The sequence below is a fragment of the Rhipicephalus microplus genome, chromosome X (genome assembly GCF_043290135.1).
Source record: "Rhipicephalus microplus isolate Deutch F79 chromosome X, USDA_Rmic, whole genome shotgun sequence".
Lineage (NCBI taxonomy): Eukaryota > Metazoa > Arthropoda > Arachnida > Ixodida > Ixodidae > Rhipicephalus > Rhipicephalus microplus.
The window spans coordinates 193107404-193178291 of NC_134710.1; the positions used below are offsets into that span (position 1 = coordinate 193107404).

Below are 70888 nucleotides of genomic sequence, written 5' to 3' on the forward strand. Positions count from 1 at the left end.
CTGAATAAAATTCTGCGCTGCTCAAGTTGTGGTAGGCTTACCCTAATACGTAGATTTGTTACACTAGACTGTCGGAAGTAAGCGGAATAAATAAAACTTAAAACTAAATTTTGCACTTTTTCAATTTTGTTAACCACACATGGTTGTCAAGTGCTCCAATAATGTCGGCATGCTCTAATATTCGTAGCACTAGTGATTCATATGCTCTCAGTTTCAGCGTAGGAGGACTATTACGTAGTTTTACCTTCAAAAAGGACAATTTATTCAGTGCACCCCGACACGCGTTTTCAACATACGTTTCACAGTCAAGGTTACTTGTGAGTGGGACTCCTAGATATTTGACCCGATCAGCTCACGTAATGATGGAGTTTCCTATAAAATATGTAAAGCGAAGGGGTATCGTTTTGCTGGTAAACATAATGAAGTTTGTTTTTGAAGGATTTTCTTTTAATCCCCTCCTTGTACACCATTCGTCAATTGAGCGTAAGGCATTGTTAAGTTTAATTGATGTCATCATTCTTTACAGCGGTGTATACTACATAATCATCCATAGATAGTTTGATCTGAACTGGTGGCTAAACAAAAGGATAAATATCGTTGATATAAACTAAAAAAAGAAGACTCCCGAGAACTTATCTCTGCATAACACCAGAGTACACTTCCAGCTCTTTCGAGACACAGCCATTTACGGTAACATGTTGTCTTCTGTTACTTCAGTAGCACGTAATTCGTTATACAACCTTTCGTTCAACACCTATAGTTAATAATTTTGTTAATAAATTCTGACGGAAAACAACATCAAACGCCTTGAAAAAAATCCAAAAAAATGGCATCGGTCTAACCTTTCACATTGAGCGTGCTAATTATTTCATCAGTTATTTCAAGCAGTTGGGTAACGATAGGTAAACTAGATCTAAATCCATGCTGTTTGGCATAAAGTAAGTTGTTATTTTCTAAGTAAGTATTAATGGCTTTAAATATAATATGCTGAAAAAGTTTGCAACAGGTACTAGTTAAGAAAACGGTCCTGTAGTTATTAATTTTCAAAGTGGAGCCCGACTTATGTACCGGCATTATTTTTGCCGAGTGCCAATCATCAAGCATAACTGCATTGTCTAAGTAGTGTAAATGCGATGTAAATACTTTGGCACCCAAACAGCATATCTACTCAAAAAAGTATTCCATCTTCCGTCAGGACCAGGTGGTTTTTTTTTCATCTAGTTTGTGCAAAAAGCAAAGAACACCATCCTCGGTTACTTCTACTTCTGGCATACGGCAATCGTAGCCCTATTACCGCAACTGAACATGCGTGGCTGTTCATGTGAAGGCGGACTGTAAAAAAGCGTTAAATTCGCAGGCAATGGTAGTTGCGTCAAGAATACTTTTATGGCAAGCCGTCTGCGTCCCGAAGAAGACGAAGAAGTTGTGCCGCAGCTGCTCCGCGTGTTCGAACCAGCACGAGAGAAGAAGAGGCCTGCAAGAACGACAGCGTCTGTGGACGTCCATGCCAGAGCAGGGATAAATAAAATAGGTGGGAGACCAAACACCGCCGTCTTCTTACAAGTGGTGACCCGCACTTCGAGTGGCAACGCGCACCTCCTCAGCCTTTCTTCAACGCACCGAGTATTACGGCCAACTCTGCTTCTTCAGCCCCGTTCATTTCGGATGACCATGGACACCACACCCAACAGCGATTCCACGCCGAATCCCACGGTACCTGACCCTGTCGTCCCTACCCTCCGGCTTTCGGAGTTTCGGCAGGCGGACTCCGAACTCTGGTTTCTGAGCGTCGAGCCACTCTTCCAACGACACCGGGTTACGTCGCATACAGCAAAATACGATTGCGTCATCGGTGCTTTACCGCCTGCTGTCATCGCCTTCGTAAGAACTATTCTACATTTCCCACCCCCTGACAACCCCTACGACACCTCTAAAAACGAGCTCATACACCGCACAACTGAGTCGGAACAGCGTACGCTGCAGCACCTACCCACTTCGGAAGAACTCGGTGACCGAACGCTTACGGAGATTCCGCGTCGCATGCGACACCTCATTGGGGACCACTTTGCTGCATTGCACGCATTCATTCTACGCGAACTCTTCTTACAGCGACCGCCACAGCAGGTACGGATAATTTTGAGTGTATTGTCAACAGAAACCCTCGACTCACTAGTGCAGATGGCTGACAAGATTCTAGATATTGGTGCACCGTCCATATCTGCAATCGAGAGACCACGTGAATCTACCCTCTCTGCACCGGTCCGTGACGACCGCTTGGACCACCTTCTTCAAGCTAACGAGGAGCTCAACCACAAGGTGGATCAGTTGGCCACTGAACTGAACGCCCTCAAGGTAAACCACCGCCGCAACGTGTCATGACAACAGCGCCAAATCCGCGAAAGATCCCCAAGTCTGCTTCTCGGATTCTGCTGGTACCACCACTGATACGGAGCTCGAGCTCGTCAGTGCAAACAGCCATGCCAGTTTGTGGGAAACGCACGGGCCACGCACTGACGGTGGCCAGTGTTTCAGGCCCGACTTACAGCCGCCTATTCCACGTCACGGACCGCGTCACCAAAGTCCGCTACCTCATTGAAACAGGTGCCGAAGTGTGTGTTGTTCCTCCTACATTGGGGGACCGCCGACGACGCCATGCCTCACCGCCTGTCACCGCGTTCAATGGTTCGACCATACGGACCTACGGACACAGGTCTGTTACGCTTGAAATTGGCCTGAGACGCACGTTTCGGTAGATCTTCTTAATTGCCGACGTGCTTGTACCCATCATTGGTGCGGATTGGATTTTCTTTGGCATTTTAAGCTTGTGGTAGACCTACGACACAGCCGTCTCGTGGATTCTGAGACCCTTCTCACTGTTCAGGGCATGACATCAAGTTTGCCGCCCTTAAGTCTCGTGCAAGCTCATGCCAAAGTCTCCACGCCATGGTCTACGCTGGTGCAAGAATTTTCCGACCTCTTTCGTGCTCCATCTCTTGAAGACCCGATACGCCACAATGTCACTCATAACATAGTTTTATTTATTTATTTATTGTACCCTCAGAGCATACAGCATTATAGAGGGGAGTGGGTTTAGAAGACAAAAAATACAAGTGAAACGTGAAAAACAAATCACATTCAGTACATGCGTACAACACTCGAGAACAATGTGTAAATGACAACGATTACACAATATCTAACAAGGAATCAAACAAGGAATCAAACAAGGAATCAAAAAATCAAACAAGGAAGCACCGCGACAAAAAAAAGACAAAAAATACCGTAATGACGATCTAAGACACAAAGAAAGTACAAAAAAAATATTACAACATGGCACAACAAATCTGCGATACACAAATGAACGTTAACCGAACAGCAGCAAACAAAACCAGGGGAAAAAAATGCGTTGAGCACATCAATGCATAAATGCATAAAATTTTCGAGTGCTGCCCGAAAGCGTTCGTGATTAGTAATCGTGACTAGTGACGCAGGCAGGTTGTTTCAATCATGGCATGTTTTTGGTAAAAAAGAATGGGAGTATGTTACGGTGTTTTGGCGCGGAATATGAACCTTGTAATGATGGTTGAGGCGTTCAGATAGGAAAAAAGGAGGGTTTAGCCAACGTGATTTAAGTATGGGGTTATGGTGATACGCTTTATGCAGCACACAAAGGCGAGCAAGTTTCCGGCGAGTAGCAAGAGTAGCAAGGTCAAGGCTGGATTTCATGTTAGTAACACTGGAAGTGCGGTGATAGTTGGAAAGTATGAACCTCACGGAGCGGTTTTGCACAGCTTCAATTTTATTAGATAGTGTTACATAGCCAGGGTCCCAAACTGAGGAAGCATATTCAAGCCTAAGGCACACGTAGGTTATATATAGCTGCTTTTTTTAAGGAAGACGGGGACAGCGAGAAATTTCTTTTCAAGTAGCCTAGCATGCGGTTTGCATTAGATGTTACATATTCAATTTGGCGCGCCCAGGATAGGTTATTGGTTATGTGCACACCGAGATATTTGTAAGATTCAACTGACTCTAGTAAGGTATCTTTAAGAAAGTAATCAGGGCTAGGTAGTTTGTTACGCGACAGTAAGAGCGCCGGTGTTTGCACATGCTCTTCGTCACGCTCTTGTCCGCCACAAGATTCCATGCCGAGAATTCGAGCACATACTTGAACTCGGATACGTCCGCCCTTCTTCAGGTGCCTGGTCGTCACCGCTACAGATGGTTCCCAAGCCCTTAGTCAACTGGAGCCCATGTGGTGACTACCGCGCCGTAAGCAAATGGACGGTACCGGAGCACTCTCCGATACCACACATCCAGAACTTCATGGCATTGCTGCATGATTCCACCGTATTCAGCAAAATCGACTTAGTAAAGGCATACCACCAAATACCTGTCGAGCTTTCCGACGCACCGAAAACTGCCATAATAACACCTTTTGACATGTTTGAATAGACGCGTACGTCCTTCGGTCTACGAAACGCCGCACAAACCTTTCAACGGTTCGTGGACCCGGTACTTCGTGGTTTGACCTTCTGCTTCGCGTTCATTGACGACATACTTGTCTTCAGCACCCCTGCAGAAGATCACGAACTTCACCTGCGTCAGGTTTTCACACGACTCCGCGAATGTAAACGAGTCATCAACGGACGAAAGAGCGAGTTCGGCGTTACCTCACTGGACTTTCTCGGCCATCACATAGATTCGCGTGGGATCTCTCCACCGACCACGTGTGTTGAAGCTATCTTGCAGTTTCCACGACCAACAAGCACGAAGAAACTACGTGAACTCCTCAGGCTTGCCAACTATTACCGGCGGTTTATTCCCCGTTGCGCTGCCATTTTGCAACCATTCCATGTACTTTTATCCGGTCTAACGAAGCCCAACGCTTCCATCTCCTAGACGGGCGATGCAGAAACAGCTTTAAGTTCCATCAAACAAGCTCTGGCTAACGCAACGCTCCTCGCGCATCCAAAGAGTGACGCCATCACGTCACTTACAGTGGATGCCTCGGACGTCACCATAGGAGCAATCTTGCAGCAGTTGGTTGACGAGTTTTGGCAGCTGGTCGCTTTCTTTTCACGGAAGCTCTCACAGACCGAGCGCCGTTATAGCGCATTCGTTCGCAAACTGCTCGCGGCCTATTTGGCTGTCAAGGACTTTTGACACTTTCTATAAGGTCGGCAGTTCCATATCCTCACAGACCACACGCCGTTTACGTGTCAATTGACCACTACCAACTCTTCCACACCCCACGTGAGATCCGTCAGCTTGCCTACATATCGGAGTTCACAAGTGATATCCGGCACATCAGTGGCAAAGACAACCCCGTAGCTGACGCGCTTTTCTGAATAGAAGTCAACGCAACTATGGATGAGCGCCCACCAGTCGATTTTGCAGCCATGGCTACTGCACAACAGGATGACAGCGAGCTTCAGGGGTTGCGGCTCCAAGAGAACTTCCTCAAGCTCGAAGATGTCCAACTTTCAGACTGCGATTCTTCTCGTTTGCGACACTTTTACCGGTTATCCTCGCCCTTACGGTCCAGCACCATTTCGCCGCAGAGTCTTCGATGCCTTGCATTCCTTGTCGCACCCCGGTATTAGTGTGATGCAGCGCCCTATCACAGGGTGATATCTATGGCCTCGAATGAACATCGACGTCCACCGCTGAATACGTACCTGCCTCAAGTGCAAGCTAACTAAAGTCCAGCGTAACACGGTGAACCCGCTGGGTACCTTCACGCTTCCTTACTCGCATTTCAGTCACGTGCACCTAGACCTCATAGGTCATTTGCCCCCATCGCAAAACAGCCGGTATATGCTAGCCTGTGTAGACCGGTTTACGCGGTGGCCTCAGGCACTACCCCTCACCGACATCATGGCAGAGACAGTCGCCTGCGGACTCATCACTGCGTGGATAAGCCGCTATTGAGTTCCCAAGACCATCACAATGGATCGTGGTCGTCCATTTGACTCCGCGCTTTTCCGCACCTTGTCCCGAATGCTTGGTGTCAACCACATCAGGACGACGGCCTACCACCGCATGTCGAATGGCACGGTTGATCGATTTCACCACCGACTCAAAACTTCACTCATGGCCTTGCAATCGTTGATACCCTTGACGGAGCGACTACCACTTGTCCGCCTCGCCCTGCGCAGCACGATACGTACGGACGCGTCCTGCTCCTCAGCTGAGCTCGTATTTGACACTACCCTAAGGCTTCCTGGGCACTTTTTCGACACGTCACCGGTATCACCAGTGGACGTAGCTGATTATGCCAGTCGCCTCAGGAATGCCATGAGAGATGTGTCCTTTATTCCTGCACGTCAACACTCACGCCCAAGTTTCGTCAGTCGTGCGCTCCGTGACTGCACCCACGTCTTCGTACGACACGACACAATCAGACCACCACTGCAACCTCCTTACGACGGACTTTTTAAGGTCGTCAAGCGTTGCCGAAAGCATTTCGTTTTGTTGCTTATTGGACGCGAAGACAGTGTCTCCATTGACCGCATAAAGCCGGCTTTCCTCGACACTGACGCCATCCTAGATTACAAGCCATCCGCGAAAACTAGACGAACGCGCTTCGCAATAGCAGAACCTACAACCTGCTCAATGGGTTCGCTCCTTCACACACGGGCTTCCTCGCTAGAGGGCGGGGGGCATGGCAAGGCGTCAACGTCTTGAAGAAGACGAAGAAGTTGCGCCGCAGCTGCTCTGCGTGTTCGAACCATTACGAGAGAAAAGAAGGCCAGCAAGAAAGGCAGAGTCTGTGGACATCCATGCCAGAGCAGGGATAAATAAAATATGTGGGAAACCAAACACCGAACGTCTTCCTACTTTTTCTCCAGCGACTCTGATTTCTGGAACGCCTCGTTTATTTTTTTACAGATAGCGCCAGAAGAATAAGATACACTCACACGAAAAGGTACAAACAACACGCGCCAAAATGGGATCTCATGCATTAGCTAAGACACTAGAATTTCTGTCAAACGAATTGAGTCCTAAGCCTTTAGAAGATAACTTCAACGCTTCAAGAAAACACTCACTCAAAGTCCAGCGCTAGTTGTCGCCCTGCTGGAATTTCTCTTCCAGAAAACTCTCGCGTCGTCGAATGTCCGCACTTCAATAACTAAACTACTTCGCCGGAGACAAGTCGGCCACTCCCGCGCTGCGACTGCAGATTGCGTCTTCACCCACTGACGGTAAACATACACTCTTCTCCTGCTTGTAATACAATCCTTCACCCGCAGATGGAACACTTTTTCATCTTATCTGCTTGGTCAATGTAGGCCCCACCGCGGTGGTCTAGTGGCTAAGGTTCTCCGCTGCTGACCCGCAGGTTGCGGGATTGAATCCCGGCTGCGGCGCCTGCATTTCCGATGGAGGCGGAAATGTTGTAGGCCCGTGTGCTCAGATTTGAGTGCACGCTAAAGAACCCCAGGTGGTCGAAATTTGTGGAGCCCTCTACTACGGCGTCTCTCAAAATTATATGGTGCTTTTCGGACGTTAAACCCCGCATATAAATCATTGCAACTCATGACTACGGAGTTAGACAAGGAGAGCAGAAAGGTGGGTCTTAAAATTATTCTGCACAAAAGGAAAGTGATGTACAACAACCTCGGAAGAGAGCAGCGCTTCGAGATAGGTAATAGCGCACTTCAAGTATGTCTACTTAGGGCAGGTAATAACCGCGGACCCGAACCACGAGATTGAAGTAACTGGAAGAATAGGAATGGGGTGGAGCACATTTGCAGAGCACTCTCAAATTATGACAGGTTGATTGCCACTATCCCTCAAGAGGAAGGTATATAACAGCTGTATCTTGCCGGTGCTTAGCTACGGAGAAGAAACCTGGAGACTTACAAAGAGGATTCAGCTCAAATTGAGGACGACGCAACGAGCAATGGAAAGGAAAATGGTAGGTGTCACCTTAAGAGACAAGAAGAAAGCAGAGCGGATTAGGGAACAAATGGGGGTCAAGGATATCATAGTTGAAATCAAGAAGAGGAAATGGACATGGGGCCGGGCATGTAGCGCGTTGACAGGACAGCCGCTGGTCATTAAAGGTAACTGACTGGATTCCCAGAGAAGGCAAGCGGGTTAGGGGGAGACAAAAGGTTAGGTGGGCAGATGAGATAAAGAAGTTTGCGGGTAATTGGCAGCAGCAAGCACAAGACCGAGTTAACTGGCGGAACATGGGAGAGGCCTTGTCCGGCAGTGGATGTAGTCAGGCTGATGATGACGATGATGATCAATCATCAATCAATTGGTCACTGCAGAACAAGCACTTTGCCTGAGAGCGGCAAACTCTCTCCATCACCTGCTTTGTCACTGAAGACACAAACACTCCACCTGACGGTGGATAACTCTCTTTATGTCCCGCCCTACGCGCATATTTGCACAGCACAAGACTACGAGTAGTTACGACGTAACAACTCGTAGCGCTCTTTCTTTCCTTGTCTATTCTGTAGTTACGTCGTATAACTAACTACTCGTAGTCTTGCGCTGTGCAAATATGTTGATTCCCAATCACCAACTAGCCCAAGCATCTGTCTTATCAAGACCTACACACACTGGCGCCAACTCTCTTTATCTCCTGTTCTCCACCATCTGCTGCTCGCTTATAAACCTTCACCTTGGGCTCTAGAAGCTTCGTCGGCGCGCTGGACAGCCAAAGCTGGGGAAGGGGCGAGGGTTTCTCAAACTCTCCGCGACACGTGACGCAACCAGGAAGTGACACACGCCTTCCTTCTCGAAGCATCCGGAATTCGTTTGCCGATAGATGCGAGGAGGATGGTAAGGTTAGCTCGGCGCTTTCGAGAGGGAGAGGTAGCGCGCTTAAGGAGTCCTCTGATGCTTGTTTTTTTATTTCTTTTCCCCGGCTTCTGCCGCGTTAGTCTGGCGCCTTGATTTCACGTAGCAGTTAGAATTCGGAGGCACGCGCCTTTTTCAGCGCTTGTTTGTGACACTGCCCCCCACTTTAGAAATATTATCTCATAATATTCAAAACCACAGAAGTGCGTGCGAACAAAGAGTTACATTACAAAACTCTCACATACAGTCTATCGCTCATGGCACACCACATTCACAACAAAATACTCAATAAAATTTCAGACTGCAATTCAATTTCACAATGCATGAAATAGAACCGGCGGTACATGAGTACAACACTTCATCACACATTTCAAATAATACCAACGTACAAGAGTCTGCCTTTTTGACACATTGCACTCATATAAATGACATCACGTCACCAAAACACACACTTTCACTCACTCGATACTCGCGACACATGATAACAATGACACAACACATTGAGGTTCAACACTGCCAAACAGATGCAAATTCAACCTCAACACCTATCATGTGTACTTCGCACTGCGCTTGCGCCCCTTCATCCAGTGCTCGCTCAATTTCTTCTTATAGTTCTTCTTTTTGTTCTGACGTGCAGTTTCGAACGACGGTATCTGAGGCGGCGTCTCTACCATCGTAGACACTTTAGACACTGCTAAGTTGTCATTAGGTTCAACTGGTCGCTTCTGATTCTTCACCAGCTCGTGCACGACAGGGTTTTGGACCTGGCTAGCTGACTTCAACTCCTTTTCACACTTTGTTGGCGGCGGCGTTTTGCTACAGTGTCACCTGCCCGACATGTTTCCCCGTCTGGCCTGATGCCCACGTGGCTGATTTTCCTTTGCACCACGGCTTCATCTTAAGCTCGGGTGCAATCCATCGTAAGATTCTCCTCCAATGTATCTTTCGGTCCCTGTATTGACGAGGATTCCATTTTTGGGTCTTCCCTCAAGCTTTCTGAATCATGCAGCCCTCGCGCTCTGATGATGTTTCTGATGATGAGGTCGTACAGGGGGGTCGTTATGCACAGGGCAGTAACTTTCTGGCTGAAGTAAGGTGTATCAATCTCAATTTCAGCTTCAGAAAGCATTGGAACCAAACAACCAATTAGGCAGACCGGCCTATAGTTCTGCCTGTTAACTGGCTTTCCCGCACCAAGTTCATCCGCACAATATTAGTGGAGCTTCCAGTGTCTTTTAACACTGTAATCTTCTTACCCGCAACTTTCCCAGGAAGCGTTGGCATTCCCTTCGTAACCCCTGTTGGCCGTGTTGTCATTACAGCACCAAGAATATGAACTTTCTTCTGGCTTTTGAGCTCTACAAATCTGTCGCTTATGTCATCATTGTCTTTTGGTGGCGCCTGCACACAGGCTATACTTGGTGAGTTTTATTGGCTTCGTTAGAACATGCACCTGCCTTGTGCCTAGTCGGACCACATTTAAAACATATAGTTACACTGGGATGCGCAAAGTTGGCTAGGCAACTGTTAGTGCGATGACCCACTCGGTTACACAGAAAGCAACGCGTAACACTTTCCGGTGCACGCTTCTTTTCTTCAAGTGCCGATTTCTTCGAACCTTCAGAACACTTCTCCTTAACCTTGGCCAATATGTGCCCCCTTGTGCTTCCAAGAATTGATCGGCCTTTCAAGCATGTGTTAGAGTGACGTACCTCTCCTCTTTCAAGTACAGTGACAGGCTTGGCGGGCAACTGATGAGAAATTGCTCTCGGATAAGGAGCTCTCCAAGCTCAACGACCTTCTGTGCTGTCCCTCAAAGTTCAATCGATCTGTAAAAATAATGGCTAAGTACTGCCATATTCCCAAGTATGGCAAAATCAAAAACATACCAACGGGCACACTTGGCAATAATCCAATCACAAGTTACTCAAAACAACGTATTCTACAACCCAATTAGATATAATCACAACAATGGGCACAAATAACATGCGCTACAATATAATCTCATGCATTAGCTAACTAAGACACTGGAATGTATTGTAGTGAAACCTCGGTGTTTTTTAAGCTAGACACATCTGATGACCATCCAGACGAAGAAATGTGGGAGCCATTCCACAAAGGCAAGCGATGACAAGTCGACATGATGATTTCGCAGAGCACTCATTGGGGGTTTATTTATCTAATACAACTTAAATTTACACATTGCACTAAGTCACAAATGTAAAACATGGAAAATGATGGTATACTTCTCGGCTTGCATGGCTGGTCTTCGGTGGTGAGATGCGCTGTTAACCACGAGTCCGCTCTCTTTAAAAAGAGCCTGATTCGCCGAATAAATATGGTTCTCCAGCATCCACGAGTGCACGGACCACGCGGAAGACCACTGTTTTGCACCAATTGGAAAATGGCCTATACGGACCAATCAGGCAAGCCGATGATAACCAATCCCAACATGAGTTTTTATGGTCGCGTGAATCCTACCTCGCAACAAAACTGTAGCAGCTTCATCAAACGGGCACATTCTCTAAAGCAGCCTTGACGTGCTAACAAGTGCTAAAATTTCGGTCCCCGATTGCCCCGGAGGACCCAAGTGGTGGCCCGCTCGTTTGGAGTGTGGGGCGCACAGTGACCGACCAGATGCAGCATTTTCTCTTCAGACTCTCATTCTTCTTCGAGGCTACCTCCTCTAGAAAGTCGTTAAATAGCGCCTCTAACAAGAGCATCTGGCAAAGAAAGAACTCCAGCTGTAGTTGAAAAAGAAAAAAGCTTTCCGTGAGACATTGCCTTCGCGACAGTATATTAAACGAATTCCGTCCGAAATCCTCGAAACAAAACTTGAATGCTTCTCTTCAAGAAAACACTCACTCAAAGTCCAGCGCTGCTTGTTGCCCCACTGATGTTTCTCTTACAAGAAACTCTCGCGTCGTCGATGTCCGCACATCAACTTTTCGCCGGAAACACGTCGGCCACTCCCGCGCTGCCACTGCAGATCGTGTCTTCACCCACTGACGGTAAACACACACTCTTCTCCTGCTTTAAATGCAAGCTTCCACCCACAGGTGGAAAACCTCTTCATCTCGTATGCTTAGTTACTGTAGAACAAGCACTTTGCCTGAAGATGGCAAACTCTCTTTATCTCCTGCTTTGTCACTGAAGACACAAACCTTGCCTGACGGCGGAAAATACACTCAGCTACTCTTCGAACGCTGTCGCGAAACTCTCTTCATCTCCTACTCTATGCACACTGACGCAAACTATCTTCATCTCCTGTTCACCACCATCCGCTGCTCGCTTATATACGTTCGCCCTGAGTTCTAGAAGTTTTGTCGGCGCGCCGCACAGCCAAAGCTACGGGAGGGGCAAGCTTTTTTCAAAAGCTCTGCGACACGTGACGCAACCAGGGAGTGATTCATGCCTTCCTTTTCGAAGCTTCCAGAATTCGCTTGGCAATAGATGCGAGGAGGTTGGTCAGGTTACGCAGCGACTTCGAGAGGATGAGGCGGTGCGCCCGAGGAGTTCTTTCATGCTTGTTTTTCTTTTCACTGGCTTCTGTCGCGTTAGTCTGGTGCTTTAATTTCACGTAGGAGTTACAATTTCGAGGCGCACGTTTTGTGGGAGCTCGTTTATGATACTGAGCATGCAAGCATTTCATTAGGGTAGATATACCAAAAAAAACCAGCCCTTGATCAAAATTTCCTTCTTTTTTTTCAATATTCGGGCTATATTTCATGTATACTCGCACAGCAATAAAAAATTCTATTGCAAATAGCAGTATTAAAAACAAAATTTGACCAGTTAATGCGACTTGAGGCACATCTACCAACTTCAAGAAAAAAGGCGAAAAAAAGCTGGAGAAACAGACACTGCGCCGTGCTAGTGGTAGGCGAAAGACACAACTCACGCATGACATTCAGTAGCAATTATGTGTACTAGTGTTACTGGTGAATTAGCATGTAGAGATGGTAGAATAACAGGGCCTGCTGCATTTTAGAGAAAGTAACATTATTAAAAATTATAACCGGAATAGTTGGTACGAGTTAATGTCTTGAGGCATATCTGGTTATCTGCTCTATACACTGGCGCTGCGTCCTGTCTGTTGTCTTTTTTGTGCTAAGTAAATATATACCTCCGAAAAGCCTGATCACTCATGGCTCCTCTTCAGCGACTGCAAGCACGGCGCCTTTTAAGCTCTAGCCACGCAAGAAACAAATGAAACGTGGTCACGGGCCTTTGTTTATGCTTGCGAGCACCTGCCAACCAAGTCATGGGTTAGAGCTGTGGGCCGTCAGATCAGGCTCGGTAATTAGGCCTAACTCGTCTGCGCGTGCGTTGGCCTGCGAATAAGATCACAAGAAAGAAAATCGCTGCGCCTACATCACTCATTCTAGCCGCATGATCAGGCTTAGCGGAATCTGAATGTACATCGGGGTCAAAAGAAGTAGCGACAACGCTACTAAAGGTAGTAGATCTGTTCGCTCATCTTCATGGTCCCCACAATATAATTCGGACAAGTTTACTCGCGTTGACTCGATATTTTCAACGGCTCCAACGCCAGTTTTGATTTGTTAAGTGCTCCCTCCTCATTGTGATTGCCTCAATGGCTTTGTGTGTGGGTCCTTCAGCCTTACAAGCATGATGACCACAAGATCTTTTATCATTTATTTAAGAGGTTGTGAAACATGGTGTCCTTACTATCTAAACTGACCACCATTACACAATTGTCTAACCATACTGTAGTTTCCTTGTTTACGTCCGAGGCACACGCTAATATTGATCCGTACCCGCCACCCTCGTCTTTGGCTCCCTGGCTCTACATCGTGCCAACGCAGCCTGTACATGGAAGTACTATAGAATTCAATGTCCAATTCACCTGTTTCCATTGAGAATAGAAATTTGTGTGATTTGAACTAAGCCTCGGAAACCTGACCTGCTTTGAAATTATAAACTCTGTGCAATGCCTACCCGGCCACGTGAACAACCAGTCATGCAAATTTAAAAGGTACCGACAAAATTTTGGCCAACCACACTTGATGAACAATGAGTTACAGCAAAGAACGTCCTGTATATTTCCTGGGTTGTAATCCACTTAGAGCGAAGGGAAGCTACGTAGGCAGTCGAATTCACAGAATATACGTTTAAGGAGAATGCTTTCTTGGCATTTCTTGAGGTTTAACGTCCTAAGACCACGATATGATTATGAGGGGCGCCATAGTGAAGGGCTCTGGAAATTTCAGCCGCCTGGAGTTCTTTAACGTGCACCTTATATCTAAGTACATGGGCCTAGACCTTTTCGCCTCCATCGAAATAAGAAGGATGGCTTCATGTCCCCTTTTTAACGTACGTGTTCCTGATTATAGTGAGCAAATGCAAATATTTCATCATTGCTATTTCGAATCAGCAATGTTCCGTCTTATTTTGTTAACATTCATGACAGACAAAACCTGACTACCTTCGTGACAAATGTCCCACTCTATTTATTCTTGTTTAGCTTTTCAAATCTTTGACTAGCAGTTTTTAACTCTACATAAACCCACCTGTGAATTCCGCAAAGGGTTTCAACAAACGCTTGTTGCTGTCAGTAGTCTCTACGTGTTTTTTTGTCCCAGCGTCTAATCTTTGCGGCGAGCACTGAACAAGCAAGATCACCAATTATTCCATATGCACTCTATTCTAACAATAAATAAGCAGAGGTAAAATAAAAACAACTTTCTTGGCTTTCGCTAAAACTGAGCTTTTTTCTTCACTTTCGGAGGCTGAAATATGGGTGTAGAATTTGGTGGGCGTTCGCCAAAGATTGTGTTTGGGCCTTTGGTGTAGCAGGAGTTGGGGTTTCAAACGCCCTTCCAAGATGTTTTTTTTTTCAATTTTGCATGTGCTTGTATATACGCACACAAAGAAACTCACGCACGAAAATATATAAGGTATGGCTGCATCTCTTCAACAGACAGACACAGAACTTTAATGGGTCCTGAGAAACCGCACTCTTTTGGAGCAATGTCACTGGCCGCTCACCCGTGGGAACGGGGAAAACTAAATTTCTGGCAACACACCTGGTCTAAGCCAACACGGTAACTGAGCACTCTCTCAGGACACAGCTGGGAACAACTCCTCTTCACACGGCGACATGGCTGCTGAAAACATTCACACATGACGATAGCAAAATCCGATTAGACTTCTTAAGCCTACTAGGCTGCTTGAGTTCGCGACGAGTGTTAATGCAGAGTTACGTTCGCTCGCATCCACTGGCGCTTCGTCGATCACGACCGGCTGAGTGGTGGGCGCGAAAGCTTAGCGCTGAGTTGAAAGCTCAACACACGTGCAACTTGGCTGCGCCTAGCAGTTAAAAGCCCACGCCGCAGACCCGGCCTGGCCGCACCGTGCGCGCTTCAATGGCGTCTCTGCTCCCACTCGCGGTAGGTCTGGCCCTACTGCCATTCGCGGAGCTCTGCGGGAAGACTCTGACTCGAAGCGGCAGGCTCACGTCACCCGGATACCCGATGTCGTACCCCCCGAACGTCCGCTGTTCGTACATGCTGCGGCCACAGGTGGGTGACGATGTTACAGCGGCTCACACCGCTTCGTGAACCTCGGTGTGACGCCTGTCCCTTCTTTTCGCGTTCCATTCATGATAACAGACATACTACGTGGTCCCGTCCATGTACGTGGCCTCACCGTTGCGTAAGAGGAGGAAAAAAACGCACCGCGAAGACTGGTGCTATGCCAGTATTTGGGGGCAGCTGCTGCTGAATATTGTTTTCTCAGATGTAAAGGGGAAGAGGGCTGAGTTCTCGGGCCACGCTCCCAAAGGAATACATGGAATAGAGGCCTGAGAACTTTTGACCGACACTCTACCAACGTGTTTGTGCAAGGTTATAGCAGTACTGTGGTAGGAATATCCAAACTGGCTGGAGTGTCACTGCCACCGAGGTGGGATCTTGAGTACACTATTTGAGATGCGTACGGGCTCAAAATAACTATGGTGATTCTCTCAAAGATAAACCGCGGCTTTTTTGCTACAGTGAGTACCAGTTTTGTAGGCTTCTTTAACTTTTATCGAAGTGAATGTATGGCGTTCATCGCTGAAACCTCAATATTGCAACCACGTGCAATTGCGAGTCCATTCAAATTCACTACCCCCCTCCTTTTTTTTCGTACAGCGTGACTGACCTTTTCAAGAATGGGTATAACAGCCGGTATCAGCCCAAATACTGCTTCACATGGCTGTCAGTCATTGAATCGCAATTACATGTAGAGCTGTTATCATCAAAAATTATAGTTAATAGTGTGCTCCGAAAAGACTCACGGCATTCATTTTCCCTTGAGTTCAGTCAAAAGATCCTCTGTACCACTAAACATAACATCCTCAAGGGCCTTTCACCTCTAGGCTCTTGACAAGATACATTTTGTAGCTAGTCCATGATGCGTATTTTTCTTTTATTTCTGTTTTAGATATCTAGTGCTAATTATTAAACTCAGGCCTACAGAAAGATTTGACGTGACGAGTGCTGTACTACAACCCAGTTGGCGTACAGCGCGTCCTGTCATGCCTTTCCGTGTGCTTGCGCTTGACGTTTAGCACTTCATATTTAAAACAAATAAGAAAACTAGACCCTTTTATCCAATCAGAAAAGCACGATGTAATAGAGATCATGAAGGATCCTTCAAAACTACTCCAAAACATGTAGAAAGGCAAAAGACATTAGCGAGAGCGTGGAACTTATAAGCGCAAGACAATCATGTCACACTACATTTATAACTGCCTGTTTTTGCAAGTGGCTTCGATGACTCTGCAAATGTCATGTAAGGCTAAGCTTTAATTATAGACTAAGCCTGCACTGATAACTCACAGAATACCTTATGATTCAGCCTTAAACAATGCGAAGACAACTATTTTTTTTCTCACTTGATACATTGATCCTCCTACACCCCTTTCTGAATAAATTGTCGGCACCTAACAGACTTTAGCACTGCCTCGGTGATCGGTGTACCTCTAAGCGACAGTGTCATGGGTTGACGTCCTCATGTTACGTCACAAGTTTGGGTGATCTACGACGCTGCGACGACAGGCTCTTGTACTTATATTTAGCTTCACATTAAAGAACCTCAGGCGGTTGGAATTTCAGAAGACCTCCACTACGGTGTCTCTCATTCTCATATGTTATTTTTGGGACCTTAAACCCCAGATATTATTATTATTACGTTTCGATGACGCAATTGGGGACGCATCACGTGATGATGCTTTTTGGCCTCACTCGTGTTGACTCTGATGGTAAATTTTCCCTTTGATGGCGCATCTAAGACTTGCGCCTTTAATAAAATTAAGCTTGGCTATTGCTTTTGCAGGCTCTTACTGCAGCTCGAATGCTTACAGCATTATTAATTTGTACCAGTGCACTAAAGAATTACATAATCCAGGAACATGCCAATTAAACCACCAAAATTAAAATATGGCAAAGGTTTGTTTGTTTAAGCAAAATACGAAATGTGTTGTTTGTTTATATGCCTAAGTAGCCCACTTCAAACTCATTGAAATGTCTTGAACAAATCAAATGCTTTCTTGTAATTTATGAAAGCTGTACATAGGGAATGGTTATACTTAGCGTAGTTATGTACCTAATCGACAAAGACTTCACAGCTTGATGAAGATTACTCTGGTAATCAAGGTAAGTCCATTTACTACAATGTGGCTGAATATGTGGCCAATTGCGTTCCTTTTATTCTATTTTATTTTTTTCTTGTGAATTTGGCCGTAATTCATCACTTCGCGGGAAGTGACAACGTCAGCTGTGTGGTAGCCCAAAGGTTGTTGTGAACTGCTCAGACGATGGGTCTGACATTAGGCTTGCTTTTGTTTAAAAATTCAACCGCAGCCAAAGTTCGAAAGTGATTTATCTGATTGCTGCCGTAAGTCATTTCACCTTGTACCTTGTGGTACTTGAAGCAACACTGTGTTCTTCCTGCCGATCGGTGGCTGCGGCTCAGACAAACTGTCATGAGGCAGTTTTTCTTTTGGTTACCTGTTTTTTATAGTTTCTGGTGAAAATGATGGTGAATTGATTGATTGATTGATTGATTGATTGGTTGATTGATTGATTGATTGATTGATTGTAAATTCATATGTTTGAAGAATCTTCAGCTGCATTTTCTGGAGTGATCTCTGTGTCAAAAAAGCAGGTAAATGATTACCTGCAAAAATAAATTGGCTTCCGTTATCACTGCCGATTCGGTGACTCAACGATACTCTGTCATCCCAATGAAATGGTGCTAGGCATCTCTGACTTTCACAAACGAAGTCCTTGAGGAAATCGTCGTTGGAGAAAACATGCCATTCGTCTGAGCGCGCTTGCTTGCACGTGATACGCTCTTAAAGAATGTGTTAAGCTACAAGCACAAAAAGCGCGAGAAAACAAGACGAGGAAAGGATGGGAAGTTAACCAGACGAACGTCTGCTTTGCTACCCTGCACCGAGAATAAGGAAACAGGTAGCAGAAACAGAGATGGAGAAGGCGGCCACTGCACGTGCATAGGAAAACAGTCTGACAGAGACCTCAGTTTCAGTTACCTTCACGACGTTAGCGCTCTCCCATTTATTGGGAATCGCGAAATCCTTGGGCGAGCCATGGTGATTACTGAAGTGCTGAGAACACTGTGTTAAATAATATCTAGAAATTGTGTGGCAGTTTGACCTGTCGAGTTCTTTAGTTTATTCAAGAACACGAGTATGTTGTTTCTAAGAGTCAAAAGCATCGCTACAGTGTCCTGCTCTTTCGCTGGCAAGTCGTGGTACACGTTGAAGTTGACTAGACTAATTGTTTGCTGCGGATTTCTAAATGTGTGCCGCCCTCTAGTAATATTAGTACTACTATGCGTGCCGTCTTGAAGCCCCAAAACACTGCTTTGTGTTTTTATCGGCTTTGTGTTTGTTATTCCTAACTTTCTGCGATGAACTCCATGATGTTCTCAACTTTCTCGTTTCAAAATTTTCTCATTCTCCTTTGTTTCTTTCGGGTGATTTTAATTTCCCCACAATAAATCGGCTGCGCAATTTGCCTTGGTTGTTGGTTGGTCTGTTCAAGTTCAATATTTCATTGACTTTGCTTAAATTTTTATCTCGCAGACTTGTTTGTGAGCCTGCGAGAACTGGCAATACTTCAACAAATACTCTTGATTTGGTGCTTGTCAATAACCCTAAGGTAGTACATTCATTGAACTGTTTAGTCTGAATAAGCAATCATTGTTTAATACATTTTTGTTAAGGTCCACCTAGACTGTGATAAAGCAATCCAACATTTATCAGGGATTAGTCGAGAAGTGATTACACTACAAATATTAAAAAGCTTGCACTGTTCATTGACAAGTGCATGCCAGAATTCTTCAACGCACCATAGAATATTTCTGCTTGTTTAAAAATAAAGCCATGTCACTTGTTGTTAAATATATTTCACAGCGCAGGCTTTCCCGCAGGAAACGTTCCCCTTGGTTTTCACCGACATAGAAGAGATTGTCAAGAAAGAACAATCTCTTTTTTCATCTTGGGATACGCACTCAAAGTATTACTCGTGATACCTTCACTTCTCTCTACCAATCCCGTTAAAGTTTGGAGCATTTTTAAATAAAAGAAATATTAATTCCTTACAGACTCTGACGGTTGCACAATGAGCAACGAAAAATATTGCATGCTATTAAATAACTCGTTTGCGAAATCATTTTTTGTTATTGCTGTACTGGCACAGTGCCATACACCTACGATTTTTTCGCCTATGAGTCTCTATATAGTTGATCTTGCGGTACTTTTAGGTAATTCATAGTTTAAAGCAGTCTTCTTCGTTTGGTATGAATGAAATAGGTCCGAGTTTTTAAAAACACTGCTGTGTACTCCTCTGTATATGTTATGTATCTTTTCACTCAGTCTATTGAGAGCTCGACTTCACCTGCAGACTGGAAGGTGGGGAAGGTGGTGCCTTTATTAAAATCAGGTAACCCGCATTCTCCTCTCAATTACAGACATATTTCGCTCACCAGCAGGATTGCCACTGACTTTCTGGAGAAATTTGCCAGACGATGAGCAAAATGGCGCCAAAACTCGCCATTTTTCTTCAAATTGCGCCAAAACAGTCGCCACGTGTGGCGTGCCTAGTAATAAAAATTTCCAATTATACATAGCACCGTGAAGTAGGGTGCCATCTATAAACCCTAAATCATACTAACGTTTTTCACCGCCAGTCACATCAGCCGCTTTACCATGGGAGCACCAGCTGAGAAAGGGCATGCATGCACTAGCAGCGCCCTTGAATGCTAACGTCTCAGAAAAGACGTTTGTGACGGTTTCAGTTACAGCGAATACAGGATGAAGCAGTCACACCGCGCATAGCCCTCCTGCACATTTAGAGAATTTCACTGAAACAGAATTTCACTGCAGTGCAATCATGAGCCTGATAATCGAAGAACTTGACTACAAAGCAACGGAAATGAATTCAAAAGTACTGCGTAGCTGTCGCAATGCCGGCACCACGCTTTCTGTTTGTCCATGCTTACGCTATACATTCGCCTCACTGTAGTTTAAGAAAACTGCCCAAAAAAGCCCGACTTTTTGCCCCCGCCCTCCAAAAAGTATGTTGATAACAATTATAAACTCTATACACCAAATTGAGGTGTACTACAGCAGTGCAGTAGTCGACAAGCTATTCAGGACAGTCGGAGCTGTAGTCGGAACACGCACCTTAACCTACTTACTTCAGAAGTGAAACTTTCAACTGAAAGCTCTTAAAGCCCCGAAAAAAACGCAGTATAACACCACCGCCCCGCGAAGCAGTCCACTGACGTGAATTTTGCTGGGTGTTTGCTGACAGGTGTACCAGTGCCTCGAGGATCTAGGTGAATGAGGAGATACACACGAAAAACAAGACAAACGTACTAAATTGCGCCTTCTACTGGAGGGTCTAAAACTACAAAAATTAGAAAAAAATGATTCCACCCATCCTTTTCAAAACACTGAGTATACAATACATATATCGGTTGAGGCTTAAGCCAAAAACCACCAAAAATGTGCCCGGTCGTCATTCATAATTTTAGGTCACCACGGGCTTTTCATATTCGCCTATTTGGCGAAACGTAGCTACCAGTGTCAACGCTGTTCATCAGTGTCCCTTGTAAAATCCTTGAACACGTCATGTTTACTAAGCTCGTTTCCTTTTTTGAGTTAAACTATTTTCTTTCCCTTCATTTCAGCGTGGGTTTCGAACTAATATTGCGAAACGCACTAATATCTTTTATCCATAATATTTTCTCTATTTTAGACAAAGGCCATGCTCTTGACTGTATTTTTTAGATATTGCTAAAGCTTTCTCAAGGTGTCTCATCACTTGCTACTTTTCAAACTTAGCATTCTTTAGTATTCTTGACATTGACCCTAACATCTTGAACTGGGTAGAATGTTTTTGAACTAACCATGCTCAATGTAACTGCTAATGATACGGCCTTTCCGCGTTGTGACGTAAAGTCGTGTATCCCTCAAGGCTCTGTCTGGGGCCCACTGTATTTCTAATTTACAATAACGATTTACCTACTGCTGTTAATATATCTATTAAACTATTTACTCATCACTGTGTTTTATTACGTGAAATAGCTAACCAGAATGATAACTTTATACTTCGATCAGACTTAGATAACATATCAACCTGGTGCTCAGAATTACTGACGTTCTTAGATCACACTAAATGCAAAATGATGCATTTCTCGCTCCGCCCTTACTCATCCACGTCCTTCTGCTATGACATCAATAGCACCAACCTCTAGTACGTAACATTATATAAGTATCTAGGAATTCAGCTTGCCAATAATATATCTTGGCATGCGCACATTGAAAACATCACTAACAGCGCCAACAGATCTCTCGGGTACATACGCAGAAATTTTTCCAAAACTTTGTGTCTTTTAAAGTTATTACTCAACAAATCAATAATTAGACCCAAACGTAGGTATGCTTCTTCTTTTTAAATCATTGAATCAGTTCAGAGCCTTCCAGCGCGTTTCATTAACCCAAACTATTCCCGCACACCTAGCGTTTCACTATTAAAATCCGTCCTTGGACTAACAAACTTAAATTTCTGAAGAAAAACTTCTCGGTAATGTCTTTTTCAAAAGATCATATATCATAACAATTCACTTCAACAGGCACTCATCACGACACCTTTGTAGCGGAACGCTGGTCTTCGATAAGTATGGCGCCACCAGAAAGACGGAGCCACCAGACACACCCAACAAATGTCTTTAATGGCGACAATGGATAAGTACATTTTAATGATGATAATAATAGTCTAGCACGCACTTCTTGGCGCTAGTTGCGGAGACAGTAGCCCACTATAACTTTTTCTTCGTTCTCTGCTGATATTCGACAACATCGGGGGCCTCAGATGCGGTGACATCTAGCTCTAGACGAAGTAGCTTCTGCACTGGCCGCTTGAATATCTTGCCTCTCTGCATACGAACTGAGGAGGCACGTACAGTTTCATCGTAGCCTGGGTACACCTCTTGAACCCGGGCTAGTGGCCATAATAAATTGGGCGTTTTAGGAAATTCTGCAATCACGATGTCGCCGACCTTTAAATTCTTTGATTGACGCGTGAATGATCGGTGAGCTGCTGGTAGTTGTAGCCAACATTCATGCTTCCATCGCTTCCAAAAGTCATTGATCATTTTTCGTCCATGTAGCAAACGGCGCTAGTGGTCTCTTGCACTGTAGCTTGTAACTTGGTAACGTTTTTAACTCTCTGCAGTCTTTTTCTGGCAAACTGGCAGGGTGCGTTCGGGGGCACGCGTTCCTTTTTTTTTTTGGTTCGATTCCCTTGGCCTCCAACATACAAAATGACTTTAGTCGGTCTTGGTCTAAACCTTCGGCTTCTTTAGTTTGCGTTTGCAGGACGCAAGTCATCACCCCGGATGTTCCGCTCATGACGCTCGTTTTTGTGACGGGGCCTTGAAGTGCCCATCAGAGAGTGATCTTGACCGCAACTAATCCTTGTACTCCCCTGCTTCGTGTGATGTCGCTGCTTTTAAGCTTTACAGTTGGTCAGACCCGATGAGTAGGCCAATGCCTTTCTCGCCACACTGTTGAGGCACAGTTTTATTGTCTGCCAGTCAGTAATTTTGCTTGCGCAAGTTGGCTGCGAAGAAGCATTCCATAGCCGTGACTGGGATGTCGTGACAAATTATGGCATGACTATGGCTTCAATGAGGCGCTCGTTGTCATCGAACTAGCTTCGCAGGCGAACCTCCACGATATTGTAATTTTTCACAAAAATGTGGGTGTCAGAACCGAACGTGTTTACCATAGGCAAGCCTGTCTGATGATCTTCAGTCCCATGCGCCTCGCGAGATTTTCTTTAATAAACATCGTTGACTGCCTCTGTCAATGATGCCGCTGATGTATGATGCCTCATTGGAACCGACGATCCAAGAAAGGAAGGTCTGCAAACTCGCGGATTCGTCCAGTTGACCACTTGTTATATGGCAGTCAGCTGCGCGCCATCTGCTTTCTGAGGCGTCGTGGCATCAGAGACGTCGTTGGGTGATTTGTCACCACTTTTCGCACGATAATCGGGATCACACATCGTTGAAGCATGCCTGCCTTTGCATGTTGCGCACACCAGCTTCCGCTGGCACTAGTTCCGTGGTGGTCCTTTTTAGTGCACCGATGGCACCGCATAAATTTAGCCAGACGCAGTGCATGGCGTACAACTCTTTTGCGAGTGGGGGGGGGGGGGAGGAGACCTACCTCATTCGTCCGCCGTGTTATTATATATATATATATATATATATATATATATATATATATATATATATATATATATATATATATATATATATATATATATATATATATATAAAGAATTGACGCGTTCGCTCTTTGATATAAAGTTGCATACACAGAGGTGATATGACGCGCTTTCTTACATACCATGAAGTTCAATCACACTTTAAAAGGCCAAGGAATGGCGCCCTTAACCCCATTCCCACGTTCAATATGCGACACTCATCTTGCTATCACACCTCTCTCTCTGATTATGCTTTGGCGGTTAACATCAACAGATACCACAATATTTGGCTTAATAAATTTATCGTGGATGTTATACCCCTGTCACACGGGCACCCGCGAAGACCGTTTAACTCCCTCGTCCTTACGACAACAAAGATGCGGTCCGTGTCACACGGCCACCCTTACCCAAACGAAGGTAAACGGAGCGTTTCGCAAAGGACGATCAACGATCTCCCTTCGCAGCGAAACGAGGTACTCTCGTCCCCAGCAGTCTAGAGGTCAGAGAAAAATTTCGAGCACTAAGTGGCTGCAGTGAAAGAATAATACATTTTGGCAATCATAAACGTTCTTTTGTTGCAGTACTCATTCACAACGCGTGCTTGTTTACATATATTTACGCCCGCAAGAGTTCACTTACACTCAACACCGATGCTCTACACTCCATGCCTCGCATGTCGTGCCTCGCGAGTCGGGCCGGCCGGCGCCATTGAAAAATATTTCGTTCATGCGTGTGGTTGTGGTCGTCGCTGTGTCACTCTTGGCTGAAGAACACAAAATGTGCACTCACGAGGCAAGAAAGCACAAGAACTTCCGAACACAAACATGAACACAGGCAACAAAACAACTAAAAGCACAATATGGCCAGCGTCACTAGCAGCATCGCTACATTTAGCAAATTCGTTTTTCTTTGAAAATATTTTTATGGTTTGTTAGCATCTTACCTCCTTAATAGTGGTTTTTTGTAAAAACCCTAGAACGAGGATTCACAAAAAAATCAATTGAGATGAAATTAGAATGCTTTTCCGAAAATCAAACAGTGCCAGCTGAGCCCCCTCGCGCCAACCGTTACAACCTTTTCATTGCCGTGTGACACTGCCACGACTCCTTCTCCGTCGAACCACCTAGGGGAGATTTACGTTGACGGTCTTCAATGGAGTTTAGTGGTGGCCATGTGACAGGGGTATTAGTCATCCGGATGAAGATGTACCAAGCGTCAACGAGAATACAACGTTAAACGGGGCTACAGCTGCCAAACACCTAAGCATATGTTCGGCAAAACCTCATTTATCAATGTAAAGTAAATATTCAATTACCTCTGAAAAGGCACGTTTTTACTTTCGCCTTTTACTGCTGTTATAGCTCCAACTTCCAAGTCCCCATAAGCAAGGCAGATCAGGTTTATCGGAGACTAAAGTGGACACAATTTTTGCCGTTTTAGTGGGAAATAACATAAACATCAAAAACGATTCGTCACATTCATCGGCTCACCACAGCTTCGACAGAGCAGTGGTGATAGTATACCCTTTTCGAATAAAATTATTTTCCGGAAGCCGCAAATTATTTGACCGATCTAAGAATAAAAAGTTTGCTTGTTCCAATCCGTAACCGCATCAACAAGTCACAGCAGAATAAAAGCATGAACAAGTGATGTAATATATAGGGCCCCTGTTCAGTTCTTGCCTGCTCTGCAACACTACAGTGCAAGACACGAAAAGGTCGCATAGGCGACCCACACTGCAAAGAACCTACAAGAGAAATCCTCACAGCAAAAATGTTCGCGAAATTCCACCATGTTGCAACATTTCCTCGTGGCATTTTCATTCTGCCGTAAGAACATAATTGAGTTATCACTGTTGTGACGGAAAACTTCGCCTTACTTGTTGGTTTCCCCAGTTTTCAGCCAAGAGTGACCACTGACAAAAGAGGAGGGGGGTGGGCTCAGCCTCCCCACCTTTTTTTAGTGGGAGGATCGTGCCCCCCTTGCGCCCCTTCGGCTGACACGCCTGTGGCCAGGCGGTTCTTTTTCTCTGTTAAGTTCAAAGTAGCACTGCATGCTTCGGTTTCGTGTTCTGCAGACTTGCAAAAGAAGCATTCGTGGCCTGCTTGCTTCAATTTTTCCGATCCGTGTAGGACCGGTGCCGTTGGCACATGCTTTCCGTGGTTGTCGTCGGGTTCGATATAGGGCGTCGATGGAGCACAGTGCTCTCTTGTTTCGAGCTCTATCTGTGTGTACCGCAAAAGCTGTTCTAGTTTTTTGCAAGGTGTCATGGTTGCATTCCCTGAAGTAGATGTTTCCAAGCCTTGTGCTTCATCCTGGAGACGTCTATGGTGGTGGAACGCGACGGCGATTTTTGTGGCAGAGATTGTAGCATCACATCGTAGAGCATCACCGCAAAACTGTTAGTTGGGACATCTAGGGCGTTGAGGCATTGGACATTCAGCTGTAATGTGTCATAGAGCCTGTGCAAATCCCTAATATCTGATGGAGACGTCACATGATTCAGTTCACGAAGTGCTCCGAAGTGCCATTGTTTAATCTTGCTTTTGTCCCTGAACCTCTGCTTCAGCATCTGGTTGGCACTGATAGCACGCCTCATTCGTCGGTAATCGGTGATTGCAGCTGCTGTGTCACCTACCACGTAGTTGCAGAGGTAATGAAATTTGTCCGTGGTGCTCAGAGTCGGATTCGTGTGGACGGCTCCGTTGAGTTGCTCCCAGAATGACGTCCACCGACACACGTCCCCATTAAACAGCTTGATGGATAGCGTGGGGAGACGAGGTCCCACGCTCTGGGACGCCGCTGTCATTTGAGCCGGTAGCGTGTGTTGCGTCGGTGAAACACATGTTTGTTTCGTGTTACCTATGCTGAGATCTTCCAGCCGGCATCGTAGGCGCGTCAGAGTCTCAAGTACACTCTTAAAAAAAAGTTAGTAAAAAAGTAGCAACTGTAAGCAAATAGGTAGTAACTGCAGCGGTTACTACCTTACTAATACTGTTACTACCCTTTTCCTACCTATTTACTACCTACGTTAACAAACAGTTACTAGCTGCTACCGTTACTAACTTTTTGCGACCTGTTCACTACCAACGTTAGTAAACAGTTAGTAAATTGAATGAAAGATGTAGTAACTGTAGCCGTTACTACCTTTCTTGCCACGTTACTGCCTTTTTGCTACCCGGCTATTGACTATTTAATCCGAAACAGTGTGTGATTCCCATTCTGACTATTTATGAGGGGAATCGTCTCGACGTATTATCATTAAACGAAAAAATGGCCCAGAAGATATCTATAGATCAAGAAAAGACATTTTGTTTCAAATTACGTAACTGAGACATGTAAACGTGATTCTGATATTGTCGAAACAGAGAAGTACAAGTTACTGAACCATAGGCAAGTGTACACGTGTTGCATTCGACAATTACAACAAACTTAGTAAAAACAGCAAATATTAACAAGACCGGTGGATCAAAATAACTAGACGGTCACAATTAGTTCCGAAAACGGTCACAATCAATTCACTGCGGCGTGTATCCAAACATTGTCCTTGTTTTGCCGCGTCAAACCCAAAAAACGAATATTACCTTGTAAACGCTGATATATTAGCCGAGTGAAGCATTCAAATGCACTGAAAAGAAGTTCATAACATTGTTTCGGCCACTGCTCATAATGCCTTTCTATGACCTTTTTATAATAAATAAATTCGACATACAGTTTTTTATAAGTAAGGATAATTAAAAGTCTTGTGCTACGCCACCAAAGATACGTAACCAAGTAGTATATTATAGTGCTGTAAGTTCAAATTTGTTATGATTCATCCTGAGACACAAGTGCTCCCCTGTACCAGACATGTCCCTGCAAATTAGGGGCTATATATACCCCATTGGTACTAAATGCTACATGTATGCGTAAAAAATAGTGATAAAGAAAAAAAAGAGAAAAAAAATGCGTAAAAACAGTGAACTTGTATGGTCTATGTATTCTTAGCGTTCATGACACACCACGCTTCATTACCCGAAGTTGCCTAGTAATAAGACATTGCTTGGCGAGCATTAGCAGTAATAACATGCCAAAATGAATAAACAAGGTTACTTTGTATTGGTCACTACATTTTTTCTTGAGACCTTTAAAAGTTACTACCCATGGGTGGTAACGGCTAGGGTAGTAACAGTTACTAAATTCTGGTAGTAACAACAAGGATAGTAACTGTTACCACCCTCTCTGTTACTAACTGCGCTTACTACCAGGGTTGTAACATATGTGACAAACCATTACTACCCCAAAGTTAGCAAGTACTACCACCTTTTTTCTAAGAGTGTACCTGGTCGTCGTAATACGACGCAGACTAGCACTCAGTCTCAAGTTCCTCAACAGGAATTACGTCTTCGAGCTCGGCATTAATCTTCCGAAGGTCGTCTCGGCTTGACACGAGCTTTTCGATAACCTTGTTAATCGTGGTTCAGTTGTTGAAATTACTTTGCAACAACGTCGTCATCTCGTTTACCGCTCTCGTTAATCGGGTGCGTCTTGCAGCACGCTTGGCTTTAAGGTGATTTATGTTTCGTTTGGATCGTGGCTTACTTGCTCATAATGCAGCATGTTCTGATCGTTGCTCCTCTGGGTGCGGTTCCGATGAGGATCAGGTTGCTCGGGCTGCTGTTACTAGTAGCAACTCATAGCTGTCATCGCTCGTTGTCCTCGTCGTTTGGAGCCGCTCGTTGTCTCTTGGGTTTCGGCACCAGTATGTCGCGGACCGCCGCTCTTCGATAAGTATGGCGCCGCCAGACACACCCAAAAAATGCTTTTAATGGCGACAATGGATAACTAAATGTTCATTATGATGATAATTGTTTAGCACGCACTTGGCGCTTGCTGCGGAGACAGCAGCCCATCATCACTTCTTCGTTCTCTGCTGATCTCCGACACTTTCATTCGTCTAAAGATGATTGTCTTAGAGCTATTTCAAACACCACGAACTCGTTTTTTTCTGATGAGTTGCCCAACATGCTTTCACACAGCTTTCGCGAATTCCGGCAGATGATAAACCCTCTGGCGATGCGCACTATCATTGCGTCTTGATCATCAGTATAAAGTTGTCATTCCTTTGCCGCTATAATGTTTTTAAGACTCCTCTTTACCAAAAACGCGTGCTGAGTGGAACCGCCTCTCCCCCTCCGTCACCTGCATCGAGGACGCTTCATCATTCAAAGCTGTACTAACTGATTACGTCGTCAACTTGTCATAGCTTAGTTGGAACATGTATTTTCAATAATATGTTTATTTGCGTGTTAAATTTATTGAATTTTCGCCTTCATGCGCCCTGACGATAAAAAATAAATGAAATAAATCATATGAAATTAGATGAAACGCAATAGTCGTGGTCAATAAACTGAATGAAACAAGGAAAAACATAAAAGTAAAGACGACGCTGGTGCTATTGTGAAGAGAATCGCATTTTTTTATGTTTCTGTTCTTTTCCTATTATTCACCATTGTCGCTCAGCGGGTCATAGGTCGGTTAACCTATGGAGCTCACTCAGACTCACTAATGAAATACATTTAGCACTCTGGACTCACTTGATCGGACTCAGACTCATCAAAACGTTCCTTATACAGACCCACTCATACTCACACTTACGAAAATTTTCTTTAAGCGAACTGACTCGGACTCAAACTGCCCGAAGTATTACTCACCCAGACACAAACTCACTGCTCAATTCTGAGTGAGCCCGAGTGAGCCGACTCATGAGTTGATTAGCCAGGAATTAGCTTTCTCCACCAAGTTTTCAGTGCTCTTTAACCCCACCATCTCAAGTTATGAATGATCTTCTTGGCGTCGTTTAATGTTGTGCTTTCGAATACGAGTTATGAGTGCTCACAAATCAGTTAAATCATTCTTCTTGAAAAAGATGATTGCATAACAAATTTATGAAGAACTTCGCTGGCAGAGTTGGCAGAGGCGGAGAACACCAAGGCACTACCCATTTTATTCGTGCCTCTGATCAAACATTATCGAATTGTTGTATGAACGGCGCCGCTTTGGAATACGTGTGAACAGACATGAGAATGAACGCTAATTCAGGTAAGGCTGGTAGTAATTCTGAACCTGAGTAAATAAAAGTGCCAATAGAGATGAAACATATAAACGGTGCAACAATCTTACCAGTGGCGAAGTGCGAAAAACGAGGAAAACAAGGCATGGAAGTATGAATTCATTACACAAATGCGGAGCTCTTGGCGATCATTTTAGCTCTTCGAAAACTTCCATCAAATCAAAATAACGCAGTTATAATGACGGATTCTCTTTCAGTTTGTGCAGCTCTGACAGCTTCAGAGAACTCTCGAATTCTAAGCACATTCAAAACATTAGTACCCCCGCAGTTGAGACTCCTGAGATTACTATGGGTTCCGGGACACTGTGGATTAAGATTAAATGAATTGGCCGATTCCTTAGCACGAGCCGCACTTGAAGGGCCAGTTTTGTCCATACTGCCAGATGTGGAATATATCATGGCAATAAGATATCGAAAATCAGCAATCTCCACTGATACGATAGAAAAAGTAACTACATGGACAGACTATAACCACCTCATGTTTCCATGGCAACCCCACTGGAGTCAGTCCAGAAAGCTCGAAGTCTTAATTACTAAATTTCGATGTCGTGTCCCCCCCCCCCCTAAACCTGTATCTACACAGAGCTGGTCAGACAACATCACCCCTCTGCGCATTCTGCGGAGAAATGGAATCACTAGATCATTATTTTTTGTATTGTCGCCGCTACGATATACTTAGAAAAAGGTTACTAGTTATGCCATTTCGGAAAATAGGCCTTAGATTGACGGCGGAAACGGCACTAAGCTTTGGTGCCTCAGTTTTGGGACATTGCCACAGGGATGCTTTCAATGCCGTTTGCGATTATATTCAGGCGACCAAGCGTATACCTTTGTGATCTTCAATCAAAAAAAAATTATTTATTACTCCCCAGGGCAGAGTGAAGTAAACGCAGCTAAGTAGTAATCATAACACCTCAAATCTCAAAATTGCTCAACTTGATTTTTTCTTCGTTTGCTCTTTTTATGTTGTCTTTATTTTTACATTAGTCTTATTATAAAACCAATTCATTAAACATAGAAAAAATGATCACAGAAAAACTGCACTACACTTTCTTGGCCAATCCCCCTGAGTGGGTATGAGCCAACATCCCAGGGAAACAAAACAAAACAACACAAATCCCACCGCAGAAAGCGAATCTATTATATAGATAGAACAAGTGTTCATGTCTGTTGTACTCTTAGTTGTTTTTTATGTTCGTCTCGCTTTCTGTAGTGTCAGCAGCAATATTCATTATTGTATATTCGGTTTTCTTAACCACTTACAGTAATCAACCACAACACCAAATAGAGTAGATGCATTATTCGCTGAAATGCGGTATTCCGTGAGCCGTCGGCAACATGAAAGAAGGCCGCTACATTAAACGGAGCTCAACTACCAGCTCAATTCTGCTTATTTTAATGCGTGAAACCAACTTCCTAATTGACAAATGCGAGCCCACTTTGAGACCACGTGACACTTGCATCTATATTCTACACACACACAAAAAAGCTCAAATGTCGTCGAAGAACTGAGTAGTTTTTTTTATATTTTTCGTGCAAGTTGATGATCAATATAATATGTATAGTAATTCAAATATAGCTTATCCTTGTGTCATTCATACTGTAAGAAGCACATTTTCTGGTCGTGAAAGAAAAACTACTCATAGTGTAAAAATTCTGGATTGTAGAAGTGACATGTCAATATGATTGTTGGGCTTTAAAGTCCCAAAACCACGATATGACAGACGCCGTAGTGGAGGTATCCGGAAATTTTGACCACCGGGGCGAGTAGAATTAATTTGTCGTGAGTCAGTGAGCACTAACGCCTAAAGTTCAAAGCGATTCTTGGATGTTCGCGGAACAAAAGTTCGAAAACATACCACGTGGGAATTCCGTACAGGTGGGTTTCTCGCGCTGCGGGAACTGCGCCGCTGAATAGCCGTCTCTGAGATTCTGCACGCGTAAGTAGGAAGGAAAGTAAGCGTTGGCATGTGCAATCACGTGCGTGGAGTAGTTGAACTAGCAACAATATGGTGTGGCAGGGTGAGTGTCACGTGAGTCACGTGGGTGACTAGAATGGCGCCGTGCAGGTCAGACGCGTTGCAATCGGCTCTAGTGATTTCTTTGCTACTGGTGTTATGTGAGGCCGCGTTCACCTGAAATCGGGTCGCAACAAATAAGATCATCGCTACGCTGCGGACACAAGAATCGCACCAGTGGGTGGACTATTTGGGCATTCATGACTTTCATGACGATGACGCCGAGTGTGCAGCTACAGACACCGTCGTTCAGCCTGGCCGCGCCGCTGTCTGCGTGGTGCACAGGCACCGCGTCTCAAACAGAAAAGGACTTGTTCTCGCCACATAGGAGATGCAAGGTGAATCATCAAAGACCCCGGGGGACGCTGAAGAGAATAACAAGCATTCCATATGGAATACGGTGACTAGAATACGATCGTAAGTGAGGACTGCCAGTGGAGCTGCTGGCATCAGAACGCCGGCGTCTAAGACGAACGCTCAAGAGCCTACGGCCGGCCGTCACAGCTTCAGAGATGTCGAGAAAAACCTTATAGGGGAAGCAAGATACCGCCGCTGCCATGTGAAGAAACTAAGGTCGTCATGAGGCCGAGAGGCGGTCTGTGTATTAGCAAGGCGGGCGCGTCTGTCGTGGCAGAGGCCATATGGGGTGTGGCGGTGCTCGGTCCGGACGAAAGAAACACGGGCACAGTGTGCCCTAATCACCTGCAAAATATTATGGTCGCCAGTACTTTGAGCCAAGAGAATGTTAAACGCTACGTTAACGTTGAAGCTATTATGGTGGCCGGACAGCGCCCCGAAGTCAGTGCATATGTGGCTGCTTCGCATGTCACCTGTAAGGGAGTCATCTATGGGATCCCTCTTAGTGAGGGTCCAGGAGCCATCGACCGAAAGATTGTCAACGCAAGAAATCCGCTGGCCCTGGGAGAAAGAAGAATCCAGAATGCTGGCGTCATCATAATGCTGTTCGACGGGTAGAAGGTTCCCAATTATGCTTCCAGTGGAAGCACCCTTATCAAGTGCACTTTATACAGAAAGCAAGTCGATGTTTTCTATGCCTGCGGCCGACTAGGACACTGCTCCGAAGTCTGCCCGACGCTCGACGCTTAAGTCTGCAAGGTTTGCAGACAAGCTATCCAGCAAAAAGAGGATCATTTTTGTGAGCCAATATGTAGTTTGCGTGGCGGAAAATACCTCACCGCATCCAGGTAATGCGAGCACCGATATCAGATACCCTTTGTCGTCAGGCGCAGGCGAGGCCTGAAGGCCAGCGCCCCTCGGGAGAGGTCTCCATCCGTCAATGTCAATGACTTCCTCGAGCTCAACGACTGTCATCGGCAGCGCCAGCCTGGACCGTCGGTTCCTGGAGGCCGATTCAAATCACGAGGAAGATCCAGAACCAGAGGCATCTGCTGGAGTCGTTCTACGTCCAGGGTGCATCTCGGGTCCCGTTTAAAATCCGGGAACCGATTCATGTCCAGGACACGGTCTCAATTCAGGGGTGGCACCAGACCACGTCCCAGCTCCAGTGCCCGTTTCATATCCAGTCTCAGACCTGGCCAGGGAAAGACTGAAGCACCCAGCACCGGACCGGACCCCCCGCCCAGGGCAGACTGCGGGCACGCATGCGAACTCCAGCTCTCCGGGGCATTCCTCGCCACCGAGCACCAGAGCAGGGGCAAGTCAAACCTTACCTGGCACGACAGGGTACGTAGTAATGACGGCAAGCAACCCATGCAACGCGACCCACCCCCAGAGCATGCTAGAAACACGGAGATATTACGATTGCAAAAGGAAAAAGCCGATCTTAAGGATACGCTTAGCAAGATGGTAAATGAAATGGCGGAGTTTAAAAGAATACTGAGCACGATGCACAGCACAACTGAAGGCGAAACCACCGATACGCCGGTGCCAGCCCCTATTGGAGATAGGCCCACGGCAACCGAACGCAGGGCGGTAATGAGTAAGCTTAAGAACACGGAGTCTCAAGTCGAGGATATTGATCAAACGCTGGTTACATTTAGAGAGAACATTAGGATGGTGGCAGGGAGTGTAGCTAGCCTTAGGGAGAGTGTTAGGCAGATGCAGGCTGCACTCAGTGACCGAGTCGGGGGGCTAAAGGCAATAAACGAGCGCGTCATCGCGCTAGAAAATCACGCCAAACTGCCTAAATTTGCGCCACAGGGTGCGTCGTCTGGTAACGTGGAAATGACCATTCCCATACACATCAATAGCCCAGTAGTTAATTACGAAAAGTAACACATTTTTCGAGCTACACTGACCCCTCCAGAGCGTTGATGAAAGCAGAATCCATTATAGATAACGATAAAGGTACCGTCTGTATTTACCAGTAGAACTGCAGGTGGTACGCTGGTAAAAGAGCACTCCTGCAGCAGTACTTCAGAACAATAACAAATAAACCTCAAATTATAGCCCTTCAAGAAACTTTAGCCTCTGCAGCGTCCCTTTCTGGTTACCAGGCAGTACCTGGCCAGTCAGGAGGATTAGGTGTCTGCACATTAATAAGTAAGAAGCTGACACACGTCGCCCACAACTTGAAGCTGGTCAGGTGCAATGTCAAATATGTAATGGTAGAGATCCTGCTCGACACACCACGACGCAATCAGCAGAAAAACAGTGTTTTTGTTCTTAATGTCGGCTGTAAGCCCAGGCACAGTCGCCAGCAGTTCAAGACATTGCTCGAGAGTGCAGTTGAATTAGCCAGTCCTTGGCCCCTCGTCAGACAAGAAAGGGTCGAGACCTCTTGCAGGACGTTACCAAACTATAGGCGTTACTCTAATCACTGATAAGGCTTTTCTTACGCGGATAGGCAACTCTGCGACCACAGACATGATGCCAGAGCTCGTTTTCATCAAGAATGTCGAAAAGACTACATGGGCCAACACCGCCATGAATTTTGGCAGCGACCACTACGTTCTGCAAACTTCTAATATAGTGGACCGTAGCAGAGTCCGAGAGTTTACGGTGGTTGACTGAGATCTTTTTCACAGTGTTCGCGGTACAAGAGACAGTGCTCTTGTCAATTTCGAGGAATGGTGCGAGGGCATTCGCAGAGATACCACTGCTGCCACCAAGAAGATAAAGACAGATTCAAAAGTGGAGAAGATGAACAGTAGGCTTGCCCACCTACTCGAAGCCAAGGGAGTTCTATTTTCTCGATGAAAGGAGCAGAGGCACACCCGTCGGCTGCGGCAAAAAAATATCAAAGTTGAACGAAGAAATCGAGCAACGTTGCGACACACTGTGCAAACAGCAGTGGGACAAGCTCTGTGAGTCCGTCAACGGTCAACTCAGAAATGGCAAGTCCTGGCACCTTCTGAAGCACCTCTTGGACAAGCACAGCACTAGGGCCAACCAGAGACACGCTTTAGCCCGTGGCCTTTACGAAGCCACCAAAAAACGGGGGGTTGACTAACTCGTTACCAAATCAGTTTCCAAGTACCTGCCGGTCGAACGAGATGACGAAGACGGCGTGTTCCCAGAGTATGGCGGCCCTCCTTTGTCTGATTTAGATGAAGACTTTTCAGGGGCTTAAATCAGGAGAGTGATGCAAATGCTCAATCGAAAGCCGGCACGAGGGTCAGACGGGATCACGAACAGAGCCCTCAGAAACCTCGATGACGCATCCATAGAACGTCTAACTGATTTCATCAATGAAGCATGGAAAACGGGTAGGGTTCCCGAGGAATGGAAGCTATCAGGCACCGTACTGAATCCCAAGCCAGGAAAGTCCCCTAGCGTTGAGAATCTTTGCCCCAGCTCCCTCACGTCATGCGTGGGTAAGGCAGAGCACGTGATTCTCAACATACCTAACGACTACCAGGAGAGAAATTAGATTTATACGCACAATATGATCGGGTTTCGTACCGGCCTTTCAAGGCAAGGTGCAATGCTGCTCACTAAGTACCAAGTCCTTGATGCATACTCTAGAAATACAAAGGCTTTTCTTGGCCTAGATCGATAGGAGGCCTTTGATAACATAAAACACGAATTAATCTTGAAGACTGTGGCGAAACTCGATCTTGGGCCCAGGCTGTACAACTACATCAAGCCCTTCTTGTCTGGAAGAAAAGCGAGGCTGCGTATGGGAAACTTCTTCTCTGAAGACGTATCACTTGAACATCGAGGCACGCACCAGGGGTCTGTGATTTCTCCGGTGCTGTTTAATCTCTGCATGATCTGATTGTCGAAAAAACTGGCTAGCGTGGACGGAATCAAGCACACCATCTACGCTGACGACATCACAATGTGGTGCGTTGGTGGCAACGAAGGCCGGGTGCAAGATGCCCTTGAATGAGCAGTCGCGGAGATGGAATCGCACCTGCGCCAAACGGGACTCAGATGCTCACCCGCCAAGTCGGAGCTCCTGCTCTCTAGAAAAGAATGAAGTGGCCGGCCTAAGGTATGGAAACCCGTCGAAGAAAGCGAAATACACATTTACACGAGTGACGGGGAGGAAATCCCGAGGGTAGACACCATCCAGATCCTCAGCATGTTTATTGAAGCGAAGGATGGCAACGACACCGCTCTGCGGAAGATCGTCGCCAAGACTGACAACGCTTTTCGACTCGTCAAAAGAATCTCCGGGAGACATATAGAGACCTTAAGGAAGACAATTTCTTAAGGCTCATCAATGCGTTTGTGCTCTTCCACTTTGCCTACACCGTTGCCATGCACAACTGGCTTATGCCGTAGTGGGACAAGCTCGATGTAATTATCAGAAATATCGTCAAGAAAGCACTGGGGCTTCACGTACGCAGACACACCAAGAACTTGCTCACACGCGGTATGCACAACTCTGCTGCCGAGTTAGCGGAAGCGCAGCAACGCTAGCAGCTGACTCGGTTGTCCACTACGACGGCTGGTCGGCGCATACTTGGTGAGCTAGGTTTTAACTCTATGGAGATGGAAACAAATAGTGTGCGTATATCAAAACATATACCGGGAAAACGTCATTGTTGCCCCAATACGCCGCAACACTCACCCTGTACACAAGGGGGGACGTCGTCGCGCAAGGGCGACGGGCTCTACTGAAGCAACTGGGAAAAGGTGGCGTAAATGCTAGTTTCGTTGATACTGCAGCATATCGAGACGGCAAGAAGTTTGCAGTGGTGGTCATGGACCAGACGGGTTTGACTACCAACTGCGCCGTTGTATGCACAACGAACCCCCAGGTGGCCGAACAAGTGGCCATCGCACTCGCTTTGATAAATGGTCGGTGCGAAGAGGTGTACAGCGACTCCAAATCCGCAGTCAGGGCCTTTCAAAAGGGCTGCATATCAACACAGGCAGCCAGGATCTTGAACAGCTCCACAAGTGATACGATTGTCCCTCACACCATATATTGGTTCCCCGCGAATGACTCCGTAGGGGTTTTAAACCCCGTTGCACTGAACCCGAATGAGTCGGCCCACACAGCAGCGCGTGCGCTCACTGACCGCGCTGCTCTCGACCTGGGCGACGGCTCCAGTGCCGACGACGCGGGACATAAAGATACACATACTACACACAACGAGATTACCAAGTATTACTACATGATGAGGCGGGCATTCCCAATGACACATTCAAAACTCAATAGAGCACAGGCCGTCTCGTTGAGCTTACTTCAAACCTATTTATACTGGTCATTAGCACACGTAAATGCAAGTTATCCTCACAAATTCCCTGACGCCGCCTGCGCTGCTTGCGGGCAGACCGCTACATTAAGCACACATGCTCTGGGAGTGCGGGTCGCTTGGACCGATTTATAGCAAACCCGAGTAGGGTGCACTTCTGCACAGCCCTGAACTTCAGCACCGAATCCTGGCCGTCCAGTGTGCCCGCGACAGGGCCGTCAGGCTAGACCTGCCGGTCCCCACGTGGGAGTAGCCAGATGACGTGTGGCAACCTCAGCGTCTCCACTGGACCATAATAAAGTGGTTCTCACTCACTCACTCACATACCACGTGAAATTTTATTAATAAAGTACAAACATTGCAAGAAACGACGCTGTTAAATACTTGGGCGTTACCTTTACAAGTAAACTGAAGTGGGATGCACATATAAGCAGCACGTACACAAAAGCCTATCGCCAGCTGGGGTTCCTGCGTCGAAAACTGCATTGGCAAGTTGGCTACCCTAATGTAAAGAAGAAAGCATATAAATCTCTCATAAGGCCGATCCTCGAGTACGCCAGCATTGTTTGGAACCCCCACCAAACATACCTTTCCGACAAATTTGAAATGGTCCAACGCAAGGCCCTTCGCTTTATCTATTCTAAGTATTCGAGGCATGACAGTGTCACTGAGCTGCGCAGGCGGGCATGCTTGCCAACCCTTGCAGCTCGTCGCCGTGTCTCTTCCTTAAAGTTTATTTTTCTTTTGTATCACAATGGTTTAAACATAGATAAAGACAACTATATAAAGCCGCCTAACCATCACTCCCGTCGTACCAACTACAATAAGTGCATTAGACCATTTATGTCACGCTGTGACACTTTTAAATATTCATTCTTCCCGTCAGCAGTGGAAGAGTGGAACAAATTGCCACGTGAATGCGTTAATCATTCCTCTGTAGATTCATTTGTTCGGAATGTAGAAAGCCTGTTTTATGAAGACTAAAAGCAACTTTTTTTTAAGTTTGTGAGCGCTTCCTCTGTAGATTCATTTGTTCGGAATGTAGAAAGCCTGTTTTATGAAGAATAAAAGCAACTTTTGTTTTTTTTATGTTTGTGAGCGCTTCCGAACACACTGATCACAGTACCCCCTGCTGATACCTTGATGTTTTGTGACCTGTCCATAATTTTGTACAATTGCTTTCATCGTACAAGTTTTATTTTCACCATCTTCTTGTGAGTCTGTTTCTTCCGCTATGTGCGATATTGCCTGGTTTGTACGCGACTGTGTATATTTGCTCGCCCACCCTGTATGAGCCTGAGAAAGGCTTACAGTATTAAATAAATAAAAATAAATAAATAAAATCGCATTGCCACGTTCGCTCTTAAATTTTGTTATCGCTGCCCCGCCGTGGTGGTCTAGTGGCTAAGGTACTCGGCTGCTAACTCGCAGGTCGCGGGATAAAGCCCTGGCTGCGGCGGCTGCATTTCCGATGGAGGCGGAAATGTTGTAGGCCCGTGTGCTCAGATTTGGGTGCGTTTTGAAGAACCCTAGGTGGTCGAAATTTCTGGAGCCCTCCACTATGGCGTCTCTCATAATCATCTGGTGGTTTGGGGACGTTAAACCTCACATATCAATCAATCAATCAATCAAGCTTAGTTATCGCCTCGTTACGCTGTACGTAATTGTCAGTGCAGACCACGCCTGCAGTGTTGGAGAAGCTTCGGGACAGTAGTAAATCATTTCGCTAAGATTACGCCCTTTTCGCGATTCGCGAAGATTACAGATTTTCTAGAACATAGCGATAACGCTAGAATATTCGACGCACGTGAACACGTGTATAAATGCCGACACGCTGCACCGCTTGTTAGTTATTCAATGGCCGATGCTCTGTTTGCCTCTGTCAGTGCCTGTGTGCATCGCTGTGATCTTATACCCCTGTCACACGGGCACCCGTGAAGACCGTTTTACTCCCTCGTCTTTACGACAACGAAGATGCGGTAGGTGTCACACGGCCACCCTTACGCAAACGAAGGTGAACGGAGCATTTCGCATAGGACGTTCAACGATCTCCCTTCGCAGCGAAACGAGGTACTCTCGTCCTCAGCAGTCTAGAGGTCAGGGAAAAATTCCGAGCACTAAATGGCCGCAGTGAAAGAATAATACATTTTAGCAACATTAAACGTTCTTTCGTTGTCGTACTAATTCACAACGCGTGTTTGTTTACAATATTTACGCCCACCAGAGTTCACTTACTCTCAACACCAATGCCCTACACACCGTGCCTCGCGAGTCGGGCTGGCCGGTGCCAGCCGATCAACGTCATTACCAGCGCAATATCGCACCACTTCCTCACGTCGTCCGCTGTGTCACTCATAACTGAAGAACACAAAATGTGCGCTCACGAGGCAAGGAAGCATAAGAAATTTCGTACCGGGCATGTACACAGGCAACAAAACAGTTAAAAGCACAATGTGGCCAGCGTCACTAGCAGCATTGCTACGTTTAGCAAATGCGTTTTTATTTGAAATAATTTTTAATAATTTGTTAGTCGCATACCTACTTTATAGTGCTTTTTTGTAAAAACCGCATAACGAGGATTCACGAAAAATCAATAGGGATCAAACTAGAATACTTTTCCGAAAATCAGACAGCGCCAGCTGAGCCCCCTCGCGGCAACTGTTACGACCTTGTCATTGCCGTGTGACACTGCCACAACTTCTTTTCCGTCGAACTTCCTAGGGGAGATTTACGTTGATGGTGTTCAACGGAGTTTGGTGTTGGCCGTGTGACAGGGGTATTACTTTTCGTTTGTCGGCCACAAGTTCAGCTCAAAAAAAAGGTTGATCTTCGATCTACAGTCTGCTCCTATTTGGTAGAGGTGCTGCTTTTTTCCTTTACCGGGCGCCCCCTCCAAGCCCACGTCCAGCACCGTCAAGTCCAGCCCACGTCGCTGAGAAGAACCCGATGCCAGCCACGAGCAGCGAGTTAGCCGCCGGCAACAACGCGTGGCACCAGAGTACGATCTTCCACCCTACAAGACTACAAAGAGCAACGTTGACTTTGACCATGGTGACAAAGACAGCACATGTGCCATCTGCACCGCTTCTGTTCCGGCAACCCAAGGAGCAGCCAACTTTCCGCGGTTCTCCACTCGAACGCCTGGAAAGCTGGTTTGAAAGGTTCGACCGAGTCGCCCTCTTCAACGACTGGACCGACGATGACAAGCTTCAGCACGTCTATTTCACTTTAGACAACGCTGCTCGGACTTGGTTCAAAAATCAAGAGCGAAACCTCGTAATCCGGTTCCTCGCTACTTTTACAGGTGGGGTCCGCAAGGAGAAGGCCGAAGCTCTCCTAAAAGAGACTCGCATGCAGCTGCCAAACGAAAATGTGGCACTCTTCACGCAAGAGATGCATGACCTAACTCTTCTGTCAAGCCGACGCCGAAATGACTGAGGACACGAAAGCCCCACTCCTCATGCGAGGAGCTAAGCAGGAGCTTGTTGTGGGACATGTGCGGAACCCTCTGAACAGCGTCCAAGAATGTTTTAGAAGCAATGACTATCAAGCATATCCTTGAAATGCGCACTTACAATTCAACCATCACTCAATGCCAGGCTGTGCAAAGATCTAGCCACTCTGCTTCGACAATCTCCATGAAACCATAGGAGCCATAGTGCTCGAAGAACTTCACCGAAGGTCCCCGTCGTGCCAGCTTCAAGTTTTGTCAATAACAGAGAGTGTCAGAGAAGAAATTCAGAAATCGCTGAGAATCCTTGAGTCAGCGTAGCAGAAACGCCAAGGGATGAGCTACGCTGCTGCTGCCTGACGCTACACTCAAACCGCACGTCCAGGACGCAAGACACCACCGACAATGGAAGCAGCACTTCTGCACCCTATCGAATCACCTCGTTGACCGTTCCAGAAATTCGGTAAGGACTAACTTGTGCCGCTTCCGGCATTGGCTGTCGGAAACAAATTGACCGTCGTAGCTACCGACTACGTTACCCCAAACGCCGAGACAAAAGCCCTGCCCAAAGATAGGGCATAGGAGGTAGCCAATTTTTTCGTCTAAAACATCGGCTTGCGTCACGGCGCCCCGGAGGTCCTCATCACCGACAGGGGTATGGCATTTACTCCTTCACTCATTTGATTTTGGCATACAGCCAGAGAAGCCATCGTCGTACGATAGCGTACTACCACGGCGCTTGTGCAACCCATAGACCAATGGCCTTTCCGAGCGCCTAAACGAGACCATCACCGACATGCTGGCCATGTGCGTCGACGTCAAACAAAAGACGAGGGATGCCATCATTCCATACGTGACCTTCGCATACAGCACCGGCGTACAAGGAGAGACGCATATGACGCCGTACAAGTTGGTCTACGGAAGGACCCCGGCAACGACGTTTGACGCCATGTTACCGAACGTCACCGACGAAGAAAAACTTGATGTGATGGAGTACCTTCAGCGCGGCGAAGCCCGACAACTCGCCCGCCTCTGCATTCAGAACCAACAGACGATCGACAGCCGCCGTTACAATCTTCCGTGAGGCTTCGTGGAATACCAGCCCGGTGAACGTGTTTGCGTATATGAACGCCGATACGCTTGTACTTTTTTGCATTATTCATTTATACTGTCATCTTCTGTTTAAGCATCGGGACGATGCCTTTTTCAGAGAAAGGCCATGCCATGTTCCTTCCTCAAGTTTTTGTTATCGCACCGTTACGCTGTACGTATTTCTAAGCGCAAACCGCACCTGCAGTGTTTGAGAAGCTTCAGGACTGCAGTAGATCACTTCGTTAAGATTACGCCCACGTCGCGAACATTACAGATTATTTGGAACGAAGGTGGCCGCTAGTGATAACGCTAGAATATTGGACGGTACGTGTATAATGACAACGTGCTTCACCGCTTGTCAGTTCATCGATGACCGACGTCTATTCACCGCTAACGGTGCCAGTGTGTATCGCTGTAATCTTACTTTTCGTTTGTCGGCCACAAGTATGGCTCAAATTAATAGTTTCATCTTTCATCTTCGATCTCTGCTCTCTTCATCCCCGTCATGACCACATGACAGTGTTATTATTAAAGGGGCCCTGACACTTTTTGAGTATGGTCATGATTCGCTACTGATCGGTTGTGGAGGCTTCCGAGAACACGCGAGCCAAATATTAAACCGCAGCACACGGCCTGGAATTCACAACTAAATGTCAAAGTCAGCTGAAAATTACTCTCTCTTTTCTCGATAAATGACGGAAGACGCTTGAAAATCACTCGTAGAAGGCCATCTATCGGACATTGGCTGTTTTGAAGATGGCGCACTTGCTCGTTACAGGGATCACCGTGGGAGGCCGCGACTTGTGCACGCATGCGTGCGCGATCGCACTGAAAAAAGCCGTGTATTCGAAGAAAAAAATGCTCAAGGTCACAAGGCACACGCGTGCGTGCGTGCGTGCGTGTGTGTGTGTGCGTGCGTGCGTGCGTGTGTGTGTGTGCGTGCGTGCGTGCGTGTGTGTGTGTGTGTGTGTGTGTGTGTGTGTGTGTGTGTGTGTGTGTGTGTGTGTGTGTGTGTGTGTGTGTGTGTGTGTGTGTGTGTGTGTGTGTGTGTGTGTGTGTGTGTGTGTGTGTGTGTGTGTGTGTGTGTGTGTTCCCTGTCATTCCTTTCTGCTTAGCTCTCAGAGCTTTCGTCGGGACGAGAGCAGAGAGAATGCGATTGCAGCGTGCGACAAATTCTTGTAACTCCGTTCGCACTCTACGGATTCCTAAATATTTTGTGGCGTTGAATTGGCGAAGAAATAAGCTCTGTTATTGAATCCATTCTAAGGTTACTTGTGTGGCGGCTACGAAACCAAGCCGCCAGGCAGTGCCACCCTCTGCAGCTCTCTGGAACCTCCAGAGAACCTGAATAAAACCAGTTGATGTTTGAGATTCACGCCGCGTGGTCGTGTCTATTTGTCCCACGCGTATACGCGTCCCAACACTTGAAAAAGTGTTTCAGTGTACTTCTAACTAAACGTATACTTTCGTACTACATTATCGGCAAATCATGAGTGGCAACGACTGCTATACAGAATGGCTCAATTGTGCAGGTATGTTTTTTTTTTCATTCAATTGGTAGCGGCCGAGTCATAACTGGGCAAAAATAGCTACTGACGAAGAGGAAAAGTTCTCCTGTGTATGTGAAATGTTTTGGTTGAGTGAGATTAGAAAGTATCATGGCTGACATAACGCGCAGTATTCATTCTTATTTTTCGTTACGTACGTTTCTTTTATTTTTATAAAAATACAAAAAGAACGGTACACAAACGGCAAAATGAACCTGTCATACCCATCGGAGAATATTTCAACTTATTAGTAAAAAAAGCTTATTGGAGAACAAAATCACACTGTCCCCGGTTCAGGTCAGTGGCTCTACAGTCATTAATAAGGAGGACCTCCAGCTTCCTTAGATTTCAGTCCCTCTGGACTGAACTGAAGTTCTTGTAATGTCATGTCCGCTCTTCCCAATGTTATGTTGGCCATGTAGATTTATCAAAAAAAAGACATTATGTATTGCCGTAAAAACACAACTGTAAGACATCCATTTCAAATACTTGAAGGGAACTTTGTGCTTCCATTCAAAGCAGATACCGTGCATGTTATGATCCTTGCCAAATAATTCGTGAAAATAACCCGTTATAAAAATAATAATGTATTCAAGTCATTGCGAATTTGCGAATCTGCACCTATGGAACGTAATCAGCAAAAACGAGTACATTGTCCAATTTGGTTAACCAATAGAAGCACCCAGGGTTTTTAGTTTTTTATATGCGATAGCATTTTTCGTTGATAATTATCTGAGATTTTTAGCCTTAAAAAGTTTCTCAAACTATGTTTTTATGTCATCTTCAATTTCGTCTTGAAGTAGGAAAAAAATGCTTCAGTGGTCTTGTGCATACGAGAGTACCTGCTTCGGCCAATGTCACACAATATCATTAACCAAGAGCGGTATGCCAAGAAACTGGTGGAGGCTAGCACAAAGATTGACGGTGACCCTACAAGGAAAGTTCATAGCACAAATGGTACAGTTTCGTCACAGCCACAAGAATTGCTCGTGTCGCTATTGGCCATTTCGATATGGAATCAATAAATTAAGTGCATGTTGACTTTCATGTAGTGCCAGCGAAATGAAAGGGTGAAGCTTTTAGATGAAACCGAGAAACGCACAAAATAAAAGTGACTTCCGTGGATCTATCTGCAAGTAGGTCCACCATTGATCTTAAAGTTTATCTAAGACTCAGTTTTTCTTCTTCGTGCTCAGCTTCCCGGGAATCATAAATAAACGTTGCGCGTCAACTCCTTCGGTGGTCTGCAAATGACCCGAAACCTTTCCGACTATCAGTTGAAATAAAAGGCATCTGTAGCCGTAGCAAACGGCCCAGTAGGCGCTTGCATTACATGCTCAAAAATGCCTCCAAAAAGGCGAATACAACACATGTTTTGAAAAATACTTTTCTAATAATAATAAGGATGAATATAACAATAATAAAAACTTCGTTTTAGGTTCCGAAACTACGACATGATTAGGATGAAAGAGACAACTTTGAGAATTGGTTAGTGCATAATAGACACTATTATTGAACTCAAAAAAGAAAGAACACATCGTATTAAAAAAAACGTCCGTGTGCGACCTTCCTTTTTGTCTTGTCCTTTTATTTTCTTATATTTTCTTTTTTTTACGCTTAGTGATATTGCCATAACATGTCTTTCCGGGAAAACCATGTCTCACTGCCACGTAATCTGCTTAGAATATTAATTGTATACGCAATTGTAGTCATAATTTTTTTGCGGTTTTTTGTAATCAGCCTGCCTCTATCTCTGTCTTTTTCTTTTTTTCGGACTTTTTTTATTGTTTTTTGACTGACTTGTAGTATAAAGGATGAGAACGTACAAACTTTTCATGTGCTGGAGTGCTTGCGAGGGCCCGGCGCTCATGCGCAGCGGACCATGTCATGACTTTGAAATGAGTCTCTGCTCACTGCAGGGTCCCGGTGTATGCGCCGTCGAGTTGAAATTTGACGATCTGGATGTGGATGGTCACATGCCCCGCTGCGAGGCCGGCGATGCAGTGCAACTCGGCTCGACGGGAGAGCGTTTCTGCGGTGTCGAGCCGCCACCACCCATCGGTTCGTGAGGAATATCTTAAGGAAATGGTCACATGTTGTATACTTGTAGCCATAATAGTCATTGAGCCACCTAACGGCCAGCAGTTTACCACAGACACTGTTTTCTAATTTCATTTGCTTGTTGCATAAGCTAAAGTTTTCTGTGGCCAAACTTTCATACTTTTGCAACAATCGAAGAAGAGCTGTTTAGTTTCTCGTAAACGTAAGTACTTGAAGTTGCTCTGATCATATCATTGACAATATCTCTTTTTAATAAATACTTGCCTCATTGCTTCCGAGCAATATGTGCACATATACATGGTGTCTCAGCTAAAATTATTCTAATATAAACAGTAGCCCTTTAGCCCTAGCTTACCGAAGTTCAATGCGTATAGTTTACTGTAAGGTGAGAAAGCAGTGGTTATTTTGTGATAGTCATTTATTTAAGTAAATATTTCTTAATTCCTTAATTTTACAAGTTTACAGGACTTAATGAATAAGTTGTAGACAACTGTAAATAACACTGTATTAGTATAATTTCAGCAAGATGCAATTACCATACTTAACTCCTGTCGGTGAAGAAAAAAAAACTTGCTGACAGGACACAACCACGTTCTATTCGAACCTTGTGAACGCACCGCTGACGTAGCCATGAGATGTTTTTTTTTTTACCCTCTAAAGTATGTTCGAAGACTTAGTAGGTCTACAGAGGACACAAAAGCGCTTTAGAGAAATGTCAGCTAGAAGTTATAAAATAAAAAACACCACTCCACGAGCGATAAGCGACTACGTGCACTACTATTCGTGATACTTTCCTAGTTTGTTAAAAAAAAATTCCGAATAGCTTTCTATTTATTTTCCTTGCTAATATTCTTTCTTTCAAAGTGCACCAATGGGGGCTGCCAACGAGGATTATCCACACAACGTGTGAGCAGATACCTTGTCATGAAAGGCTTCCGTGAATGATTTCGCAACATTAAATCACTTCAGAGACTCTTAGCTGTTCTCGTGAATATGAAGTGTTATTGAGCGCCCGCGTATTTTTGCGGGATTGCTCAACTGCACAAACCCTGAATTTTATGCCACGCAACTGAAACTGTGTCTTGTGCGACTGCATATGACCACATATACAGCTATAGAAACCGTGGATGTAAGAAAAATACAACATTGACGTTAGTTTATACATAAAAGTTAGCTATTATTTGAGCATGTCGCCTATAATAGGTAAGCTTCGTCCCGTTTACTCTAACTGCATCAATAATAACCACCAATGATAAAAAAAGAAAGGTGAGCCTATTAAAATGGCAACTTGCCGAAGCAATAATGTTCCGATTCCTCAAAATTATACAGCATGAGAGCGCTTTCTTCACCACGGCTTTCCCTGTGTCTTACAACAGTGATCCCGATCACCACTGAGGGCCTTCGGATGGAATTCTACTCCAACGGCCACAGAAGCGGTACAGGTTTTGCGTTACAACTGACCCAGATCGAGAACTCTTGTCCGAAAAAGGGTACGTGTGAAGCCCACGCTTTAATAACTTGCTGCGATGACACCACTCAAAACAGTGGTCAAAGGCGACACTTGATACGCCTGCAGACACGTAGCCTAATAGTCGGTGTGTAGTGAGTGTTTATTCATTGTTCCAAAGACGTCACTGTCGAACGATTAGCCAGAGCGGGAAGTGCGCACAAAAGACTAAAGTAAAGAGCAAAACAATAATTTCGTACGTAAAATATTCGTTAAAGATATCGGAATGCTCAAGGAATAAGCAGGTGGAATTGGGCAGTTGCAATATTTCTTGAGGAATACTCGTCAAGGAATATCCTCAAGAAATTAACAGTTGCAAGTGAGCACCCATCCCATTAATGTCTTTTGTTCTTTTGTATGCTCATAATTTTGGCGCGAAATGAACTATTAAATGCGAAGCATTTTTAGCTAACTTCGGTGACCTTTAGCGTATCCATCTATCTATCTATCTATCTATCTATCTATCTATATATATATATATATATATATATATATATATATATATATATATATATATATATATATATATATATATATATATATATATATATATATATAACCCAAATTGGTATGGCATAACATGGCTGTATGGCGAGCATGAGTGACTAGTCATAACATGAAAATAATGACAAGTATGTGATGAACGTCATGATTTATACTTTATGGTCTTGCTGCTCTTGCGTTGGTTTCGTTCACATGACATATTGCAAAACTGGTATGGTAGCACATGACTCCACGGCGAAAATAAGTGACAGACCCTAACGTGGAATTCAGGACATGCATGTAATGGCATGCATGACTACGCACCATGATCATTGTGCGCTCGTGGTCGTTTCGCTAGCTTCACATATACTAAATGTGGTGTTACGTGACGTCAATGGATTATGATGGTATATGATTGGTGTAAACATGATAATGATCATATGCGTGTCATGTCTGACTAATGACTACATGCAACATTCATGATTCGCTCACGGCCGTTTCGCTAGCTTCGCATATACCAAACTTGGTATTCAGTGACGCTAATGGACGACGAAGGACAACGATACGTCCAAACATGGTAATTATGACATGCGTGTCATGTAAAACATGACTACATGCTACGCTCTTAGCACACTCACGGCCGTTTCGCCAGCTCCACATATACCAATTTTGGTGTCACGTGACGTGAATAGACGACGAAGGTAAATGAGACGTCCAGGCATGATATTCGTGATATATTGAACGATATTCGAGATAACAGAGGGGTCTTTTTCCAAACGACAACGCCGACATGTCGTTCAACCAGCCTTCCCTCTCCGCCATTTCCCACTTCGTCACTGTACCAGCCCTTTGCGGGACTACAACCTATGACTGCAGCTTGGTAAGGGTTGCGAATTTGGGGCCCCTGGCGTGGTGGGTGCTTCGATGATCTGCAAAAGAAGTAATTATGGCGTATTGGGCACTTCTCAACCGTACTTGCAGTAGGCAATGTAAGATATATTGAAATTGCTAATGTTTCGCGTAGAGACGTTACTTTTTTTTGCGGCATGGTTGAGGTGTCCACGTAGGGGCGAAGCAAGGTTACTCATTGAGAAGGTGATATAAGCGCGGCTCAATTACGTTACCGCCTTTTTCTGTTGGAGCAAAGCTAAACTATCCTCCAGAATTTTGTCAGCCTACATGTTTGTAAGACATGGTCTAAGATAAGCGACAAGCACTTGAGAGATTGTATGGAGGTCCCATGTATGTGTTACGGTTAGTACCACCTACGACCATGCAATCGAATTGACTTGAAACAGATTGAGAGATTCAAGTCAATCAGCTCTATCAATGTGACCTTCAGAATCGTATGTTGACCTTTTGGATACAAAAAAGACACTCATTTGATTGTTCCATATCATCAAACAGCGGCTACTGTGTTTTTAGGGGCGAAGTTCCTTATGGCGTCACCCGTTCGTCCCGTTATCGTTTGTAACCACCGGTGGCATATACCAGTTTGTAACCACCGGTGGTCGAAGCTCTTTAAGCTGTGGGTCGTGCGACCTCGATGTATGTAGTAGGTAGCCACATCTCGTTCAGTTCTTGGGATGTCCACTAGATGGCGGTATTGATATTCATAGATGATTTATAATCATATATAGTCATGTATAATCAATATATGATGAAAAGATGCGAGATGCTGGTACTTAGAGTGTTCACTGGACGGGCGGACGTAGAGCCAGACAGACGGACAGACGCACGGACGAACAGATCGACCCACGGTTGGACGGACGGACGGCTTCATGAACGGACGGGTGGACGCTTTGCCCCACTCTTCATCATTCGGTCCGTGGATGTTCGGTATTTTTTTGTTTATTTCTTCGTGTTTGTTTGTTTGTTTTGTCGACGATGTCAATGGCCTACCCTTCAACGTTGCTCCTCCATTATGATAATATGCTGGAGGCACTTAAGTAGTGAACTGACGAAATGCCCTCGCCGCGGTGGTCAAGTGGCTAAGGTTCGGCTGCTAGTGGCTCGGCTGCTGAGCCGCAGGTCGCGGGATTGAGTCCCGGCTGCGGCGACTGCATTTTCGATGGAGGCGGAAATGTTGTAGGCCCATGTGCTCAGATATGGGTGCAGGTTAAAGAACCGCAGGTGGTCGAAATTACCGGAGCCCTCCACTATGGCGTCTCTCATAATCATATGGTGGTTTTTGGACATTAAACCCCACAAATCAATCAAATTGAAAGAATGGGTTCAACGATGCTGTCCATTCCCTTACTGAGGCCGTCGAGCACTTGCGCAGTGATCAAGTATGCACGCTTGCCGTCGACCCCACCCCTAACCATCTCGCCCCTTGTTACGACCATGGTTGACGGCTCCCCACCTCTGCCACCAGTTGTTGCGACTCTCCTTCCAATGGATCTCATTTTTGGTAGCGGGTCCCTGTCGTAGGCTCCATCGTCCGACAAGCCAGATCATGCACTCGTAAGAACGACGAAAATTCATTTACTTGTTGCTTCTTAACGACTGAAAATTTTTTTGACTTCGCTATGCACGAAAGTAGCAGCGGCAGTCAGGGGCGCTAACCAGGATTGGCCGAGTTTCGTGAAACTCGGGATATTCCCGAGCTCTGTGACACCCCCTGACGAACGAGCCAACAATACGAAGAAGTCAAATCCACTCCTCAGGGCGCTGCGTTTCATTCGTTACGATGAAACCAGTCATCGCTTCAAGGATGGTCGACTAAGGATGGTCAAACCAGAGGCATCTCCTTTCATTTGTTTATTGTCTCACTGAGTGCAGTAGTGCACCAATGCAATAAAAGTGTCAGAAACTTTTCGTGATAATATTTTTAGAGGCACGGGGTGTTTAAGTTCATTTTGAAGCTTTTAATGTTTCCACTAACCATGTTTTAGAATAATCAGCACGGTGGCCTCTGAGATCAGTACTGGCCAAGCGTCTTACAACATCGTGATCGCCGCGAAACCCAAGGCCACGTGTTAATCATCATGGTCAGCTTGTACAGCGGTGAGCACTGTTAGGGTGAACACGCGAGCGCGTGGCCGACGGCACTGTCAGCGCCCCGTTACGGTCATCACTGGAAACATTGCGCATGAGCATCACGCCTTCCGCGAAATAATTTTTCCCCCGCACGCATGACGTCCTGAATGCACTTGTTCGTCGTCTGCTAGCCGCATTTTTGTTTTCTAAGTCCATGCATTCTGCATTTTAAGATTTCTTTAAACATCTGTGCTTGAAAAGAACAAGACAAAAAAACTTGTATATCTATGGGGGCGTGTCTATTCGTTCCCTTCAAAGATGTTGTGCATGCAGCGCCGTATATAAAACAACCAAACATGTTTAGCAGCAGTTCATTTTGTCGCCAGATCATATTATGGCTAGAATTCCTCATGATGAACGGCGCTCAATTGTCGATCTTTCCCTAAAAGGTTATTCTCCGTGGTATATTGGCGCTTTAGTTAGTAGGCCCCTGAAGACTGTGAACAGGATAATTCAAGCCTACAAGTATGAAGGTCGCATTCAGGATGCACCCCGCGCGCCCCGCCCTAAAGCTACCACAACCGATGAAGACGCCTTTATAGTTGCAGCTGCTGTTCGTAACCCTTTCTTGCCAGCCCCAACAATACGCAAGGACTTGTATTTGGACGTTTCGCACACCACTGTTCGACATCGCCTGCGTACTGCGGGCCTTAGCGCCGCGTTGAAATGTGAGCCAGTTCTTTCTCTTAGCCGCCGGAGAAGCGCCGTGCCTGCGAAGGACTCGCCCAGTCTTGACAGCGGCGTCAATAAGGCCTGAGACGTCAAAAGGCGCAGCGGAAGAGACTCGGCTTCATTGGTGACCTTCGTGTTTGAAGCCGCCTGAGGGACTCCCATCGCCAAGCGAAGACCCTTTCTGTGCACTGCCTCTAGGCGTTCGAACTGGCTTGGTGATGGTGATATCAGGGGCAGCTGATAAAGAATGCGGCTCGTTATAAGCGCATCATTCAATTTAAGCATGTACGCAGGATTGTTGCCCCAACGAACCCCTGCCATGCGACGAAGAGCGTTGATCCTTTGCACTGATGCAGTGACTATACCATCAACCACACGTCGCCATAATAGCTTGTTGTCGAAGGAAACGGACACTTGTTGCACAACGAATTGAGTGGCCTCGAATATTCAGCGACAGACGTGTTGACTTCCGTCGCGCTCCTGGGAAGAGCATGAAGGCCAATTTTTCCGCTGATAAAGATAGGCCAAGTGTCAACAAGTGACGCTCAATGATTGAAATAGCGCTCTGTGCTATCCGGGCCAAACGTTTGTGCTGGTACCCTGAGATCCAAATGCAGATGTCATCGGCGTAGATGGATATTTTAACTGCTTTCAAAGCTAAGTGCAGAGTGTCGGGAAGGCTGGCCATGGCAGCGTTGAAAAGCAAGGGAGATAGAACACTTCCTTGTGGGACGCCGAGGGAAACGCGTCTCTCTTCGCTCGTTACATTTCCAAGCTTAACACGAACACAGCGGTCTCTGAGAAATTCATGTACGAACCGAAGAGCATTTCCCGACACACCCATGGCTTGGAGCCCGTTCACGATGCCTGCCTGAAGCACACAATCATATGCCTTGGCAACATCCATGAAGACGGCGAGTGTCGAGAGTCCGCTGACGTGGTGGTGCTCAATGTGGCTTAATAGGTCCAAAACACTGTCCTGGGCACTGAGTCGTGGGTGAAATCCGGTCATAAACGATGGCCATCGTCTTCCTTGTTCAAGGTACCAAGTTAATCTTGTACATATCAATCTTTCCATCAACTTGGATAAGCATGATGTAAGAGATACCGGTCGATATGACGCGAGGCTCGTAGGATGCTTTCCGGACTTTAGGACTGGCACCACCCATGCTGTCTTCCAAACAAATGGGATCTCTCCCGTGCTCCAGACATAAATAAATATGTCCAAAAGGGCCCTTTTTCGCTCATATGGTAGATTTGTCAGCATTTGATTGCTGATCGAATCGGGACCCACGGCAGAACGTCTTCTTAATTTGCTAAGTGTCATATCCAGCTCTCGAAAGGTGAATGGCGTATCTATCGCGTGAAAAAACTGGGGTGACAGAGGAATCGCCGCTCCTGCTGATCTACCAGATGTGTACACGTCTGCGAAGTCCTCTGCAAGGGTTTGCAAATCTATTCCTTGTTTCAAAGCGAGTGCTTCGAATGGCCTGTGTGTTCGGATCTTCCCAGAAAGACTATTTATTACTGCCCATATTTTTGTCAAGGGCGTAAACGTTGACAAACTCTCACAAAAAGCGGTCCATTGATTTCGTCTTAATTTTTTTGTATGGCGACGAATCGCAGCGTTTATCCTGTTATATTCGGTTTTCGCAGACGGATTTCCTTTTGTTCTTATTATTTTCCGCTCCGCCCGTCTACGTGCTGCGCAGATGTTCTTCAATTTCAAGTCAGGAGCATGACAATGGTTGGGCAGTTTCAGCAACGAAGTTGCTCCTCGCTTGCTTTGCAACATATCTGCGAACAGCTCACCAGTGGATTTGTCCAACGCTTCTCTGTAGGTGTCCAAGCGTGTTACATTGCAGAATTGTCGACCAGCAGTTCGAAATCCCAAGATATTGGTAAAGATGGAGAAATGGTCGCTGCCCATCCTGTCTGGAGCCGTGGTCGATGATACCAGAAGGTCCGTGGAGTGAAGTACAAGGTCTATTGCCCTTCATGAATCTGGTGGCCTGAAAAATGTAGGTTTGCCATCGTTCGCCACACATAAGTCAGCAGCATCCGCAGCTGCTAGAAGTTCCTTGCCTCGAAAATCTACACTCTTATCTCCCCAGAGTGAATGGTGCGCGTTAAAATCACCACAGATTATTCGAGGAGCGGGACATCGAGTGCAAAGGTCCTTTAGGAAAGTTTCCATGGAGACCTTTTTTCGTGGGCTTATGTACACTGATACCACACTCAGTTTTCGGTTTCCCAGGCACACTTAGAACAGAGGTCTTGCACTGGTAAGGCGACGTGAGGTATTTCCCGCCTTATGTATATCATTGCGCTTCCATTTGCAAACGACGTTATGCTCGAGTTGCCATGTCGGATGTACCCTGGGAGCGTCCTTGCATTCGGTAGACCGCCTTCGGAGAGGACTAGAATCGGTATTGGAATGTCGTGCAGGAAAAGGTTGAGTTTGCACCGACATTTTAGAAGACCGGCGCAGTTCCATTGCATTATTAAGGGCACTTTTGAAGGACGAAATAGACCAGGTGGGCGAGACATTGCCATTATTCTACTGTGTGTTTGTGGAAGCAGAGCAAAGTAACACTGACTCTAGAGCCAGGACTGCTTCCAACATATCCTTCGTTGAACTTGCAGGCATCTTAGCGACGTGTGAACGTAGTGCGGTGAATAGAGCGCGAATAACGTGCTCGAGGTTTTCTTGTTGTTTGCTTCCAGATGGTACTTGAGGTGGGCTCAGGGCATCAGCGTAGGTGCGCTTGGCGGACTCTTTCGTGATACATTTCTCACCAGCTTTGAGCACTTGCGTTGACTCAGTAGCAGCTCTTGTCGGATTTAGGCGCGGAAAATTTCCTGCGTACTCGTTTTCCAAACCGCCATGTTGTGGCACGCCGGACGTCTTCTTTGTGAGCGATGGTTCGTTCACAGTCTTCGGGCCGAGGACAAACGTCTTATTTCTTCGCTGCGCAGCTGTTCGTGCTGGACATCGGCCGTAGCTAGCTGGGTGGTCGCCACCACAGTTTGCACACACAAGTTTTTCTTTACTTGTACACGTCTTAAAGTCATGAGCCCCCCCACAGCACTTACACCTTTGTTCCCCACGACAGTGCTTAGCAACATGTCCAAAACGCTGACATTTAAAACATGGACTTTCTCGTGAACAAGCGACGCTGTTGTACCGCATAAGAACCGGCTCCGCATACACCCCGGCCTGGTCATTCAAGACTGGGAGATACGCTTCCCCGTTCTGTGCCTTCTGTGGTGACATCAGAGATATTGAACATTTCATTTGGTTTTACCCACAGTTTGATGTGCAAAGAGCAGCGATGATCCGCACCTTGCGAAAAGGCTGTCTTGGGCACCGGACAGTTATTGACGTCATCTTTCCTGAAGGACCCGCGGCAACTAGGATGAGCGTGCAACGAATTTTGTTAGTCTTCCTGCGAGACACTGGGCTGTCTGACACGTGGTGACATTCTCCTAATTCAGGAGATGCTCAGGCGGAACAATCGCCGGCCATGCAGGCCAGGCTAACCCCGCCTGCTGCAACACCACCACCACCACCACCACCCTGCGGGCCTTAGCAGACGCGTCGCAGCGCAGAAGCCACTACTAACGGCGGCACACAAGGGCGCACGACGGCAGTTCGCTGAGTTGCACGAAGCATGGACATCAGAAGAGTGGGGTCGCGTCATCTTTTCGGATGAGTCGACGTTTTCGACGCGACAAGACCAAAGATTGCGTGTTTCGAGACTACCAGGCACATGGTTAGGCAAACTTCCTGCTTTGAAAAGCAATTGTTTTAGTTAACGTCAAAATGTCATGCAGGAACGACCCAGACAATGCCCAGGGTGTTTCTGCCAGTGGGAGATCGAGTGTGAGTGTGTGGGGTGCTGTTTCAAGATATGGTTCAGGTCCCCTGCAACTTATACGTGGACACTTATCGTAGGAACAATACTGCAACATTTTGAACAATGTGCTGTTGCCATATGCAAGCAGTTTATTCCCAGACGGTGATTACCTGTTCCAACAGGACCGGTCACCGTTACACACGGTGCGGGCTGTCAAGGAGTTCCAGGCAGAGCAGCACATGCAGCTACTGGAATGGCCTCCGAAAGGAGCGGACCTGAATGTAATATAAAACGTGTGGGGCCATCTGAAAGCTTCTTTGGCAAGGAAGCCCCTTTATTCCGCGACTTCGGACCAGTTGTGGGCGCAAGTCAGCAACGAGTGGGAAAATCTGAACGCCGATCGGGAATATGTCTGATCACTTTACGACTCGTTACCTTCCAGAATAGCTGCAGTCGTTGCTGTAAGTGGTCACATGGCTCGCTATTAAATTTGCTCATGTTTTTATATTTGTTCTCATGGTCTTGTTTAACTTGAATTGCAAATGTGGAATTTTCTTGAATAAAAAGTTTAATAATTATTCCTCTCACACTCACTTTCTTCCTTCTCGTGCCAATCTTCAATCCAGATGGACCTTAAAATGCAGAAGGTATCAGCTCAGCGAACAAAAAATGCGGCTAGCAGACGACGAACAAGCGTATCGATGACGTGATGCACGCGGTGGAAAGAGTGTTTCGCAAAGCACATGCTGCGCATGTGCAATGTTTTCAACGATGGCTGTTACGTGGCACCTATAGTGCCGTCGGCCACGTGCTCGCGTGTTCCCCCTAACAGTGCTCACCACTGTACATTCCAGTGCACTGCTCGGCTGGTGCGCGTTGTCTTTGTTGTAATTGACCGCCAGCAACCAATGCCGTGCGGCCGGCTAATTAGCTATTTGGCTGGATGGTTAATTTCGCGAGTTAGGTCAGGACATGCTACGACCAAGCTAATTACACTAAGTGATGGTAAGGCCAAGGTAATTATGCCATATCTTTAAAATGACATGCTAATGAAGCCATGTTAAGCTTTATTCGGCCTAACCAAAGCATGCCAGTTGATGAGATAAACTAATTAGACCCTACGAATATAATGAAAGTTGGTATTCTGCTAATCATGATTACATTTAATAGCTCCGAACTGACCACGGCATTGCTATTTGTGCCCGAGATAATTGTCTTTTAATTCAAGCCTTATCTATGAAGACAAGACCACTCAGGGTATTGCTTGTTAAATCAAAATTACTACAGCTGATGCGGTCTTCACTTCGAAGCCGAGCACGCACATGAGTAAATGACCAATTTAAAATGATGCAAAAAGCTAGGTTATCACAAGCTCCTTTATGGCTCCAGCCTTGCATAAATAGTGTAAGCTCACCAAATGTTTTTATATGCAAAAAAGCTGCCGCTTTGCGTTCACTGCATCAAACGCTTGACACTGGCGCTGGCACCATCACAGTCACGAGCTTAACTCGTGCCTTCTCATTGATTGATTGATATGCGGGGTTTAACGTCCCAAAACCACTATATGATTATGAGAGACGCCGTAGTGGAGGGCTCCGGAAATTTAGACCACCTGGGGTTCTTTAACGTGCACCCAAATCTGAGCACACGGGCCTACAACATTTCCGCCTCCATCGGAAATGCAGCCGCCGCAGCCGGGATTCGAACCCGCGCCCTGCGGGTCAGCAGCCGAGTGCCTTAGCCACTAGACCACCGCGGCGGGGCAGCGTGCCTTCTCAAAATAAACGAATTTGTATTCGAGTTCACGCGTCAATCAGCTTGATTGACAGATGCCCGCGGCGAATATCGGTTACGCCTACCCCGTTTGCCGAGGAGCAGTACTTACGTCAAGCGGCTCGATTAATCTATCCGCTTTATTGCGCAGACTATATTATGCACACACGCACGAAGAAGTAAAAGTGATATCATCACGTGGCCACGATGTCTCGCATTCAAATTCACCACATTCACGACGTACCTAATAACAGCTGCGTTGCCGCTATGATGCGAGCGCCCCTAGTGACCGCCTTTTCTTATGCTTATCTCCAATATTGAATAGAAGCGAAACCAGCCGCACAAACGTGCTGTATGTGCACTCTTTCTGACATCGAGAGTGGAAATTTCCATGCTTCAGGTGTAACGAAAGAACCTGTCCGAAAGAGGACACAGGCCCACAAACACGCCTGTGCACGGGAGGCGCTTGTTTAGAAGTGCTTTGGTTTGGGCTAGCTGGTTCATAGTACTCACGTAGAAAGGGCAGTGCAAAAACACGTGGAAAAGAAAGACAGTATAAAGATAAAAAGACTTCACACCGAACCGGTTCGTTGACACCCTTGTTCACGCTTAGCAGAAAGGTAATCAGCCCGTCTAAACGGACCATCCTTGCTTCCACATATTTGCTTGTAATGCGTTGAGAACACATCGTCGGGTTCACATCTGCCGGAATAATTGCATTGCTAATGATGGTCATAACATCATGTAGCGATAAGCCGATGGCTGTGCACTGATTATCGAAGAAAATGCTGACTTTAGCCGCTGGTTGCAGCTCTTCCTTCATTTTTTCTAATATGGCTCGAGCCTATCAAAATACAACCCGCCATAGTGGTCTGGTGGCTATGTGCACTCGGCTGCTTACCCGGAGATTGAATCCCGGCCGCAGCGGCTGCATTTTTGATGGAGGTGAAAATGCTTAAAGCCCATCTGCTTAAATTTATGTGCATGTTGAACAACCATGGGTGTTCGAAATTTTCGGAACCCTTCACTATGGCGTCTCTCATATGCATATGGTGGTTTTGGGGCGTTAAAATCTAACAATTATTATTATTATCCTCTCGGAAATGGAAGTTGAAAGGTCATGTCATTATAGATGTAACTTGCTCGTAAAGCAAGCAACATTATAGCCTTGTTCTGGTTTTTCTCTTTACTTTTGGGTAGATTAAGTAGAACTAACGGGATATGCACACGTCATTCACTGTTGACAGGCTCCGCTTGCGGCGACACCATCAGCCAAGAGCGGTCCCGGCTGGAAGGGCCGCCAGTGGCAGGCGGCGCCTGCCTTTACCTGCTTCGAAAGTTCGACGAGGCCGTGTGCCAGGTGCAGGTGCGCTTTCAACGTTTCTCCGTGGGCCGCAATGGTGCGTGCAACCAGGGGCGCCTGCTGATCGCAGGACGCAGCCTTTGTGGATCACGTAATCCCAATTCCATAGGTATGGCTCACTCTGCATAACTCCCCACTGAAAACAAGCCAACATCTCGCCAAAGTTACGAAAAGAGCGCCTTATGAAGCGGCGTATATATTTTAGCAAGCTGGATAAAGTTATATATTGTAGAAATTTATAAGATGCTTCTTCATCTCTTGAACATAACCATCATTACACAGTGTTCTTCATCTTTATCGTTTGTGGGGACATCCCTTGAGTCGATTCTGTGCCTCAGATGTTACTGGTTCGGCCACGTCTTGGAGGTCTAATAAAGGCGTGTAAAGTACTACGTCGCCAGTGGCGGAGGTTGCTTTTAGATTCCCCGTCCCTGCTGGCCGGCTGCTTCCCTCCTGCAGCTTCACTCAGGTCAACGTTTGGGCCACTTGTTCACCAGCATGTCGCAGGACGCACCCACGGGCACTATATCACTCCGGCTGCGACTGCCGCAGCTCCTTACTTTTGGATCGTCAGCGGACCACATCGCGACCCCCTCTGTTTGCTGGAGTACGCCATGAGGACGCCAATAGATGGTTACACCAGTATGACATGGTGAATGCAGCGGACCACTGGGACGATTCCCACAAGCTCAGCCACCTCTCCTTCTATCGTACCAGCATGGCGAAATCTTGGTTTTTAACCACCAGATCAACTTCCCCAACTGGACCGCTTTCACAGAACATCTCCGATAGATCTTCTGTACTACGGCAGTTCAATCCAGCCTGGCGAAGAGGAAGCTTGATACCTTGTACATCGAGGATATTCGCTCTCCCTGTCGACGCGTCAACGCATCCATGGCCGAGACAGACAAACTGCGTCATCTTCTCAAAAGCATCGGGCCTGTTGCCTTCAATGCTTTGGCTGTAAAAGACCCCACTACCATCTCTGACAATGTGTATGTGCCAGCGCCTGGATGAGCTTGAATTGACACGACTGCCGCCGGACAGCGCCTTCCTGCAGTCAGCCCTGACAACCTTACTGCTCGCGGGAAGTCACCACTTGTCCACGCGTGAGTGCGCTCACACTAACAAAGCCACGCAATCGAAGAAAAAAAAAGAAAAAAAAGTGCTCAAGGTCACAGAGGAGTGGGTTACATTTCTATGCCCCTTCCACGCATCCCTTCTTAGCTTCCAGTGCTTTTGTCGAGACCATAGACAAGAGAATGCAATTGCAGCATGCGAGAAACCTTTGTAACTCCTCTGGCACTGGACGGAGTTTGAACTTTTTGCGGCGTTGAACAAGGTCTTCTAGTGAATTCATTCCATGGTTACTTAAAAAAGTGTTTCAGGGCCCCTTTAACGCAAATTTGTTCGACAGGTGTCACGACGAAAACGAGCCCATTCGGTGATTTGTAGGCGCATTTGAGACGCCTGAAACAGCGTCGAAAAAGGCTGGGATCATGCAACTATCGCCGCTAAAAACACACAGGAACTGTCAAACAGCTCTAAAAATGGACAACTATGCCCACCTAGCGGAAAAAATATTATGCCTTTCCTGAGGCGTTGATCAAGCAAACAGCAAACGCTAGATAATGTGCTGCCATCTGTGAGGCATTGTCAGACTCTTTATGGCATCCGAGATTGCAAGCGCGCGGTGTGTATCTTGGAGGCATTGCGACTCTTGCTTTAGAACAAGAACTTGTATGCACCATTCGCGCGTGCATGCTGGTACAATCTACTGTGTGCGTGTGCGTGTATGTATGTAACAAAACAAATTAAGTATGCACTTAGTGGTTGAAGGGTGCACTAGGGGCCGTATTTCGCTATCACGTTGAACTTTTAAAGGCGAAGCTAAAGGGTTCCCCAATTTTTTTTCCTCACGTCAGCACTGCATTGTCCTTGTCGAACAAAGTAGCTGTTTTGTCAAGACGAACACAGACATAATTTCAAATATTCCTACATGGTATAGGTGTACGTAACACATGCCTTTCCTCAATTTAAACTCATTTCAAGACCTAGTGAAAACATGATAACCGTGTATGACTCTGTGCATTTCAAAGCAGCGTCCACGACTGCCCTCATGTCAGAAGCTGCTGAGATGAACGTACCAACCTAATAATCTCAACTCTCGGCGAGGTAGCTGGTACTTCAACCCCATAACTATTTTTTCTATCCCTTTTTTTGCAGAAACATTCGATTTCCCGTCCCAGACATTAGCATTTCTCTACCAACCAGGGGATAGAGCGGAACAAGACAAGTTTGTATTGGACATTTTTCAAGAAACATGTGACAAATAGAGTGATTTTTCATAACTTAATAAATAAACGATAACTGGTGTCTGATAATACATGTCTATTATAGCAGTCATTATAGTGTTATAGGGTGCTCTGTAAGGAGCATGTTCGAGATTGTCAAACAGCGTGAAATAACATGTCAAGTTGTGCGTAAGCGAAAATGCATAACACCCACCAAAAATAAATTTTATGGCACTTTGCCAACTATAACAAATAGAAGAAACATTATTTTCAGCGCGTATGAAAGACCGATTCGTTCCAACCCGCTGGTTGTGGTAGGTTCTTGCGTATACGATCACTAGTGAATTTCATGGCATTGTAGTTTGTATCGATTAAATTACTTTTCCCTTTAAACATCTATGAATTTTTTAAACGCACAAAGAAAGGGGAAATTTTCTGTACAACCGAGTATTAGAGCTTGTTACCTACGTGGTTTCTTCATCCTGAAACAACAAGCTGGCCAAAAATAACTTCTATAAAAGGACGCGTTAACAATTATTCAGGAACCATATCTTAGGAAAATTACTTGGCCAACACTGGCCCTTGTGCCGATAAGCAGCGTGGGGCAAAATGAGACAGGGTCAAAAAAAATAAATAAGTAGTTCACTTTTTGCAGGAGAAGCACCTCATGCTCTCAATCTGATCAGCCTCGCAATGTTCGTGCATTCATTTTCTACACTTACACGCACTGAATCCAAACGGAGTCTGGGGTGCTGTGCAAGGTCAGCCGAGTTTCTCTAAACTCGGGATGTTTGGGAGCTCTACGGACATCCCTTTTTGAGTGAGCCAAGAGCACAAAAAAGTGAAATCCACACCACAGAGCGCTGTTTTTTATTGTTTACGATGGAACCAGTCATCGCGTCAAGGACGGTCGACAAAGTTTGGTAGTGTTTTCAAACCAGAGGCATTTTAAATGCGAAGGATTTCTTAGCGAACTTCGGCGACTGTGATTCTATCTATCTATCTATCTATCTATCTATCTATCTATCTATCTATCTATCTATCTATCTATCTATCTATCTATCTATCTATCTATCTATCTGTCTGTCTGTCTGTCTGTCTGTCTGTCTGTCTGTCTGTCTGTCTGTCTGTCTGTCTGTCTGTCTGTCTGTCTGTCTGTCTGTGTATCTATCCATCCATCTATCAATCTATCTTTCTATCTATCTAATGGCCCATGACTTTTAGCTCTCCCGGCTGCTTCGATAATCAGATCTATACCAAAATTGGTATGGCATAACATGACTGTATGACGAGCATAAGTAACTAGAAATAACATGAAAATTATTATGTGTATGTCATGAATGTCATGATTTATATGTCATGGTCTTGCTGCTTTTCCGATTGTTTCATTCGCATGACACATTGCAAAACTGGTATGATATGACATAACTACATAGCGAACATAAATGATGGGCCTTTACATGGTACTCATGAGATGCGTTTCATGTATAACACATGACTACATGCCATGCTCATGATGTGCTCGCGGCCGTGTCGCTAGCTTCACATATACCAAATTTTGTACTACGTGACGTGAACGGACGACGAAGGTAACTGACGCGCCCAAACATGACACCCATAATGTTCGTGTCATGTAAAACATGACTGCATGCTACGCCTATAACAGGCTCACAGCCTTTTCGCTAGCTTTAACATACCAAATTTGGTGTAACGTCCCGTGAATGGATAACGAAGGTATATGACTGGCACAAGCACGATATTCATGACATGTGTGTCATTAAAGAACATGACTACATACCACAATCATGATGCGGTCGTGGCCGTTTCGCTAGCTTATCATACACCAAACTTGCTGTTACGTGACGTGAATGAACGACAAACACAAATGCCAAGTGTAAACATGATAATCAGGACATGGAAGTCATGTACGGCATAATTAACGTTTGCCTCGTAACTTTGTGTTGATTTTAAAGTGACGTATCAACCTCCCTCACGTGTGCTTCGCATATCATCGATTGTCAGTGTACGTGGGATCTACCAAATTATTTTCATTTGTTTGTCGTTGCAATGAGATCAGAAGTGTACCCATGCAATGAATAAATCAAAATTTTTGGTGGGGATTTTTAAGGCACGGGGTGTTTAAAATAATGTTGAATCTTTCGATGCCTGCAGTAAATCTGTTTTAGAATAATCAGCATGTCGGGCTCTGAGATTACTTCCGGCCGAGTGTCTGACAACATCGCGACGGCAGCTAAACTCTAGGCCACGTGTTAATCATCATGGTCGGCATTCACTATCTAGCGTGCTGCTCGGCCAGTGTGCGCTCTTTTCGTCGTCGTCTGCTAGCTCACGAACACGTCCGTCCGGCTTGTTAGCTATTTGGCTGGGCTGTATACTTGGCTAGTTAGGCTAGGACATGCTATGACCAAGCTAACCTCGGCCTTACCATGAATTCAAGTCATAATAAAGCCGAGGTAATTACGCGGCATCTTTAGGAAGACCAGGCTTACGAAACCATCTGAACCTAGGAGCAGGCTTACTGAAGAATGCAAGTTGATGGCCAACTAAACCTTGCTAATTACCGTGCCGTTATGCACGAGCACGCAATACTCCATTTCATACATCAGGTGCAATGCTGTGGAGGCTACACAAGAAGTTCAGCCAGCAAAACGTATAACTCCACACGTTCCGTGATCGCTCGCGTGACATCCGATTAGTGCCGGTGCACTTTCGCGTTTCTTTGTTCTCCCCTTTGGCGCGACTGGCGAACAGAAGAAAGCGGGGTGAGCACAAAATAACGCGGGCACTGAACGACCTTGTGGTGTCCTATCCTGCACTGACACTGAAAGTCCAGGTCGCTGCCATCGTGACGTACCCACAGTAGAGAGCCTGTATGTGACGTCACGGAGAAAGTAAGATATACAGCCACATAATAACAGACGTACGTTCAACGGCGTTTTAATTTGTAAGGCGCATAATATCTTCAGTTACTTTTCACTACAATAACGAATGAGAAATTGAATTTTTTGTGGTAATAACATTGAACGACTTTTTGTTGCGAACGCATCGAGTGCAAGAAGTCTCGCTAGCTTCCACAGCGTTGCACCTGATGTATGAAATGAGTATAAGTAATTAGCACTTACTAATATGATGAAAATTAGTATCGCGCTAATTAGGGTTACAATAAATAGCTCTATAGTGATAACGACTTTGCTGATTGCGCCCGAGATAATTGCCCTATAATTTCAAACCTTAACAATGAAAACAAAACAGCTCATCTTGATGATCGTTAAGGCTTAGTCACTTAGTACAATCAAAAGAAAAACATAGCTGATGCGGTCTTCACTTCGAAGCCGACCAAGCACATGAGTAGACAACCAACTTCAAAAGCTAGAAGAAGCTAGGTTATCACAAGCCCCCCTATGGCTGCAGCCTTGCACAACAGTGCAAGATGACCAAATTATTTTATATGCAAAGAAGCTGACACTTAACGCTCACCGCATCAAACACTTGGCAGTCCTACCGGTACCACGACAGTCTCGAGCTGAACTGTAACCTCCTCAGAATCAACGAGTTTGTATCAGCATTCACGCGTCCATCAGTTTGATTGACAGACGCCGGCGGCGAAGATCGAGTACGCCCACCATGTTTGCTCTTGCCGAGGAGCAGTATCACGTCGAGCGGCACGATTAATCTATCAGCTTTATTGCGCAGACTATGTACGCACGCACGCAGAAGTAAACGTGATGTCATCACGCGGCTACGAAGTCTCGCATTCAATTTCACCGCGCTCATGACGTATCCACTCACAACCGCGTTCCCGCCATGATATGAGCGCCTTTGGTCACCGTCTGTCCTTATATTTATCTGCAATATGTGGTAGAGCGTCGGTGTGCTCCCACACCACGGGAATATGTCTTTTGTATGCTGCGGGGTAGTATACGTATGCAATCTGTGGATGTCTAAATATGTGTTCGTTTAGAGCCGACGTAACGCTGCAGAATCCACGACCGAAAGGTTCTTATGTGGTGCTGGGAAGAGTCAACCCCGTGATTTATCGAGGTCTATGGCTTTCTATGAGTTTTGCTAGGCATGTTTGTTAGCAAAAATTCTAGATGTCTGATAGGTGCGCTAATTGCTTACAAATAAATTTTATTGATTACCTCGAACGTCCCAACCTGTTTTTCTCAACAATTACTGACCACAATGTGTGCGATGGCAGCCTGGGAAAAGCGACTCAACGGAAGTAACGGAAGCACATGTTCAGCAGTTCCGGGATGCAACGTGCTAACTGCATGCTGCAGCGTTTGGAAGGCAATGACAGTGCATGTTTTGTCAGTACATCTTTGGGGTCCTTGGCGTCAAAATGTTTTCAAGTTCAAGCCAGTGAATTTAGATTTACTCCCCTTCCAAAAAGTTACGCCACAAATCACGCACAAAATGAAGCAGAATACATTTGTTTACATCAGTTACTTCTCAGTGTTATCTCTCCATCATCAGATGCATCACCTGCCCAGTTCGATAAAGTTTCAGCTACGGTAATCACGTATAATGCTAAGTATGTTGGCCAACGGAAGCTCTTACACTAATTATTGAAATAATTTGAAAGTGTGTGAACAGCCGCGTATAACGTCGCGGTGATATAGGATCAATGAAATTACGTGCGAGTGAATAACGAGCCACCTTTCGCAAGATATACTGAGACCCAATATACATTACGGCAAGAGTTCCTTTACAGTACACCAATATTTATGAGAACAGGCTGACAATGACGGCAAGGAAATTATAGGGGGATGTTATTATAGAAGTAATTGTAGTGTAAATATGAAGAAATAAAATTGGAAGAAAGATAACTTCCTGTGGTTAGGGACCAAACTTACGACCTTCGAATGAGGCGTCCGATGCTCTACCGAGTTTACATGAGAGTACAGAACGATTTGGCGGGAAATAGTATTGGCATTTTTTTTTTTGTACGTCGGCGATTTCTTTTTTCTTGTCAAATCCTTCGAGCTGAAAACAGTGCCATATGTTCTTGACGTTTTCAGAAAATCGGATCAGGACTCAATTTCACACATGAGCTTTCGATTGAGTACTTTAAATTTAGAACTAACTTTTCAAAACACCACCTGTGCTGGCAATATGCTCCCAGGGGCGAGAAGCCACTGCTTAACTACGTCTTGTCGCTCGAAACTTATAAAAAATCTACGGCATCTCCCCGGACTGAAGGAGGATGAGTGGAAGAAGCAGTGGAATCTATCGGTGTTACCGTAAATCTCAAGAGAAATCGCTCACTCACGCATGTAAATGAGTTACGAAGCGGTGTGCAGTTATATATTCAATGTGCCCCGCCGCGGTGGTCTAGTGGCTAAGGTACTCGGCTGCGGACCCGCAGGTTGTGGGTTCGATTCCCGGCTGCGGCGGCTGCATTTCCGATGGAGGCGGAAATGTTGGAGGCCCGTGTGCTCAGATTTGGGGGCACGTTAAAGAACCCAAGGTGGTCGAAATTTCCGGAGCCCTCCACTACGGCGTCTCTCATAATCATATGGTGGTTTTGGGACGTTAAACCCCACAATTCAATCAATTCAATGTATTGGTCCAAAATAGTATGCTGTGTTGAGTTGTAGATTTGGTCTTGCTTTCATTATTACTGCTTTGTGGTCCGTGAAGTGTAGATCTAGTGGTTCTTTTATCGAATCTATCCTGCTATGCTGCCATGTATTAGATACATTTTTCATGCGGCCATACTTATATAGAGAAAACAGGCCGTTAAATTAGCATAAGGCTCCTTGGGCACAAGAATTTATCATAAAATAAATCGACCAACTTGTCCAAAAACTGTATTGAATGACAGCGTGTAGCTTAGGCATTCCACATAACTAGATAGGCGACTGATAGCGTTAGCCAAACCTTCAAGTAAAATGATCACGCTAAACAAGAGTGACAAGGAAGCTCCCACAAGGGTGTGTCATACGCTTTCACAGCCTCTAGAAAAAGTACATGTTTTTCGAAAACCAGTTCCTCCTTTCCTCCTTCCTACTTCCTCGTGTATATAAGCGCTGTTTTGTATTTTCTCCTGGAACCGCTTGTTACCAAGGTTAACCATTCTACACATAAGCAACCCCCCAAAAAAAAATCCTGCTTACCGCTCTGCGTAACAGAACTTCCAGCGTTTCACTTGGTTCACGACTCAGTTTGCCATACACAGTGGTGTTCGTAGTACAAAAGCGCAGACAGTTTCTGTGAGAGTCTGTCACGACGGTTTCATTGCCACAACTACAACCCGGTCGGCGTTGCCCCAACACCAAACTGGACTCCCGTTAGGCATATTAATATTGCCGGTGAATTTTCATGAATGGGCTTCAATGTTGTCACGCGATGCTCCCTCTTCAAGTTTTTTTTTTTTTTTTGTTCCTCCGTGCCCTCTTACCTGCCCTTTCTAACCCCAGCTCTCTCTCTCATTTCCTCTGATGAACCATATTATTCGAGGCTATGTCAGGCTTTCTCGTCTCTCCTCTCCATTTCCATCCTCTCACTCCCTTTCCACTGCCGCTTCCTTTTTACACTACAGTGTACCGGGCTGTACTAGGCTATATGAGGTGCTTGTCACTAGAGCTGTGCGCAGCCGCACCGCGCCGCCGCCGCCGTCTAGTTTCCTCGCGCCGCTTGGCGCCGCAGTCGAAATTTTCAGGGCGGGCACGCCACTGCCGCCGCCACGCCATAAAGGCGGCGTGGCACCAGTGCACCATAATTCGCCGCTTTTAAAGGCCTACTCCGGTGATTTTTTTACCATGTCAAAGTTAGAGTGTTTCTATGTCCCTGAGACACTCTTGTCACGAGCCCAATAGCTGAAATGCTCAGGAAATTGAAAATAATTTTTAATAGGCAAAAATGTGCAATGCCGAAACCCAACCAAGCGCTCTGTCTGCGTATGATGTACTATTTGGTAGATCCGGAGACCGTATAGTGGTTCCGCCAGCGCGGAGTATGAAAACTGTGAAAGCCAGTCCAGCGATGCACCAGCCAAACACCATCGAGGAAGGAAGAAAGCATTCCCGTGCTATACCCGTGCCAAACACCGCCACCGTCACCTTGTTGAAAGCACAATAAACGCTGTAGCGGCCTAAGTAGTTCAACACTGTCGAAATTTGGGCTTGTTGGTGCATTGCGACGACTGAAAATAGCGCTAAAAAACGAGGACACAAGAAGAGGACACACAACACAGGCGCTAACTTTCAACATAATGTTTATTACCACCGCGCGCTCGCCTATATCACAAAAAAATATCACATGACATGAAAGATGTGCACAAAAATTAATTTCTTAGAAAATACAATTCTTTATCACTAAGCGTAAGAGAGGGAGTGCTGACGCACTTAGACCCCAGTGAAGCGATAGCCTCAGCCTCAATAATCTCTCTAGTAAGCTTATCGAACATTCTCTTGATAACTGTGCATGCATTGAATATCGGCGCGCAGCCGCAGGATTTACAATGTATGGCCAACCAACTCCCCTGCCCGTTTTTCACATTATTACAATGTTCTCTTAATCGATCATTAAGGCAACGGCCCGTCTGTCCAATGTACTCTTTACCACAAGAAAGCGGGATGCGATAAACAACGCATATGATGCAGGGGACATAAACAGTTCGATGCTTCTTACTACACCCTTTGGGTTTTTCGTCACGGTTATGAAGGCCACAAAGGCTGACCAACTTCTTGGGAGCCGAAAAGACAACCCTAACTTCAGAGCGCTTAGCTAATTTCTTTAGGTTGTGCGATATCTTGTGAAAGTACGGTATGACGACTAGGTGCTTCGGTTTTTCGGCATCACGACTCGCCGGACATCCTGGGTTGCGAAGCGTACGAAGCAAGCCTTCTGCAACTGAAGTTTGGACGTGCATAGGATAACCTGCTTTCAACAAACGGTCTGACTGATTATGAAAACTATTGGCGATTTCGTGCTCACAAGATTTGCTTAAAGCATGACGAAAACAATGACTGATGATGCCTCTTTTCACTAGTTTAGAGTGAGCTGATTGGTAAGGAAGGACCGGTTTGTTCGTACGTGGTTGGTATGCCCAACATATGCGGTTAGGATGAAAGGTGAAGAGGACATCGAGGAATTTTATGGCATTGCTCTCAGGCAGTTCGTGTGTGAGAGTCAAGGGTTTAAAACACTCCGAAAAATGTGAAATTATTTTTGCCAAACCTGCCTCGTCCGCTACCGTGTCATTAGTTAATAAAATAAGATAGTCATCGACAAACCGGAATACTTTTTTTATCTTCAAATTATCAAGATGTAGGTAAATCGATCTGTCCATTCTACTTAAAAATATGTCGCTTAAAATGGGCGCAATGCAAGACCCGATACAGATTCCGTCATTTTGAATAAAAGGCTTGTCATCCCATGAAATGTAGGTCGTCTTGAGATAAAATGATAAAAGTTCTAAAAACCGACTTACAGGAACACCACACTCGGTTTGAAATTTAACAGAGCCAAACAAATCTATGCACTCTTCAACCGCAGGAAGCAACTGATCATGGGGAATAGAATAATACAAATCAGTCACGTCGACTGAAAAACCATAAACATGCTCATTAACACAAGGACGGTAAGAGAGTTCTCAAGGAGCACTCTCTTACCGTCCTTCCCGCTGATAAGGAAGGAGGCTTCGCCATCCTGACTCTGGGACTGTTTGGTTCTAAGGCTCACACTGCTGTAAGCTCTGTTTTCTCCTCTCGCGAGGACGTCCGCATTGAAAAAGTTAAATCGGAAGCAAAAAAGCTATGCAAAGACCTTGACCTCCCTCGAGTTGTCGGTGGCATCACAAATAGTAAGCAGGACTTTTTAAAAGTGTTTTTTAATGCAAAGACTCACAAGAGCAATATGCCTTTTAGGGTAATTGTTTCAGAATGTGATACTTGGCAGAAATCGATTGCTACTTTTTTGCAAGAACAGTTGAACCGGCTTGACGTTGATGATCCTTTCATTGTAAAAAATTCTGATCAAGTCATAGATTATGTGAAAACTTGTGTTAATGAGCATGTTTATGGTTTTTCAGTCGACGTGACTGATTTGTATTATTCTATTCCCCATGATCAGTTGCTTCCTGCGGTTGAAGAGTGCATAGATTTGTTTGGCTCTGTTAGATTTCAAACCGAGTGTGGTGTTCCTGTAAGTCGGTTTTTAGAACTTTTATCATTTTATCTCAAGACGACCTACATTTCATGGGATGACAAGCCTTTTATTCAAAATGACGGAATCTGTATCGGGTCTTGCATTGCGCCCATTTTAAGCGACATATTTTTAAGTAGAATGGACAGATCGATTTACCTACATCTTGATAATTTGAAGATAAAAAAAGTGTTCCGGTTTGTCGATGACTATCTTATTTTATTAACTAATGACACGGTAGCGGACGAGGCAGGTTTGGCAAAAATAATTTCACATTTTTCGGAGTGTTTTAAACCCTTGACTCTCACACACGAACTGCCTGAGAGCAATGCCATAAAATTCCTCGATGTCCTCTTCACCTTTCATCCTAACCGCATATGTTGGGCATACCAACCACGTACGAACAAACCGGTCCTTCCTTACCAATCAGCTCACTCTAAACTAGTGAAAAGAGGCATCATCAGTCATTGTTTTCGTCATGCTTTAAGCAAATCTTGTGAGCACGAAATCGCCAATAGTTTTCATAATCAGTCAGACCGTTTGTTGAAAGCAGGTTATCCTATGCACGTCCAAACTTCAGTTGCAGAAGGCTTGCTTCGTACGCTTCGCAATCCAGGATGTCCAGCGAGTCGTGATGCCGAAAAACCGAAGCACCTAGTCGTCATACCGTACTTTCACAAGATATCGCACAACCTAAAGAAATTAGCTAAGCGCTCTGAAGTTAGGGTTGTCTTTTCGGCTCCCAAGAAGTTGGTCAGCCTTTGTGGCCTTCATAACCGTGACGAAAAACCCAAAGGGTGTAGTAAGAAGCATCGAACTGTTTATGTCCCCTGCATCATATGCGTTGTTTATCGCATCCCGCTTTCTTGTGGTAAAGAGTACATTGGACAGACGGGCCGTTGCCTTAATGATCGATTAAGAGAACATTGTAATAATGTGAAAAACGGGCAGGGGAGTTGGTTGGCCATACATTGTAAATCCTGCGGCTGCGCGCCGATATTCAATGCATGCACAGTTATCAAGAGAATGTTCGATAAGCTTACTAGAGAGATTATTGAGGCTGAGGCTATCGCTTCACTGGGGTCTAAGTGCGTCAGCACTCCCTCTCTTACGCTTAGTGATAAAGAATTGTATTTTCTAAGAAATTAATTTTTGTGCGCATCTTTCATGTCATGC

General features: G+C 45.6%; 2 protein-coding genes across 2 annotated transcripts; one reads left to right on the top strand and one right to left on the bottom strand.

Annotated features, from left to right (window-relative positions):
• Positions 1 to 25896: 25896 nt before the first annotated feature.
• Positions 25897 to 26439, bottom strand: LOC142775164 (uncharacterized). Its single transcript, XM_075876505.1, has one exon. The coding sequence runs from the start codon at positions 26437 to 26439 to the stop codon at positions 25897 to 25899; it is 543 nt and encodes a 180-aa protein (XP_075732620.1).
• A 6624-nt stretch (positions 26440 to 33063) lies between these two features.
• LOC119176998 (uncharacterized) lies at positions 33064 to 60580 on the top strand. Its single transcript, XM_075876506.1, has 6 exons — positions 33064 to 33191; positions 33239 to 33464; positions 45403 to 45544; positions 46921 to 47034; positions 58129 to 58353; positions 60471 to 60580. The coding sequence occupies exons 1-6, from the start codon at positions 33064 to 33066 to the stop codon at positions 60578 to 60580; spliced, it is 945 nt and encodes a 314-aa protein (XP_075732621.1).
• Positions 60581 to 70888: the final 10308 nt, after the last annotated feature.

Bases quoted from the DNA above. Each gene is read 5' to 3' on its own strand.
- LOC142775164 (XM_075876505.1), bottom strand. From the start codon at position 26,439: ATGACAGCGGCGTCCCAGAGCGTGGGACCTCGTCTCCCCACGCTATCC.
- LOC119176998 (XM_075876506.1), top strand. From the start codon at position 33,064: ATGACTTCCTCGAGCTCAACGACTGTCATCGGCAGCGCCAGCCTGGAC. The intron at 33,192-33,238 runs GTGCATCTCGGG...ATTCATGTCCAG, and splicing joins GGAGTCGTTCTACGTCCAGG to GACACGGTCTCAATTCAGGG. The intron at 47,035-58,128 runs GTACGTGTGAAG...CACTGTTGACAG, and splicing joins GAACTCTTGTCCGAAAAAGG to GCTCCGCTTGCGGCGACACC.